Source organism: Alnus glutinosa, chromosome 7, assembly GCF_958979055.1.
Source record: "Alnus glutinosa chromosome 7, dhAlnGlut1.1, whole genome shotgun sequence".
Classification (NCBI taxonomy): domain Eukaryota; kingdom Viridiplantae; phylum Streptophyta; class Magnoliopsida; order Fagales; family Betulaceae; genus Alnus; species Alnus glutinosa.
Window position 1 is genome coordinate 18,331,965 of NC_084892.1, and position 72,089 is coordinate 18,404,053.

Sequence of the window (72,089 nt, forward strand, 5' to 3'; positions counted from 1 at the left end):
GCAGAGTCCGGCAGTGGGCTGTTTAAGGGTAAATCTGGTGAAGTCTTGAAAGGGGAAAAATGTCTCTTTGGTCTGTAAGGTTCTTTTTTTTAGTTTATAAGATCCAGTGTTTTATTTCATGCATATTGTATTTATTGTTTTTAGATGATGTGTCAGCCTCTAATAAGAGGCTGTAAAAGTGAGGTTTTACAACCCATCCGTATTGAAGGTATTCTAAAAAAAAAAAAAAACGTCTGTCTATCTGTCTCTCTCTCTCTCTCTCCTCTCTGACTCTCTCCTTCACGCATGAAAACCCATCTTCAAGCATGAAAACCCATCTTCAAATTCATCCTCGTCTTCATCATCTTCCTTATTCACGCATGAAAACCCATCTTTGAATTCATCCTTGTCTTCATCATCTTCGTCATGCTTTTGTTTTTCTTCTTCAAACTCTCCCAAACATATTCTCTCACCCAACGCCCCCATTTTCACTCTGTTCACTCCCATGTCGTTTCTCACTCTCTTTCGCTCTATTTGCCGATCTCTCAAGTGCCGGACATCAGCTCCGCCCAGCGCCCACCGATATCGAGTGGTCCCACGTATTCCCGGCAAAACGAAAGCAAAAGGGCGGTGGGGCTTAGAGACAGGTGATTAAGGAAAAATGCCAGAAATTCATACAGTGAGAGCGAAAAGAGCGAATTCGATGTTGGGGATTTGTTTCCTGTGCTTGAGAGGTTAGAATTGGTAATGGGTTTGATTCATTTGGACCGGTTTCCAGATAGTTTGAAGTCTCTGGTCCAAACCGTGGCCGAAATTCCAGTAATGGCGGTTGAATTGTGTGGTAATGGCGGTTGAAATTCAAGGCTATGAAACAAAGAGACCAAAAAAAAAAAAAAATCAGTTTAGTAGAGAAAGCTTTTGGTGATGGGTGATGGATGTAGGAGATGAGCGGTAGAATGAAGATGCTTCTAGAGACTGGAATAAAGTTAATAAAAGTGAAAAGAAGAAGAAGAAAGAAAGTAAAAGATAAACAAATAATATTTTAATACATAGGAAAAGATAAAGGGAAACTGTTGTGGGGTGTTTTTGTATGGGTAAAAAAAAGTGGTTTGATTCTCTAAATTTTTCCTAAATTAAGAAAAATAGTTGAAAGTATGTTGTTAGTGCTCTATGGGTAAAAGTCTTGAATGAATGTACCTTGTATCCATTTATCTACAGGGATAGACTTTTTATGAACAACCTATTGCTTTTAAACCCACAACTTATCAGAACAGAAAAACATATGTGTCAAACACAATTATCCATGTACTAAAATTGTGCAGACATACACTGCAGAATTCGCCCGATGTCTGTGGGGGAAAATCAATGGTTCTGGATTGATGCCCAAAAAACAATTCAATTCATGTTCAATTTTTATTTTTATTTTTAGGGAAAACCTTCGAGCCCTAAGGTAGCTTCGCCCCTGATTACATGTATCTTGTCTCTATGTGACTTGCGCGGCTGGAAAGCTGGTGTGGAAAGTAGACACCAAAACAAGTGGTTAGGGTTTCTATAAGTTAACCCACCGCTCTAAGAGGATCGGACTTCTAATTGATCATTTCAAAGGGAAGATTCATGTTTACTCTGAGTCCTCTCAAAATTAATGCAAGTTTTAAAATCATCATTATATCAAAATTCAATAGTGATCTATCATATGTCTAATGATGATATTAAAAGTCACATAAATTTTGAAATGACTTTTTGCATTACTCTTTTGTTGATGATTAACCGTACGTATGACATCAACATCTTTTTGTACAGAAGATTGTAGCTTATTTTAGAATGAACTTATTACATAATTGTAGGAGAATCATCTAATAATAAAAAGATTGTAATCATGGAATATTATTAGATAATATTTTCTAATAATGGAATATTAGGAGGATCCGTCAATAAGATGGATTAAATTTTGTAATTCAAGATTTAGTGCCATGGTAAACCCAACGTTAAATCCAATATTCTCTGAACGTTATTCAAGATTTGGGTAGGTTCATCAGGACCTATCCATGTCTTGTTTAACCGTCTTTACTGCGTCATTTATTTGATGTATTCCCTCCTAATGTCTGCTTTCTCTAGTGCTTATTGTTGGGTTGTCCAACCCTAATTGTTATTTCTAGTTGTAATTTTTCTTCATTTACCTATATAAAAAAAAATAAAAAAAGAAAAGAAAAGAAATTTGGGTTTCAGTTTCACCTCATGAGAAAACCAGATAAACTAAAACCTTTTTAGTTGACTGTTTGTCGTTGATAGATAGATTGGCCTTCATGTCCCAAACATGATCCTACGTAATCAAGATAATTAATTGTATTATAACTGTTTTAATTAATTTTAACGTTGTTAGATAACTGTCTCGTTAAGCCCTGCTTATTTTAAACACAAGGATGCCAGGAATATAGGCCTTGTTTTGCTTTTTCTTTTCTTTTCTTGTCAAACAATCACATCTCTCTCTCTCTCTCTCTCTCTCTCTCTCTCTCACAGTTACAATGATAATGGGAGGAATAACATATTAATTGGACTCCTATTACATTTTATTTACTCCAATACAATTGTTCACGTGTCCGCGTAATATTCAAGCGACCAAACAAGTCAATTTTATCATTGATCTAGATTATATCCCCAGTCATAGTTAATTAGAAAACTACATTCACCCCTTTCAATCTATCACTTAATTTGTAATGTTGTTCCTAATATTTCAATTTGGTTAATGTGTTCTATCTAGGGTTGGGTATCGTGTAAATCGGTGTCGGAAATGGCATTTCTGATTTTCGACCCGTCCTTGTCGGTAAAGTCGGGTAATTACTCGACTTTATTCCGACAACTAAGATTTTCGAAAAACTCGAATAATTCAAAAAAATCGAAAAATTCGATAATTTTTGGTCGGTAATTGCATAGAAAAATGAAAAGAAAAGAAGAAGGAATGAAATCTCAAATCTGGAATCTAAGAGAGTAAAAAACGACCACAAATTACAATTTATATAAATGAATAAATCAAAGATGATGCAGTGGCCGACGGTGGGCTAGGCGTGGGCAGACGGGAGGCTGGGAGTGATTCTAGGGTTCCTTTTAGGGAGGTGGCAGAACTCAAAAGGGTTGAGACCTGAGAAAGTGAGAATAAGAGATTATGAGATTAGGGTTTTCCAGAAAATATGAATGTATACTTTTTTAAAAACGACGTTGTGTTGGCAGTTGGGTAATGGGTACTGTGGGTGTGGGATAATTTTGTTGACTCGTTATTGCCTTATTGGAGCGTCTTGCCTCCAGATGATCATATTATCCTCTACCTCCAACCTGATTTTACTATTAGCTCCCTGCCTTTTTGCACTACCACAAAAAAAAAAAAATTACTTAAAACTTATATACACTGTTGGGTCAGTCGGTTACTGACGGTAAAAAAAAAATTACCGATTACCGACCAACAATTTAATCGGAATTAAATTTTATTCCGATTTTTGATTTTTTTTTTTTGGTAGGCGGTCGAAGTCGGTTTGGTGGTGGTCGGCAAATTTTCGATAGTCGATAATCGGATAATTTGCCCACCCCTAGTCCTATCAATTTACCATTAGGGTTGTAATGTCCCAACTTTATACAAAAATATAAAAATGCCCATAATTTTTTTTAAAAAACAAGAAAGGCAAAATAATAATACTAATAAAGAACGAAGAAAGAATAAAAATAAAAATAATTGACCCATGACCAGGCCGAGGGTCACGAGACCATGGGTCAGCTGGTGACCCAAGTCGTCGATGTAGGTTAGTTGTTTAATTAAAAATCAATTCAAAACTCATAAGGATTGACTGTTGAGCTATATATTCAAAATTGATGAACACGTGGATTTGTAGTTGATTGATTTTTTTCTATAATCAATTTGATGCAAGCTAGGATGTTCATACAATTGCTTCATTTTGAATCTTGGCGGCTTGATGGGGGGTATTGTTCAGCACAAAAGAAAAGTGAAGAAATTAAGGAGTAATGCTCCTTAATTATCACGCTAATTTCATACATGTTAATTTAACATATTTTAAGTGATTTCTTATGTCAGCCATTTAAAATACGCTTCTACAAAAGTGTAGTTAGCGTCCTTTGATAATATTCTCTACATTATCAATCGAGGTTTAGATTTAGCTCCTGATTAACCTAATCTTTGAGTGAGAGACAACTCAAATGTTCGGGATTTACTAATTTGTTAACACAGTATAATATTGTGGTTAGTAGTGTGTATGAAATTTTTTTATATCATTATAAGAAAATGCAAGTGTGACAAACCCATTTCAAAAAGAGAAATGCTAAGGAAGAGAGAATTTAGTAATTATTCTTTCTTTCCATTCTTCTTTCACACGAAAATAAAGGCTAAAAGGCTCTAAAACATTGTAAAAGCAGCTAGCTAGCTAGCCTAGTACTGTATTAGATTTGAATCTGTGTCTTTTGGAGAAGTACGTAATAGGTTGTTAAGGTAAAAAGCCTAAAAAGCAGATAGAATCTTGATGGTAATACAAAACACTTGAAATTCAAAGCAAGTTTTGTAGGAGGCCCACAGCAAGATCAAAAAGAATAAGACGTATGGCTCTTTTCTCTCTTTTAATTTATTGACCTTAATTTTTCTAAGTGTCCTACCAAACAATACATTATTCATCCCTAGCCTAGCTAGCTTTTAGAGAAAATGTGTAGTTAAAAAAGAAGCATTTGGTTAGCTTATGAATTGTCCATTCGGATGATCGATCATGTATACTTTCATCAACTTCAATGACCAACTTTTTTAACTTTTTAAGCAAAACTGCCTTTCTTTCTTGGTGCAGTTTGAACTTTGAACGTACACACTGTTTCTTCGATCTCCATATTTACATTCTTTTTCATTTGACTGACTTCAACATAGAGAATCAAATCCAGTGAGTTGTCGGCCTTCTAGTAAAATTTTTGGATGTGATAGCCCATCCAACAACAGCTGGAGTGTGTGAGTGTGTGTATATATAGACAAGGATAATCCAAGAATCCATGGCTCCTGTACGTCGTCCGATCGATAATATTTTCATGTAATTAATATTGGATCAAACTATATATATATATATATATATATATATATATATATAGAGAGAGAGAGAGAGAGAGAGAGAGAGAGAGAGAGAGAGAAAAGTAATTAAGTTAAAACAAGCTCAAACAGTAAGTAAAACAGAAGAGACCAACTACGTATCAAGAATACGCCAAATTCATCTCTTCCCGCGTACCCTTTATTCAACTTTACTTTGTGAAACCCCTTTGGCTTTGACTTCCCCCCTAAGCAAAAAAAAAAAAATACTCTTAAGCCTTTATGTATATATATAAAAAATATTTTTTATATATAGAGTTTTTATTTATTTAAATAAATAGGAAAATGGTTACATGGAATCAAATATATATATATATATATATATATATATATATATATATATATATATATATATATATATATATATATATATATATATATATATATATATATATATATATAAAGTATAAAACTTTCATTGAAATACAATCAATTCACGATTACAACATTCAAGTTTATGATATAAACTTGGGTCACAAGTATAACGCTCTAGATTTTAAGATATAAAATATAATATCTTAAAATAGAATTTAAGACCTAATAATGAGGCAAAAGAATAAATATGAATATTTATGAAAATAAATATTCATTAATTAAGAAGCGTTATAGTTTCAATTTAATAAAAGTTCAAACGGACCTTAAACTTTGGAATGGTGGAAACAGGGTCAAACGAACTCTGTTTTAGTTGATTCAAAAACTAAAAGACTCTATTTGTAGTCCTTTAGCTACCCTCCGAATTTCATAATTTTTGGATTTCGTTTAGTTCCTGAAAACACTGGCGAAAAATTCTACCCCTAATTTGGACGAAATTTAACATTAATAATTAATGGGCTCGACTCATTTTAGTTCTCCAGGAACCCAACCCCTAGCCCAGCCCATATGGAATCATTGACATCAGCCCAACCCGTTTGGAACTAGTCCAGCAACACGTTGATGCCTATGTGTAGCCCCTTTCTCGTACAAGCTTTCTCCCTTCCCCTTCACTGAATTTTTATGAAAATATCCTACATTCTTACTTTCTGAGCTGAATTCTAGCCATTAAATGAGATCAAATATATATATATATATATATATATATATATATATATATATACACACACCCGGTTATAACTGGATTTTTGAAAATGTTATAACCGGAACCAGCTCTGGGTTCCTGATTATTTATAACCGGGTACCAAACCGGTTTCACAGTTTTCCGGCCGGTTATAATCGGTCTGAAATTACACCCTTAGGTTGGAATAAGTTCTTCCAACACAGTCTAGAATAATGAGTATTTGTAGTTGTGGAAGACAAATCCTGAACTAAAGTAGATAAAGTAATGTTATTTTATAGGGCTGATGTGGCAAGACTTATTAACGATTGAGATTTCTACCCCGAATGTTCTACTTCCCTCTCGAATGAACGAACTTTCCTTCCAAACGTTCGACATTTCCTATCAAACGATCAATGACAATCTGCATGAAAAATGTTGAAAGAGTTTTAACTTCTTGTGTGACATTATGTATTATTTAAGGAATGACCTAAGATAAACCTTAGGTCTCATTTTCATTACAATTCGCACACCAAAACCTTAGAGAGAAAGACAAAGAGAGTGAGTTCTTGAGAAAGAATGTGACTCTTGAAAGACGTCATCTTCAAGAGAAGGTAACCCTAAACCCTATCTCGCTCTTGGTATTTATAATGTTTTTAAGATTTAACATGCATCATGTGGATTTTAAGTATTTGGGCTTACCATCTTAGGGTTTTATGTTTAATTATGCATAGGTAAAACATAGGTATGGTTGTATGTGTTTGTAACTCAGTAGTATTGTTTGTTAGGCATTTTAGGATTATTAGGAGTTGTGGTTGAGTTCGATACTAGGTTTGTGTAGGAAATCTAAGTTCATGCATTTTGACAATCATTGAATGTTCATCGAAGGTAGTAATCTGCATGATTATGGTTTTATTATTTGATTAGGGTTTTACGTGCTACATTAAGTTTCTAGTATGAGTTGTGTCTAATAAAGCAGATACGTTTTTGTATCACCCAACCGTACATTGTTTTTTCACCTATATGAATCCTCCCAAGCTTCATCTTGATCATGGATAAATCACCCAGGTTCAAGTCCATAATAAGTAACAATTGACCTATGAAGACTCTTTTGCTCATACTGTGAATATTCGTAAGAGGGGTGCCTTCGGAGACACGGAAGTACAAGTAAAATGTTGCCAATAGCTCACCAGGTCAAGAAATAAAAAAAAAAAAAAAAAAAAAAAAAAGACTTTTTTTTTATTTGTATTGAATTATTACTCTGTGCTTTAAGCCATTTACATGTTGCCAACCCAAGAATATAACTATACAAATGGGAGATTGAATTTTGGTTCATTCAGCCATGTTAACTAACAAGAACTTTTACATTCCAAGTATGCTTCTTGGGAGAAAAGGGTGATTGTGGTAACAAAGACTATGCCACATTAACTGCTGAGGTACGGTAGATCTCATTAGCATAAGCTGAGGGGACATAGATTGCCTTCAACAGAGAACTGTGGGTCCGGCCATAGAATATATATACCAGTGCCCCCATCAGCAACCATACTGAAACTCGGATCCACGTGGCAGCACTAGGAATTTAATTTTGAAACAAATTATCAGATGTTAGTCATGAATTGAACATATAATTAAAAGAGAAATTATATAAATATATCTCCTACACATCTCATTTTCAAATTCACCATTGAATTTGTTGGTCTTACAAATTCAATAGTAGATTTTAAACTTGGTTGTAAGGAGATGTGTAGAAAATGTATGTATATCATTTCTCTGATTAAAATGAATAATGCTATTCTTCATATCTATTTATTACCCCCATGTCATACCGGATGATGTGATGTACTTTAAATAGCTTATCATATTAGGCACTTAAAAAAAAACAAAAGTATAAACCACTTAAAACACACTGTCAACCTGTGTGGTATGAGTATAATAAATAGGTGTGAAAAATAGTATTTCTCAATTAAAATTGTTTAATTAATGAGTACTGCTATTGAGTAGACTGCTATATAATTGTCCTACAACTCTGATGACGGTAAAAAAAGTAGCACTTAATTTTTTATTTTTTTTTGGTCTTTTAAAAGTGCTGATCCAAAAGCAGATTTTCACCGCCATATCATCAAGTTGTATGACTGTGGTATAACAGTATACTCAATAGCATTACTCTTAATCAATATGTTCACCACTTCACAATGAGAGAGAGCGAGAGAGATTTTTATTTTGGAGAAATGTTGAATACTATAATTCTATTTAATATTCATTTAACAAGGCTGACATGACACTCTCAACTAACCATTAGATTAATTCTTCTTAAATAAATAAAAAAAGATCCAATGGCTGATTTGGAGTGCTACATCAACATTGCTGGATAATTATAGAATAAGAATATAATATCTAGCATTACTCTTTTATTTTTAAACTTACCCAAGGTCAATTAGTAAATATGTGTTTATAAGAATGCAGGCAGCTGGTAGGAACGGAACAAATGGGCAAGCAAAACCTGGGGAAAAAGAAATAAAAATTGATAACATAAAAAAATGGTCAAATTATCTTGTAAGACTTGCCTATGGCTTATTGAATGCATATAGGAAATTTATTTTAATAATCCTAATTAAGTACAGCTATATAAAATATAGTTGGGTAATCTCAATGGAAATAGTAGTCCTAACAACAGTCAAAATGATATATTCAAACTGTTTCATTCATCTCCCAGAATATTTTTTTATTTTATTTTATTTTTTATTTTTTTATAGAAGGTATCTTGCTAGGACCCATCTATGCCGTGTCTGACCTTAATCAATCTCACCAATATCATATGATACAGTGCTAAACGTACCTCCTGTATACCCAAAGCTGTGTCTAGCATCATCTTCGTCTATAAAAGCGAGCACAAGCAAACTGCACAACAGAACAACTCCACCAGCTCCACACAATGTGAAGCTAAGAATACTGGTACAAGCCAATAAGGTGGGACAGAGTTATGAAGCATTAAAAGCCAAATAAGATGAAAATTGAAGAAAATTTGGGCCTAACCCAACACCACTACACCTAAGCATATCAACCCAAATAGCACCATTACAAAAACTGGACAAGGTCATCACTAAACTCAGCTAAATTCCTGTGATCTCAATAGACCACAAGGTCAAATAACTAAGGCAAAATTCTGTGCGAACTGAATGAAATTAACCAACTATGCCAAATGTATTAGGGATAGAAGTAGAACTGAGTATCACAGGGAGAAAGTGCCATGATAAATTAGATTCGCTGGGTCAAAACTAATGATGACAAGCTCTCTGTAATCTTAATAGAGCCATAAGGTCAACAACAAATTAGACGTTAGAAGAACTCTATCAAGCTTAGAAAGAGTTTTTTTTTTTTTGGTTGGGGGGGGGGTTGGGGGTGTGTGTGGAGCAAACTCAATGAACCCTTTTTTTTATTTTGACATAAACAAAATTCTATGATAAACATAAGCATTTTAGTGAGTCTCTAGATCAACTTTTCTTGACCACATTGCTAATCAAGTTTTTTTTTTTTTTTTTTTTTTTTTTTTCACCCAATAAAACAAGAATAAACATGCATGCCCAATCCAGATGAAATTTTGCATTGGAAGAATAATTTCACCTTTTTGGTGAGTAAAGTACAACCTATAATTTAAATCTAGGAATTATTCATGATCACATGGAGTTGAAGGCTTTGTTTTTCTCATTGAAGACAATTTACAAGAGTCTTCCCTATAGTTGGATGGAGGTGGGTATTAGTAAGACTATAAGTTTGACAAAACAGTTTCTTGTTGGATGAGACTGGTAGAAATTTCTCAAGAATGAGATATTGGGGCATTTAACAATTAAAATGATGAACAACTTGAGCAATTAGTTGAAAACAAGAGTGAAAAGGTTCTGAAAAAGTAGACTAACCTGGGAAGGTATTCAGCTGAAGCTGCAGAAGCGAGGATAAGGATGCCTACACATAAAAGAGTTATCGCCCAAGCAGCAATTTTGCGCCTCATTTGTTGCTTCTGCTCACCTGTATAATTAATATGAAGACAAAAGAGGACATCAAATAGCAGATCCTAGAAAGTTGGAGGTGTAGAATGTTAAATATTAAGTGCAATCCAAACTATAAGATTCATAATCAGAAAACGTCAAAGATGCATCCTCGGAATGGTAAGTACTCTCTCATATAAAGCAAAAAGGATCGTGTACATTCTCCACAAGATCGAAAATCCCACTGCATAAACCAGGTATCACATCCATGAAAGGACATGCTAAGTAGTAACCATAAGAGAGCACTCTGGCCAAGAGTCTTTTTCTTTATATATATCAAAGCCTTAGGCAGCACTGATTGAGCTTAAATTTTCATTATCATTCTTCATCTTCTATTCATATATGCAAGTTTCTTCTCACACAAAGTGGAGAAGAAGTATTCATAGGTAGAACAAAGGGCTGATCTTTCTTTTTCCTCTTTGACTATTTCTTCCTGATCATTTGGAGGAACTGGGACTATCTAACCAGGTGGCAGTTGCCTGTGACCCAGCACATGCCGGATAACTAGTACCACCCACCATTTTTCTGCATAATCGCCAGATGTGAAACAGTTCAAGGTTAAGCAGCAATTTTCTTCAACTGATGAGAACTTAAAAAGGATGTTTGGAAAAACCATTATATTTCATTTGAACACATTTTTGAATAATGTGTTCAGAAAAAATATGGTTATGTTGTCCTCTAGAATGTTGATGTGCCATACAAGATAATCTGGTGATACATACTTCGCAACCTTTATAATCACCGTCAGGCTCTAGGAGGTAAGCATTTCATGTTCTCCCAGCCTTTCCAACTATTAGAAAGGGTTTTTATTCATTCAAGTACATTCAAACTCTTTCATTTTATTTAAAGAACCTCAAGCAACTTAGCTGACAGCAGTATTGTTCATGATGCATTGAAATAACTTTGATGATCAAAAGCACCTTAGGTATTCAATACAAAGTTTGGGAAAAAAAATTAAGCACTTAGGTTCATACTGTCAATAACAATGATCATGCCGTTTTTATTTTTTATTTTTCCCAAGTAAATAACTGGTGAACTTGATGGGTGGGTAGCCTTAACCAGATGTGCAGGTAGCAGATAAGCCTAAAGGCTGTTTCTTTCCTTCAGTGGAGATGATGCCAACTGTCTTTTCTTTTTAAGAGTACATGCCATTGTAGACTTATTCTCCATGAATGGTGTGGAGACCCCTTACTACGGGTTAAAATCAAAACAATGGAGAGCATGTAAGCTAGTATTACCTTGAGCTACTTTGTTCTCAATTAGAGGGTATCCAAGTAAAGCATCCCCTTTGTCATGTAAGTTATTACTATGACAAGAGCCAGCAGGATCTTTAACATTATCACAATTGACTTCCTTAATATCACCACTGAGCCGTGATGACATTGAGTCAATGGACTCGTGAAGTGATGATGGAAGTGGAACCTCATCTGGTGGAACATATCTGAGTATCAAAACTGAAACTGCAGCAGTGGTAAATGCAAGCAATGTACCCACACTGACCTGTAGCCAAAAAAATAAAAATAAAATATATAATAACGATGTCATGTTCTCTTTAGCTATCTCCAGTTCATACACATAAGTCCACTTACCATCCCTGCCAATTGTGAAACGTCCATAAAGAATGCCAGAGCCGCTGCAAAGATACCAGTTGCAAGGGTGCTCTTCACAGGAACCTGGGTGCGTTCACTAATGTCTGAAAAAAATGAAGGCAACAATCCATCTCTAGCCATTGCCATCAGAATTCGCGGCTAAAAACAAGGAAAACAAAAAATTAAATTTATTATGCGGAACAGATTCCTATTTTATTTGCCATGAAGAAAAAGAAATCTAATCTTCATAGCTAAATAACATTTTGAAGCAGATAGACTACAAGGATGTGAAAAACAAAACTAAAAGCAATATAATCTTCATAGTCAAATAACATTTGGAAGCAGATAGACTTAAAATGATGAGATAATCAAAACTATCATGGGATCTCCACAAACTTAAAACATAATTTAACAAGAATTGCACTACAACTGTTTTAAGAACCCCATGGATTGTACACCGTCCTCATGTTTCTGGAGAATAAATCATAAGTGATGAGTGCCAAATATTGCATATGTGAACCCCTTAATTTGCATTTACTAAACCTTTATGTAACACACCCGAATGTTACTTAAGTATATTTCTTGTAATTTTCTATAAAGAACAATGGATTCAATGGATGAAGGTTGTATTGAAAATCAATGGAAATGGAGAATTACAAGTATGATCTGATTCGAGGTAGATCGGACCTCCCATTATCACTAATCTAATCGCTAAGCTATTCAAGAACTAATCACTAAAGCTAATACAAGATCATAACAGTTTTCATGAGTATTCTATTACAGGAAGCAACCTTTTATACCATTCTCCTCAGCCCAAACTAACTAACTAACTAAATTGTAACAGTCAGCCCAATTGCTCAGCCCAATTGCAGTAACCAATCCAACTACTGGCAGCCCATGTCCAACTACACATAAACCTGTTAAACTTTAGTTTTGTTATTTTCTAATGTTTTTTGTTAGTTTTGGTATTTTAATATTTTGTAGGTCATTGAGAGAAAACAATAGCTTTAAGGTGAAAAAAAGCACACTTTGAGAAGACCTAGATGATATGGTTATGTTCAACCAAGTCAAGGAGATAACTAAAACGGAATTTCTCTAATTGGAGTCTAATCGGATTCGATTAAATTTCAAATTCTGCACATGTCACAGTATTTTGGTCATAACTTTCAGCTCAAGTATCGGATTAAGATGAATCAAGCGGCGTTGGAAAGCTAACTCAAAGTACTACAAATCATTATGAAATAGGATTTTCCTAATTCGGACGTCTGCTATGCCAAAATTGCTCCGCAATTAAAGACTGCAAATCTGGACGAATTTAGAATCCTTTTCCTTCTTGGATTGAGTTTTGAGTCTCCTACTCAAACTAGAAGACTAACCTCCGATTTTACTAGAAATTCTAGGGCTTCTAGAGTTTTTTTTCTCCCTATAAATAGACCTCTAAGCCTCAAGAAAAAGTGTGAGAAGCTAGAAACCAAATATATTCTTTTCTTTTAGTTTAGTTTTTCTTTAGGGTAGGTTTTTATTTTTAATAATCATGTGTAGCTAGATTTTCAACTAAGGTTGATGATGAAGCCTCATCAATGAAGAACAACAACACTTTCATGTAAGTTTTTATTATCCGATTTTATTGGGTTTTATATTTCAATTGTTTTACTTCTTTTCAATTTATGGAATGATTCTTGGATATCTTTTGTGATTCAAGGATACATTTGATGATTTGATTTAAAACGGATATCTTTTGTGATTTATGTAAATAATAGATACATGAGATGTTTTGATTAACTGTTTGAAGCATAGTAAAACATACTTAAGATTTTAATTTTCAGAACTTCGGATTAATATTGATGAACATGGAGTATGTTGCTATGATTTGGTGAGTGTGGATTCCAAAACCTTAGTACCTTTTGTTTTGTTTTATTTTACTTTATTTCCTTTTTTTTTTTTTTTTTTTTTTAAATCAAAAATCAAAATCTCTTAATTTTTGAAACTAGGTTAGGATTTGATTAATTTAATCATAAATTTGTTATCAAAAACACAATTCCCTGTGAGATCGACCTCGCACTTGCAATCTATTAACTGCAACGATTCGTGCACTTGCGAGTACATTTAAAATTCACATCAAGTTTTTAGCGCCGTTGCCGGGGAATTGTTTGATTTTTTTTTTTTTTTTAAAAAAAAAACAATTTATTTCTAAATTGATTTTATCTTTCTACTAGTTATAATTAGGATTTTTTTTTTTTTTTTTTTAATTTGCAATTTGTTTTTGTTTTTTTTTTTTTTCTAAAAAAAAAAAGAACCAAAAAAAAAAATTTGCTAGTGTGGGCTTACGGCGCTATCCAAGTAGGCAAGTTCTGGCTAGAAAAGTCTTGAGACTTAAGAATGTCCGTGTGACCCCTCTCACTTTCCTGAGAACGAACCTAGGTCCTTAGAGAATTCTGTCCACCCCACTTGCATTTTTTTTTTAGTTGAAAAAAAAAAAAAAAACTTGGTTTCTATTTTATGTGGGATATTTGCATGCTATAGGATGTGAGTGAAGTATGGATTTTTATTTTGATAATAAGAGCAATTTTTCTACACAACATGCTTCACCTAGTGGTAGGACACCTGTTTCAACCAACTATCCTCCCAATTTCTACCCACATGAACCGTGTTCATATTATTTCAATCCTTATCATCATGTTAGTTATTGTATAGCATTTAGACAATTTTCTAATTCATCTTGTGACCAAATGAACACAAAATTCTCCAACCTGGGATTTGATTCAAATTCTAATTTTTACAACCCGAACTAGGGCAACCATTCTGATTTTTCGTGGCAAGCTCAAGCCACGGGAAATTACGCTACCCAATACCATGAACTGCACCATCTTGAATATCCACAGTTCTATCACCAATCTTCTAATCTTTCATCCTACAATTATCCGGAATCAACATCATCATTGGAAGACACTCTCAAAGCATTCATATAGGAAAGCAACCAGAATATACAAGAGCTTAAGAACGTTGCCATAAGCGGTAGCCAAGCTCTACAAGAGCTTAAAAACGTCGCTATAAGCAATAGCCAGAATCTACAAGAGCTTAAGCAATTCACGCATCAAGCTATTGTCAAGATGGAAGGAGAAATCGATTATCTGGCTACTGAACTCAACATAATAGAGGAAGAAGAGTTTCAAAGTCAGCTGATGGCTAGAGGGCACTACATAATTGATGAGGATGATGCCAGCCATTCTTATCATGAGCATGTCCCTTACACCACCATACTTGAGAGTACGGAAATTGTGGATAACAATGAGGAGGAAGAAAAAGATGAGCAAGTTGAGCACAAAGAGGAACGAGTTGAGCACAGAGTGCAAGTTGAGCATAAAGAGAAAATTGAGCCCCCAGCAGATACTAGTCTGTCAAATGACAAAGAAGTGAGTACTGAAGCTCATTTCTTCATCATTGTTCCTCTTGAGACACAACATGAATCCAAAGATTCAATTCTTTAATGTCTCAAAGAGCCATCATATGCCAAGATTCTCAAGGATTTATACAGACAAGCGCACAAATCTAGGAATCATCGTCATAAGAAAATATTTCCAAGCAAGCAAATTGGCTACTTATGATGGCGAAACATCCTCCCAAAGTGCTACCAAGTTTTAAAGAAGAAAGGGTGGAAGGGATTGGTTGAACATCCACATGATTGAGGCAGGTATGGTAATTCTTTTTGTTATTTTATTTTCTGCATTTAATTTCTAAGTTCTTTTTACCTTTTCATTTAATTTTTTGTTATTTTATTTTTGTTTCTAACATCAATTAACCTTTTGATGTTTGTTTCTATGAGAAAATATTGCTGTTAGTTTTGTTGACATGTGTTTTGGTGTGTAAGTTTGGAGAATGCCCTGGCTTTTTTCACACCTTGATTTTTTCTTACTTCTGGTAATGTATTTCTATACTACGCATTGAGGGCAATGTGTATTTCAAGTTTGAGGGTATGGAAAAAATACTTTGTCTATTTGTTTGTTTGTTTATTTGTCTTTTTGATCTAAAATAAAAAAATAAAAAATTGTTTATTTGTCTTTTTGTTCTAAAAAATTTTCACTAAAAAAATTGTGTTATGTTGTTGTTTGAGCATGATTACATCGCAATTGTGATTTGCATGTCATTAGTTTGTTTAACATGTGAACACTGCATGTCATTAAAAATCTGAATCTTTTGACTCATTTGTTGGATTAGAGAGACTTCATTGGTTTGAATTGATTATCACAAGCGCATTAGCATTGGTTCTGTGAGGTATGAGATTTGAATTGAGGAATGTGTGTCTTAAGATTTGTAGGATGATTTGTTGATGAAACCTTGGCTTAAATTCAAAAAAAAAAAAAAATGAATGAAGAAAAAAGAAAAAAGATAATAATAATATCATGAGTTTGAGTTCTCATTGAGTAACCGGGCCTCTTGCCTCATTAAGCATTGAGTGTTCACGTAAAAGGATGAAAAATTAAATTTGGTTGATCGTATGGCTAGTTTGACTTCGTAGCCTTTTTAACTTAAGTATTTAAGCCCTTAAGCATGTTTCTACATCTAGTGCCCTAAAACCATCTGGTTTGGAAGTTACCGGCTCAACACTCGTTACATAAGTCAATTAGAAAGCTTAAGGGAGTCAGACATTGCACAGCCTAAAAAAAAAAAGAGAAAAAAATGCACATTTTGATTTAAGCCATGGTTATTTTCATCTGATGGGATTCCTATGAATTTTGAGGTACACAAGCTTTGAGAAAAATTGAAACCTTATGAGTCTATTGATGGAGATCAAGGAACCGCTTTGAAGGATCTCGTTCAAGTACCAATTGGGCCGGTTACGAGAGCACGAGCAAAGAAATTCAAGGATGTGCTCAACGGACTCATCCAAGAGTTATGGGCTCAAGCAAATTCGGGGAGGCCCATTGAGCATGATCCACGTGGGCAACAAAGAATTGTCACCTTGATTCAAGTTCTAGAAGGATCCGGTCAAGGCTAAGAACTGCTGAGATTGTTCGTTAATTTAGAAGGATCGGATTGCAAGACTTATTTTTTTTACCTACCTAAGATCTTTATTTATTTTCTTTCCTTGCTAGGAATTAATTTGGACTTTATTTTCTTTCCTTGCTAGGAATTGATTTGTTTACTTATTAGGATTAGAACTACTTTCTCCGCAAGTAATTTTCTTGTATAAATAGGTGTACCTACCATGTAATCGGAGAGACATTGATGATTCATAAAACTTGTGAGGTTTTATTCTCTTTGGTTCTTTGAAGAACTACTCGAACTTATCGGGATTTCCCGTGGCGTTCATCTTGACTTATCAAACGGAATTTCCACCACCGTTTGTGGCGTCTTCCTTATACCGAGGTTCTTGTTTGTCATAAACAACGGGTCGAGGTTTTTCCATTCGAATCTGTCCTTAGAACGGTCTTGGGTTCCCTTTCGTTGTTGGGTCTCGTTATTCTTGACGGGGTTCACATCATCTATATTAGTCTCACTTTGCACTCATTTGAACCTGAGTTGTCTCAATTTTTCAGCTATGAGTTGAATGATTTTTGATGTCCTAATGATATGAGTGTGATGTTCACTTTGTTAAACTTGCTCATGATGTATTAACCATGTGTTTGTATGGAAGTCATTGTTTGTCAACAACGTAGTGCTTTAAATGTTTGTGGGTATCATTATTGGCAAATCCTCACGAGACTTCACTCGTCCACTAGGGAGTCCTAGGGGTTTAAAAGGCTTGTTGCATACGCTAAATGCAATTGTTTCTCCCACGAAAGAGGATTTATGTTTCAAGCTTTCATTTTATGTTTTGTTTTGTTTTGCTAAGGGACTAGCAAAATGTAAGTTTGGGTAAGTGCATTGCAAATTATTTCCTCTCAAATTGTTGCCCCCAGGCCCCAAAGATCCAAGTACATTATTGTGTCACTTCTCTTTTGATAGTTTACTTTATCTAGACCCATTAATATTGCACTGAGTTCAGCACCATTTCATTCTGAATGCTCTATCATACAGCAGAGTCTCCCTGCAAACTATACTTTCTATGGATTCTTATAATGAGGCACGATGAATCCTAACACTTTAGATTTATTATTTTTTCGTAATTTCCTTTTTCCACAAAATTTAGATCTCAAGTTTTTACTAAGTTGGATTGAACAAGACCTAGAAATATTAGACAATTACTTCCTGTATGCCAGTTTCATTATGGCTGTACAAGTAAGAAATTTCGTACAGCAACCTTGTAAAGCTTGCTACAACATTTGCTGCATGCTTAAACTCAAGATATAACATCACAATTTCAAAACAATCCAAAACAAACCAAAGGGTAATGCAAAAAATAATTTTAGTTAGGACTTCTGAAAGCTCATTGATTAAATTCCACGGAGTATTGATGAATATGCTAAAGCACAAACTGAAAATACCTACTCATGTACCTGAGGAAGAATTGAACCCAACAAACTTGCAAAGAGAGCAGTGACTGCCCCAGTTGTTATTATGTACCTGCAATAGGAATAATGCAGCTTAAAATCAAAAGTTCAAACATGGAATGCCGTCAAACTTAGAGAATTTTGGTACCACAAACTAAAAGCAAAGTATCATGCTTACACTGCCCATTGCACCCCATAGCTAGCAAATGCTGAGGAGATAGGGGTGTCTGGATCCAAGGCATAATATGGTACTAAACCAACAATGACAGCAGATACAAGCATATACAAAATACAACATAGAGACAATGCCAATGCTATCCCAAGGGGCAAATCCCGTTGAGGATTCTTCACCTGCCATGAAAATTAAAGAGGAAAAAAAAAATGAATAAGGTTCCAAATATTTCAAGGAATGGCCAAATAATGCCGGAACATTTCAGAGATTACATTGGTTTAAATAGAAAAAAACTAATAACTATTATGGAAAGACATTTATAGAGATTACAATCCTAATAGAGTCAGAATAAAATCCTAGCATATCAGAAATTAAAATCTTCAACATCTTTTTGTTATCTAGGGAGGGGGGTTGCCAATAAAGGGAAGATGATGATTGTAATGAAATAATCAAACAAACTTAAATTATTACCAAAGCCAGGGGCAAGAGCGTTTACATCAATGGTAAGGCGCAAAATATAACAAATTAAATATAAAGTCCTCTAAGACTAACAGAACAGACAATATCAATCCACCATACAGCAAGATTCATACCTCCTCAGCTGTGCTGGTAACTGAATCAAAACCAATGTATGAAAAGAAGACTATTGCAGACCCACTGAATATACCGTTGACTCCAAATGTAAAGTACCTAATGTGTCAGGTGCAAAATGAGAGTGTGAACAATAATTGGATATAAGAGAAAATAGTCAAAATGAAATACCAATTACCCGGTGGAAAGTTCATATCCAACCCATCCAGTTTTGAAACCTAAATATCCACCAGCTATTATGATGAAAAGCAATGCACCAATGTTTACTGTAGTAACAATGGTTTGTGCCAATGAACTCTGAAAATTTACATGATTTCCTAAAGGAGGTAAGAATTTACGAGAGAATAATCCAAAAACAGATTAAGAGGATTACAAAGTATCAAATAGAAACGAAAATGAGTACCTCCTTGATTCCAATACATAAGAGTGCAGTGACAAGAAGAACTAATACTGCTGCACATGGATCAACCACAATACCAAGCCCAGGTATGGTGTGACGGGCCATGAAAGTGGGCAATTTGTCCTCACCTCCAAAAAACAAGGCCTAAAACAATACAAAGAAAGATGACATATTGCATCTATTGGAAATGAGGATATTCCACGTTTTGCAGTCCATAATAGTCATACCCACAAAAAATAAATGAGGCAAATCTTCAATAATAATTATAATAACTCTACAATGACCATTCCATTCAAAATTGAGCAAGTGATCATTCTCTTTTATTGGCTCTAGCAGAATATTTAATATATCTTTGTTCTTCTCCTTTAAGTAGTTCTCCCTTTCCAGTTTAGATCGTGATTCTTGCTTGTTTTCAGTAAGGGTACTGACTCTCTCAAATTTAGACAATCTCTTCCTTTGCCTATATTATTATGATGAGTTATTTTACATAACTGAATCAGATTCATTATAATTTATTCAATTTTAAATTACTGGCTTTTTAGGGCAACAATTTGGGTGCAATCAGTGATTTTGAAAAGCAAAAGGTAATAGGAAAAGTCTTCTATAGCTTCCAGGTTATGGCACTATATTTGGTTTTTTTTCAATTCAATTATAAGCATAAAATGATGACATACAAAAATGAGGGGGGGGGGGGGGGGGAGAGAGAGAATTTAAACAGCAGAAACAACTTATTCAAACATTTAGAACATTTTGTTTGAATACAAATAGTTAAGAGAAAGAAAGGGGAGGGGGGGACTTAACATCATCTCAAGAGAGATTATATTTGAGAAGATTGTACATACCAAAAATAGAACAAAATTTTATCATGAAATACAGTTATATGAGGTCAAAACACAATCAACTAATACAGAGACATGGTTACCAACCTAATATCCAAAAAAAGAAAAAAAAAAAAGTAGGTTTTCATAGAATATATGTAATTATGTATGTAAGTTGACACCACAAAATACTAACTAATAAAACATATCCAAATCCAGGATGTCATATGCGCCAATATCTAATTTCTTAAAGACAAAACACTCGTAAAGATGATGGGATTCTCATGCATCTCACTTATTCGTATTCACAACTTTAATGGCTGTATGGCACTCCCCTCAGATGCCTACACAAAAGACCTGAAGCCATGACCAAATAACAAGGTAAAAAAGTGCACCATTTTGTAAGACTTGAACTTTTAGGGTGACGCTAAAAAGGATGAGCAGTTTACTTTCAAACCTTGAGGCATAATGTCAGCATTATAAATACTCAATGTTTGACAGTACCTTCATTTGTTTAATGTCTATAACTGAAAATTTTGCTCCAATTATCTGAAATTGTATATCAATTTTTTAAAAGTAATTTCCATGATACAAATATATGTCAATCAGGAATCACAACAACGCAGCCATTCAAATTTAAGGTTATATAGTTTCTGGTAATGATTACCAACTTCTGCAACTTTATTTTTGTGTGCACTGACCTCGGACAACATAAATCAGAATGTTATGACATGAATCATAGGGTTTACAGGTAACTCTTCTATTGATATGGAGGGAAGCAAACTCTCATCATTGCCATCATGTTGTAGTTGCCATATATCCATCTGGAGTGAGCGCTTGATTTTTTTTTTTTATTAATTTTTTTTTTATTTCCTTTTTTAACACATTGAACTAAGCACTGGAAAGCTAACTACACATGAGATGTTAATTACAAGGAGAAAAATATACAAACCAATCCCAGTAAAATATAATGGCACAGAAACTTCTAGTCATCAAAAAAGATACATTTGTTTATTTGTGTACATGTTGAGAACATCTAGACTATCATAAGTATATATTAGAATATATTCAAAGAATTAGTAGCCTATTGGGCAGATCAGATACCATATCCTGTTACATTCATGACTTATACTTTATATTATTTGTTCAATTTACAGTTAGTCTTTTCCTATTTTGTAACAGGACACATGCATACATACACATAGAAAAGACACTATATAATTTGTCTTGAGTAAAAATCTTTGCAAACACTTCCAAATCATTAGCAATATTTGCACTTCTATTGAAGTACCCCCAAGCCCAAGCCCAAACCCAAACCCAAACAGAAAAAAGAAAAAGCTCACAACACCTTCACATGTAAAACAAAACAAAATTGAAAATACCCCCACAATAGATGCATTGTTGTAGATATGTACTCATCCAGGAAGGATGTCAAACAAAAGCCTAGAAAAACTCTCAGGATTTATACTGTACAAGTGAAAACTAGTTACAGAACCAAAGTTAGAGAAGATCTACTGCACCAGATTTGGGGTTATGCCACGAGCAACAGCTGCACCACCAATTGTGTATTCCAGAATCAGAGACCAACCAACCAACCAAGCAAACCTGAGAGCAACCACAGTGTTTGAATTGCGCTGAAGGCATCACAAACTTAATAAACAAAAGATGGCCATGTACTTGATCTTATTATTTCTCTTCAACACAAATAAAATCATGCACAAGCCACACACCTACCCCTCAAATTGCATAAAGGGCTGTTATCAACGTTAAACGTGAAGCAAAACACTTTAAAGTCTGTTTGATCAATTTCAAACATTATCCTAAAAGTAAAAACTGTAGCACTCAAATTGGTGGCTTATTCAGGCCAAACAATTAAAAATCAGTGGTTTCACATGTCAAAAAATAGTTGCCACCAAAAGAATTCAAGGATTTTCTCAGAATCCAATTTGATGTTAGTCAAGAATAGTTCGCTAAGCTAAGTATTGATACAGTATCGTTAGGTACTCCAAGATCTTTAAAGTTACCCTTCTCCAACACATATGTATGTATAATGATAGGCACTCCCAGCAGATGGACAACGACATGCAAGCTCCGCATAACAAAATGCTGAGAGTCCAGCAGCTAGTCCAGCAATCAGAAACGAAATAGTAAGAGCAGGTCCTGTGTGCTCTCTGGCAACAGTTCCAACAAGAATATACACTCCTGCTCCTATGGTTGCACCAGCTCCTGATCATAAATAAAGTACACATATTATCATTATGCATGTAAACCTAAAATCAGTAATCTGAATGAGAAGAGGAATTAAAACTCTAAGCATAAATTGGCAACATTTTGACATTATGTAACGTGTTTGGGAAGTTAAAATCACAAAAAAAAAAAAAAAAAAAAGCCTCCCCACAATACCAAAGAGTATTAAAAGTTCCACATACTAGTACAAAAATATGATGATTCAGGTCAGATTACCCAGAACACCGATGATTTCTCGGGAAAAAGAAAACCTTCAAAAACACAGATAAACATGACAAACAATGCCTTTTATCACCATGAATAAAACAACCAACATCATGTGAAGTTAGAAAGAGCAAAGACTCACATCAATTGCTTCACAGTACAATCTAAAAACAAAAAATGTGACAAAATCATTACAAATTTCAATACAAAAATTAGAGAACTGATAACATAACACTAAAACAAATAAACCCATTAACAAAAAAATACTCATAACAGAAGAAACGACAAGATAAGAACATAAATACATAAGAGAATAAACCCACATAGCCAAACATCAGAAACTTTAATTGTGCATATTCAAAACGCAATTCGAAATTAGGGAATACGAAGAAGTCAATAGAGTTACCAATGGCAATGAGGTCAACAGCAGACAATTTCCTGGCCAATTGAGTATGACCTTCTCTCCGTACATGAGCAGAATCAACCTGCTTTCTCCTAATCAAACTTCCAAAACCCCATGAACACTTTCCTGCACCATTCCCCCCATTATTTTGCCTATCAGCAACCATACCCATCAACCAAACCCTGCTTCTTTTTCGTTGAAAATACAACAAACCCACTGACCCGCTTTCCCTTGATTTTAAAGGGAATTGCCAAGGAACAAACAAGCAGGCAAATTTGAAATAAAACCAGAGAAAAGTAGAGAGAGAGAGAGAGTGGGGAAGAGGAAAAGCAGTGGCTATCCTTGTAACCCTGCTAGATATAATGTTAACTGTAATTTCAAAGATTCAAAGATTCTTCACTTTCCTTTTACTTTTTCGGTAGGTGGGTAAGTGCAGATTCTTAACTGTCCAAATCTAGCGGGCTTCATCACCCTCCATTTTGATTTTTTACTCGCCCTGTGGTCCCTGTTTAATTTCTTGTCATAGTAATTTAAGATGGGTTAATTTACAGGATTCCCTCCACGGCCCTTGCATAAAAAAAATAAAACATTTCTATTATTAACCCACGGACACAAATTTATTACCAACTGGTTTGAAAAGAATTTTTAAAATTTCACCTCTAAAAAACTAAAAAAGCGGGACATCTATTTCTTAACGTGTGTGAAGCATTTTTTTTTTTTCTTTTTTTTTTTTGAGGATTTAAATGAACAAAAATTTCCTACAAACTAGCATCTAAAAATAACATGTATTCTTAACATGTGAAAATCATATATTTTTTTAATAGCATGTAATTTTCACATATTTTTTTAATAGCATTACCAAAAAAGTATTTATTTTTTACATGTTTAAAAAATACATATTACTTATTAAAGATTGAGGTTATAGGAACTCTTACAACCTAATTTTGAAAAAACTTCTTATTAACATTTTTCTCCTTTCCCAATATTTGATTTTTTGCTTCTCATTTTAAGGATTCGGCTTCCATGCGGTAGTTTAAAACTACCGCATAGGTGCTATAGTGGAAAACGATACCGTTTTCCACAAAACAGTACCATTTTTCACTTAAAAAAATTTGCAAAATTTTTTATAAATTTAAAAATTATAAAAATAATAATAATTAAAAACCTAAAATATTAAAACCAAAAAAAACTTAAGGGGTGGCCGGCCATCCCCTTGGCTGATCTGGGGTGGACGAACCACCCCAATCGGCTTTGGGGACTACCCCCAAAAGGCCAAAAAATAAAACAAAAAAAAAAAAGTTAGGGGTTTGGGGTGGTTGGACCAGCCCCAGGCCCTTGAGGGTGGTCCGGCCACCCTTAAAAGGCCTAAAAACCAAAAAAAAAAATAAAAAAAATTGGGTTTTGGGGGGGTGGTCGAAACCAGCCCCAGGCCCTTGGGGGTGATCCGGCCACCCTTAAAAGGCCAAGAAACCAAAAAATAAATAAATAAATAAATAAATAAATAAATAAAATAAAATTGGGTTTTGGGGGTGGCTCGGCCACCCCCATATCAGCCGTATGGGGTGGTCGAAACCACCCCCAGGCCCTTGGGGGTGGTCCGGCCACCCCCCAAACCCCTAACTTTTTTTTGTTTTGTTTTTTGGCCTTTTGGGGGTGGCCGGACCACCCCCAAAGCCGACTGGGGTGGACGGCATTGCCCAAGGGGGTGGTCGGCCACCCTTTAAGTTTTTTTTTTTTTTTTTTTTTTAATATTTTTTGGTTTTTAATTATTATTATTTTTATAATTTTTAAATTTATTAAAAATTTTGCAAATTTTTTTTAAGTGGAAAACAGTACCTTACCGTTTTCCACTACAGCATCATGCGGTAGTTTAAAACTACCGCATGGAAGCCGGATCCTCATTTCAAAGGTTGAATTTTGGGGATTTGATTGGACATTTATAGGTTCTTTTATCATTTAAAAAAGAAAACTAAAAAAATATCTTAAACATTTGGTACTTTTTCTAACAGGTTCATATAATCTCCTTATTTTAATTCCTCGCTAAGCCATATATGAATACAAACAATTAATTGTTAAGTATAATGTGATTTTTCTCATTTTATTTTTATGCAATGGAGGTGACACTGACATAAGATTAATATAAACCCTCTCCCTCCCAGTACAACTTGTTCGGGCGTAATCCACTCTCAAGATCTTCAAAAATTTTTCTTGCCACGTATTTTTTAGGCAAGAGATTGTAAAAGATCTTCATCCATTTCTGGTTGCTCAAATACTGATGTTTCTTTTTAGGAAAAACTATAAAAAAGCTCATCAAACTACAAGCTGTTTTTAAAGTAGCCCCCTAAATTACCAATTATACTAATATGACTCACCAAACTACCAAAGAGTGTCAAAAAGACTCATTTTGTCTGTCGAAATATTCCTATCACTAAATCAAAGAAAAAAAATTATAAATAATAAAATAATTATAATAATTATAAATTATTTCGGCCAAGTGGGTGGCTCGAGTCACCCTTCTTCTTTTTTTCAATTTTTTTAAACCCTTTTTGTGAATATTTTTAATTTTTATTATTTTTTAATTGAATATATATATATAACACGTGGCAAGGGTATTATAGGAATATTTCAATAAAATTGGTCTTTTTGACACTCTTTGGTAGATTGAGGGGTCATATTAATACACTTGGTAGTTCGGGAGCTACTTTAAAAATAGCCTGTAGTTTTGGGAGCTTTTTTTTTTTTTTATAGTTTTCCATTTCTACTAACAAATTAGAAAGAAATGACAAACCCATCAAAATTGTCAATATCACCTCCATTGCATAAAAAATAGTGGAAAATACGCATACCCTTATCAAACTATCTATTATGTCAATGTACCCCTTAAATTACCAAAAATGTTAATATCTCCCTAAGACCAACAAAAAGACAAAAAAAAATTCTATTTTTTTTTTTTTTTCAATAAGAAAAAAATGACCTTATAAATTCGAAAAAAAAAACTAAAAAATTAAATTTAATATATATATATATATATATATATATATATCATTTTTTTAATTTTTATAATTTTAATAATTTTATGAAGAGTATTTTTGTCATTGGAGGGACATTGACATTTTTTGGTAGTTTAAGGGGGGATATTGACACAATTGGTAGTTTCAGAAAGTGAGGGGGGAGACTAACATGAGGTGGTAGTTTGATGAGGATATGCATAATTTCCAAAAAAATATACATTTTTGTTCTCCATAATAATTGCATTAAAAGTTTGTATTATATATGGCTTACCTGTTCAGGAAGGAAGCCCTTGCCCGGGCAAAGGGGGCGACATAAGCCCCCTCACATCCCCTGCCCATTATGAATTCTCTAGGATCCTCAATTGTAGGGATCCTAGTCTATAACCACATGTGAAAGTGATACACTTCTGGCGTCCAACAATAACAAGTCAGGAAAGTGTCCCCATATTGGTAGTGCATATGTTGCTCTCTTAGTGCATTGGATTAAACATCCAAATTATGTGTATGGTTGTATAATGCCAATGCTTATAAAAGTATCGAGGGCTACTCTTATGTTCACCAATTATTTGGAATTTCGACAATTACAAAGAGTCTTTACTCTTTACCCACTTACTTACCCACAAAGTAAGTGAGTCGCTTGGTGCTTTAGAGAGCTCTCGTCTCTATTTCCCTCTCAATGATTTTCTCTTTCTGAGTGTCTAATTATTCCAAGTGATTGTCGACTAGGAAGGAGAAAAAACTTAGTCTCCTCCCTCCTCACTCCCCCTCCTCCTTCCTTTCTTATTTTCATTTCCTCTTTCTCCCTCCTTTTCCTTTTTTTCTACAACTTGGAAGGCATATCTACCATGCATGTGTAGAGCAGGTTATTTTGGTCCAATAGAATTTAGAGAAAAACACAGCCTGGTATTGACAATGGGATGAAAGTGCAACCACTAAAGGAGGCTCTGCCAGAATGTGTTATTCCATCAACAGTCACGCTAAGTGTACTTTGATTGATTAGCTGACGGATAGGTTTGAGGCCACAGTCGTTGCTATGGTCGCAATGACCGCGCAACCCTACTACACGGGGCGTAGTAATGTACATGTGCCATATTATGAGAATGTTAGTTTTAAATAAATATATTTATGTGTTCTGAAGAAGATGAATGGTTTTATTGTAGCTTTATTGAAAATTGATTTATTTCAAAATTAATTTGTGTCTTCACTTAAATAGTGATATGCGTTAAATATATTTTGAAGTAGTTTTCAAAGAAGAAAAAAGGTTTTTAAAGAAGAGGGTTTTATCTTTGTTCAAATAGTGATATGTGTTTTCTTGAAAAGAAAACGTCTCATCTTTCAATGATAAAACAAATAAAATGATCCAAATACAAGGATCTAGGGATCACATTGTTCCCTAACAACAATACTAGAAATACTCTGTGGAGTATCCTCTAACCAAATACAATCCATCATTTTATGAGCAGCCTCCTTAGCCAAAATATGAGCTGCAGAATTGAGAGTCCTTGGCACATGAATAAATCTCGCAGCTTTAAACCATTTTAATTCTTTTTGTATTCCTTCTGTTAAATGACCTATCATAGAAAAGTTGGGAGAATTCAAATTGACATCCGTAACTACCTGGGCAGCATCTCCTTCAAAGAGGACTTAAAAAAAGCCAGCTTCTCTACTGAATTGAACTGCACAAGGCAACTAATACTTCAGCCTTCTTTGGTTCCACCTGCACTGTCCTCGTGATACATCTAGCTCCCAAACACCTCCCCATGTAGTCCCAGGCGCAATCCCCAATCCAATCCAGCTAGATGACTTGTTCAAAGCAGCATCCCAGTTGACTTTGACGGTGCCACGAGGTGGGGGTTGCCAAGTTAAATTTCCTCTAGTTGGTACAAGGGCCACCGACTGGTTGGGATCCTCCTCCTTTTGGTTATATTGTTTGAATTCTGCCAATGTGTTGACTGCAACACTGAAGACAACATTTGGATGGAAAAAATTCCCTTCAAACGCCATGTCATTCCTCCTTATCCAAATCTTCCTTGCAGTTACTGCCATCAATTCTAAGTCCTCTTTCTTGAAGTGTTGGCTACAATACTCAAACAGCTGCATAAATTTGGAGCCTTCCCAAACACACTTCTGGAAAGGGGAAGAGCCTCCCCCCCACACGTCCCTAGCTGTTGGGCAACTCCATAGTGCATGGCAAATAGACTCATCTTCAAGCAAACAACAAGGGCAAATTGCATCCTTTGTCACTCTCCTCTTGAGTAGGTTCTCTCGTGTAGGTAAAAGATTATTGCAAGCTCGCCAAGTAAAATTTTTTATTGTATGGGGAACATCCATAGCCCAGATAAGTCTCCACCCATCAGTGTCCTTTCTCACTGTTGAGCTTTGTCCTCCAATGTTGTCTAGTAATTCCTTGCCAAGATGATAGGCACTCCTAACAGTGAAAACACCACTAGAAGTGCCCCTCCATATCAATCTGTCATGAGGTAAGAGAGGGCACAAAGGGATATTCAGAATTACCTTCGCTTCTGCTTCGAAAAAAAATGTTTGCAATAAGATTAGCTCTCCAGCAGTGGGAATCTTCATCAATTAGCTCAGCCACCGTTGCCTTTGCTTCAAGAATTCTAGGTAGAGAAAGAACAGCAAACGTGGTGGATGTTGGCAACCACTTGTCCCCCTATATGTTTATAGATTTTCCATCGCCTACCCGCCATAGGAGACCTTGTTTGAGTAGATTCCTAGAGTTAAAAATACTCTTCCAAGCAAAGGAAGGTCGGGACCCTAGTGAGGCTTCCAAGAAGCTCGTAGTGGGAAAATATTTTGCTTTGAGGTTTGAGTTGCAATAAATTGGGGCTCCTGAATAATGCGCTAGCCTTGCTTGGCAAGGAGGGCTTTGTTGAAAAGAACAAGGTCCCGAAAGCCCAAACCCCCAACAGATTTTGCTCGCCCCATTCTTTCCCAACTCATTCAATGAATTTTGGATGTTTTCGCCATATGACACCACTAGAATTTATGCATCATTATGTTAATATCCTTGCATAAGGAAATTGGCAGCTGAAAAATCCCCATGCAGAAAGTTGGAATTGCCTGCACTACTGCCTTCAAAAGGACCTCTTTACCAGCTTGAGAAAGGAAGTCGACCTTCTAATTGTTGATCTTATTCCACACTCTTTCCTTAATAGAGCTGAAGACCTGGGTTCTGGATTTCCCTACAAAAGATGGCAGTTGATAAGCATTGAATGTTGTACATTCAAGTCCCTTAACTTGCATATGTTAATTCCTTAACATTGTTATTTGTTTGATTTTGTGTTGTTTTATTGTTTTCAGGTTTTAAATAAAGATGTAATTAATTCCATTGATTTTGGGCTTAAAGCATACTTTGAGAAGACCTAGAAGATATGTTGAAGTTTAACCAATCATAATAGAAGGCCTATATGATGTCGTTAAGTTTAATCAAATCAAGGGAAGGATTAAATCGGAATTTCTCCAATAAGAGTCAAAATTGAAATTTTGACTGGATTCAAATTTGGATTCTGCACATGTCTTAGTGTTTTGATCATAACTTACTGGTCAGATCTCGGATTACAATGAAATTTATGGCGTTGGAATGCTAATAAAAAATTAAACAAATATGTCTGAAATATATTTTTCCTAATTCGAAGTTTTACTATGCCAAAATCGTTCCGTAATAAATGACCGCAAATTTGACGATTCCTATTCCGATTTGTACTAGGATTGCTTCCTTATTTGACAAGAAGACTCAATAGATGATTTTTCTGGGATTTCTAGAGCTTTTATGCCTCTCCTAATCTCTATAAATAGGCCTCTAAACATTGAAGAAAGACACTACTACCTAGAGCAAATTCAGAGAAAAAACTTCTTGAATACTTGAAGAGTTGAAGAGAAGTAATCATGGCAGGAGACCATTGCAGCAGCGTCATGAGCGGCTAAAAACCTTTGTAGGGTATTGATGTAGCCCTATCCAAGTACAATGGTTTGATTCTATTTTAATTTAGAGAATTGTAGTTTATGCATATTGGTTGTATAATTATGAGAATTGCTACAATTTGATATTGTTCTTCATCTTTTAATGCAATTGTTCTTCAATTCATAATCAATATTGGTAGAATTCTTCTCTTGTCTTAGAAAACTTTTTACCTTTATTGAACTCAAATCATTCTTATTTTCTGTGGTTATGAGAATGATGATTATACAACTGGTTTAGTTGACATATGATCAAGAGGATTAGATAGGCCATGCCTAGGGAAAACGGATTGTACTACACCATAGTTTAGTGTAATTTAGGTAGACGATCCGTACCAACCGAAGATGGGTTATACTTTTTCATTAACTGTATGTAACCTATTAAAGACGTAGCTAATCCATGCTTAGGGAATACGAGTCGTACCACATCTTAGTGGTTAGGTGGACGATTCGTGCCAACCGAAGATGGATTATACTTAAGCTTTAATAAGGTAATTTCTTGTTTATTTATAACATGCATAGAATGAATTTCTCTAATTAAAGATGATTAACCATTGATGTGCGGATGGCGGTGAAGTCAATACTCTACTCTTTCTCTCTGTTATATTTCAATTCTCTTTTACGTTTATTTTATGCACTTTAGTTAATCACAAATTCAACAATCTTTTCTTTGGTTATTTTTAATCTTCATAAACTTGATAACAATACCCATGCAGTCCTTGAGGTTCGACATCCTCTCTATAGCCTTTTCAACAAGGATTCGTTCTATTGCGAGTGGTTAATTATTATTGATATATTTTGGTAAACAAAAGACCACATCAATTTTTGGTGCCGTTGCCAGGGATTGCTTAACGGTTGCGTTATTAAGTTTCAAAGATTAAATCTAACTTCATTATTTTGTGTTTCTTTTTATTTTCACTCTTCTTTTTTTGTTTCAAATTTTGCTTTTAGTGTTTTTTTTTTCCTCTTAGTTTTCCTCACTTAGTGCCATCAGGATCTACAGCAGTTAAATTCCAGCATTCCTACAGGCCGTTTGTGAGCTTTTTATTCTGTTTTTACCTTTATTTTCTTTTGTTTTATGCTGGGTCGTCGTTCTCTATCATTGCCTTTAATTTCTTGCGACCCCGACATTGAACGCACTATTAGACAACTTAGATCCGAAAGGAACTCTAATTTGCTAGGAGAGCGCGCCACTGAGACTATGGGTGACAATAACTCTATGGCTTTGAGAGATCATTATCTCCCTACTACGTACACTTCTCCCTCATGTCTTAGGCTACCAGATGTTATAGCAGCCCACTATGAGATTAAGCCTAGCACTATACAGAGTTTACCATCTTTTCTAGGACTTAGTACTGAAAATCCTTACAACTTTCTCGGTGAATTCCTAGCAATCTGTTCTACCATTAAATTGAGCAGGTTCACCGAGGATGCTCTAAGGATACGTCTCTTTCCCTTCTCCCTCATGGAAAGAGCCAAACATTGATTTCATTCCTTAGCACCAAACTCCATTACTTCTTGGGATCAATTGCAACAAGAATTTCTAAAGAAGTATTTTCCCATAGGAAAGACCAATGATATTAGGAGAGCTATCACTAGTATCTCCCAATATGAGGGAGAAAAATTGTATGAGACCTGCTAGTGCAAAGCTTGTATGAAGGCTTGACCAAGCCTAATAGACAAATGGTAGATGCATCTTGTGGGGGACCATTCATGATGAAGAGTGAGGATAAAGCATGGACATTGTTTGAAAACTTGAGTAATAATTCCATTCAGCAGGCATCCAAAGACGTAGAGCACCTACATTCTTCAGATGTAGCTACCCAAGTAATTGATGCTATCACTAGGAAATTAGATCAAATTATGGTTGCTGGTTTTGCTCCTAATTCTGCTCACATGCACACACAACACACACCATGCTCATTCTGTTCTAGTCCTATGCATCACACAAATGATTGTCCTATTGCAGGAAAGTTTTCTAATGATTCAACTAAGCAGGTCAATGCAACTTTTTCACATCCAGGTAATGATCCATACTCCAATACTTATAACCCAGGGTGGAGAAATCATCCCAATTTCTCATGGAAGGCTCAAGCTTCAAGTAACTCAGTCCCAGGGGTGCACAATCAAGCTCAATCTAACAGGCAGCCCTACTAGTCTTCTTCCACATACCGCCCTCCATAGCAGCAATCTCAGGCTACACCATCTCCTCAGTCAGATTTTGACATTCAGGCTCAAATGTTGAAACTTCTGAGCGAGATCAATCAGAAAGTGGACTCTCAGAATCATATAGTGAACTCTCAAAATCATATAGGAGAATGGCCGCACATACCTCAGCTTTCACAACAGCCCAATTTTGCTTGTAGAAACATGAAGAGAAACCATCTGGGCCAAGGGCCTTTAAAGGTGCCATTTGGTTCAATGCATTAGAAATTTCCTCCTCTGTAAAAGTTGCCAACAACTGCTGGTTCATCCTCGGGGTTACCTTCGGCTCTAGTACTCTTGTGCATGTCCCCACGTCCAGATTCTCCCCTGCAGTGAATAAATCCTTGAAATACTGGACAAAGGTGTTCTCTATTTCTTCATGAGAGCTACAAAACAGGCCATCCTGGTCCTGGATATTCTGGATATTTCTACGGTACTGCTTCTGGCTGGCACATGCGTGGAAATATTTATAACTCCTATTGCCAAATTTTAGCCAATTTCCTTGGCTCTTTGCTTCCACTTCAAGTCTTCCTGCTCAAGAAGAGCACGCAGTTCATTTTTTAAGGGGGCTTCTAGCGCTGGCAAGTCTTGGTGATTATGCATCTGAAGTGACAATAGTTCATGTTCCTTCTTTTGGATTAGAACCTCCACATAATCCTTATTCTTCCTCACCCACTATTGAAGAGAGTTCTTGCACTCAGATAATTTCCTGTGAAAGAATGCCAGGGGTTAACCCCCTGTTGTTTGACCTGCCATACCTTATTTATAATTTCTCCATGCTCATTTTGGCCAATCCAGCTTGCTTCATACTTGAACATGCGGCTCTTCCTCCATCGTTGATCCTTCGAATTGGAACAAACCACCAAGAGAGGATTGTGATCTGAGCAGCAAAGGCCCAGAACTGAAACTTCCACCACATCATACATTAGACTCCATTCTTGGTTAACAATTGCCCTATCTAACCTCTCCTGAGTCAAGTCAGCTCATTCTCGACCGTTACACCATGTAAACTTAGGTCAACAATACCCCAAATCCAGCAGCTGACAGTCCTCAAGAGCTTATTGAAAGGCTGCCATACGACTCTTTGGTCGACTAGATGTGCTTGATTTCTCTAAGACAGAAATGATCTTGTTGAAATCCCCCCCACAAAGCCATGGTGTCGGGTCCAATTTTGAAAGGTATTGGAGTAAGGCCCATGCTTCATGCCTCTTCGCAGACTCCGGATGTCTGTAGAAGCCTGTGAGCTTCCAAAAGGGCTCACCACTACTTCTCTGGATAAAGGCATTGATGTGCCGGTGGCTATAATTTTGTATATCAAGCTGTACCTCCGACTTCCACAACAAAGCCAAACCACCACTTCTCCCCTTACAATCCACCACAAATAGATTTTCAAAACCCATTTTATTCTATCGCAATTTGGTTTCTATAAGGAAAAACACTGTGGGCTTCTTCTCCCTCACTAGCCGAAGGAGTGAACGAACTGTTTAGGGGTTCCCAAGCCCCTGGAAGTTCCAGCTTATGAGTTTCATGATGACTAGTGGGGCTGATCAACAGCCACCGCCACCATCTCAGGAGAAGAACATTCCTGACCTATAGCAGTCTTTCCCTTCTTGCACTGAAAGCCATCCTCTGATCCCAATAAGGTCTCCCTTAGACTCCTCTTTACTAGAAGTAGGTGTCCCTCAGAGCCCTATTTTGGTCCCTGGATCCCTCCCTTGTAACTCTCTTCCAATGTGTAAGCCTACCTCCTCTCGTCTTTTCCGCAGATTAGCGTGGAGGTGTCACATTCCTTTTTTGATCGCTCCCCTGCACAACCCCCTTGTTCTTCTCCAAAGGCTTTTTGAGGGATAGCTTTGGAGATGAGTTTGAATCTAGGAGCTTTGCAGGTGGTGTTGGGGACACCAGAGCCACATGAACCTCGGGGACCTCGCCAGGTACGACACCAACTGTAGCCTTCCCTTCAAGTTTCATGAACTGCGTACATATGGATGGCCGCGTGTTAACATGTTTTGCAGCTAAACCAACATTGCCCCTTTCACCATGGGCTGGACTGCTAGTGCAAGCAAGGCCTGGCACATGCCTATTTTTGGGAATAAAGGCATGCTTGGATATTTCTTTAGATTTTTGATTCGCGCCCTATTTGCCACCCTTGCCACGAGCATGGCTATAAAATCTCGAATCAACCGCCATTCCATTCTTGTACTTAGTCTTACCCATAGGTTTCAAATCACGTTTTTGGGTTGACTTAAAGGAGACCGTTACCCTCCCATTACTACCACCTTGATTTCCACCTGTATTTTCTTTGGGTGTATCATGGATATTCCGAGAATTGTGTTCCTCAGGATCCACAAACTTTCCTTCCAAGTTTTTCATTGAGTGAGAATCCAGAGAGCCCATTTTGGAAAATGGTCGTGGCTCATAATTGTCGTCCGATTTTGCAGTAGTTTCCTTTCCTGGTATGTCTTCCCTTTGTGCCGAGTCTGCGTGTCCCTGACCTGAGCTCGCCGGAGACAGGTAGGGCAGCCGTGTAACCTTCCATAATCCTTGGACATTTGGACAAATCATCCGATCGTAACCAAAGTCCCTAGCCATCCGAGCCCTCAGCATGACTCGATTTCCTCGTGTTTGACTCTGTTGGTACAGTTTCCGGTATGATGTGAATCTGCACGTTCTTTTGATGTTCTTCACGCTTCTCAATAACTCTGCAAAACAACAAAACCTAGGGACCCTTCCGGGGGTCCCGCTCCGATGCCTAAGTTAGCTTCTGTGAGAAAATAATGCTTTATGCATAAAATTGAGTCTTAGTTTATACCTGGGGTATGGGCCTATTTATAGGCATAGAGGTGGAGTCAAACCTGGATTAGGACTCCTGCTCCTTGTTGATCTAGAACTGCTGTCCGAGTTCTAATTGGACTTCAATCCTTTACTAGACTTCTAATTGGATATCTTCTTAGACTTCTGATCTGACATCTTCTTAGACTTCTGATCTGATATCTTCTTAGACCTCTGATATGATCATTATTCTTATCTTATCATTATTCTTATCTGTTTGGACCTATTTGACTTTTGAATCTTCTCTTTGGATCGGGTTGAGTGGGATTTATCCCCAACAGTTACCCCCCAATTCCCTTATCCGAAGCTTGCTTGAATAATGGGAATTCCATGTCTAAGGAAACCCGATCTTTGTCTCCTTCTGAAAACCTGCTAACCTGCAAAACCCGAGGGTTAAATCTTACCCCCCAATTACCTTCTTGTTTTTCCTTAGGGTTTTCTCCCTGTATCTTGAAAAACCTGCAAAACCTGAGGGTTAAATCCGACCCCCCGAGAAGTTTCTTCTTGCTCTCGGCTAGGACTGATCCGAGATGCTCCTTTCTCTCGGCTAGGACTGATCCGAGACTCTCCTTCTCGGCTAGGACTGATCCGAGAGTTTTCTTCTTGGTCTCGGCTAGGACTGATCCGAGACTCTCCTTCTCGGCTAGGACTGATCCGAGAAGTTTTTTCTTGCTCTCGGCTAGGACTGATCCGAGAGGCTCCTTCTCGGCTAGGACTGATCCGAGAAGTTTTTCTTGCTCTCGGCTAGGACTGATCCGAGAGGCTCCTTCTCGGCTAGGACTGATCCGAGAAGTTGTTATTGCTCTCGGCTAGGACTGATCCGAGAGGCTCCTTCTCGGCTAGGACTGATCCGAGAAGTTTTTCTTGCTCTCGGCTAGGACTGATCCGAGAGGCTCCTTCTCGGCTAGGACTGATCCGAGAAGTTGTTCTTGCTCTCGGCTAGGACTGATCCGAGAGGCTCCTTCTCGGCTAGGACTGATCCGAGAAGTTGTTCTTGCTCTCGGCTAGGACTGATCCAAGAGGCTCCTTCTCGGCTAGGACTGATCCGAGAAGTTTTGGTCTCAGCTAGGACTGATCCGAGACTCTCGGCTAGGACTGATCCGAGACGACCCCTCTTTCTTCTTGATCTCGGCTAGGACTGATCCGAGAGTTTTTGCCTGCAAAAGAAACAACATCAACGGGTTCCTGGTCCCTAGACCGGGAACACTCCGATGCTTAAGTCAGCTTTATTCATTTATTCTGAAAATACTTATTCCCAAAATCTGGGGAATTTTCTGTCTAGTTGAATTAAAAATAAAAGTCTAGTTCTTTGCAAATATAAATACTAAAAAATAAAAGCAAGCCTGAAATTCCCGAGAGTCCTTTTTATGGGATCACGGGCAGATACTGCTGTTGCCTCGGCTCTCTATGCTGTGGGCTTCTGCTTCTTCGGTCCTCTCTTCTTTCTATGTCATCTCGGGGAGCATTCTCTTGATGCCTTTCGTCTAGCTGAGGACGGTCTCGGGGATAGTAATCCCGTGGCTGTTGATCTCGGGGCTGATAGTCCTGATGATTCCGAGGCCTGTTATTTCCTTGATGGTTCCGTCGCTCTCCCAAGAACCGAACCAACTTGCCATTCTTTATGAATTCCTCTATTAACAACCTTAGGGTTACGCACCCCTCGGTGTAATGACCTGCTTGTTTATGGAAATCACAATACTTCCCTGCATTCCTATAAGGAGGATTACCTGGTATCTTTTGCGGTTCCCGAAACGCCGGATCTCTCTTGATCTCCATGAGGACTTCTAATATCTCGGCATTGAGAGGTGTAAAGTTGTAATCTTTGAACTTCTTTACCTGCCTCTGCTCTTCCCAATCAGCTTTCTTGAGTTCTTTCCTTTTCTTTTCTGGGGCTGTCTCTCGGGGTAGTCTAGAACTGGCCATAGACTTCAGCGTCTCTTCCTGATTGATGAATTCTTCTACCTTATCCATGAGGCCCTGCAAGGTACTCGGTTGCTTCCGGATTAACTTCTTCATCAAAGGCTCCTCGGGTGAAATTCCCTGATAAATGGCAGCAAAAATCATATCCTCGGTCGGATCTTCGACCGTAGCCTTCTCTCGGTTGAACCGAGCCATAAACTCCTTAAGACTCTCATTGCCCTGCTGGTGCAATGATAGCAAATATCCCGAAGGCTTCTTCCTTGTCCAGAAAGCCAAGAACTCCGTTAGGAATATCTTGGACAATTCCTTGAACTGATCAACGGAATTCGGGGGCAGCTTCCTGAACCAGTCTCGGGCATTCCCCGAAAGAGTAAGAGGGAAGGCCCGACATGCTACTTCATCGGGTGTCCCGTGAAGGTCTAGATGAGCTTTGAAATTCTTTAGGTGATCCAAGGGATCTCTGTCTCCTGCATAACTTAGAATTTGGGGTACCTTAAACTTATCGGGAAGCTGATAGTCTGCCACCCGTCTGGTGAAGGGTGAGTCTGTACCCATTAGGAGCTTGTCCACCATTACGGATCTGCCTTTGTCCTTTCTTTCCATCTCCATGTCCGTGCACCTTCTCTCCAGCTCGGCAATAATTCTGCTCAGATTTCCTTGACGGTCATCCTCCCTCCGAGGATTAATGTTGCTATTGTGATCTTCTTCCTCACGCTCATCCCTGTTCATCTCGGGATTGGGCTGTCTCGTCCTCATGCGTAACAATTCTGCATTTAAGTCTTCAATCTGGGCTTCCAACGCTGCTATGCGATCTTGATCTCCACCCCCCGGGGGAGGGTTCGGTGGAGGCTGCAAATTATTCTGAATAGCCGGTTCCTGTGGGGCCACGGGCTGTCGATTGGTCTGGCTTCCGGAACGTGTGTTCATCACCATGCTGGATCTTCTTTTTCTTTTATGAGGAACGAATAATCGTTTCCCACAGACGGCGCCAAACTGTTGGTACAGTTTCCGGTATGATGTGAATCTGCACGTTCTTTTGATGTTCTTCACGCTTCTCAATAACTCTGCAAAACAACAAAACCTAGGGACCCTTCCGGGGGTCCCGCTCCGATGCCTAAGTTAGCTTCTGTGAGAAAATAATGCTTTATGCATAAAATTGAGTCTTAGTTTATACCTGGGGTATGGGCCTATTTATAGGCATAGAGGTGGAGTCAAACCTGGATTAGGACTCCTGCTCCTTGTTGATCTAGAACTGCTGTCCGAGTTCTAATTGGACTTCAATCCTTTACTAGACTTCTAATTGGATATCTTCTTAGACTTCCAATCTGATATCGTCTTAGACTTCTGATCTGACATCTTCTTAGACTTCTGATCTGATATCTTCTTAGACCACTGATATGATCATTATTCTTATCTTATCATTATTCTTATCTGTTTGGACCTATTTGACTTTTGAATCTTCTCTTTGGATCGGGTTGAGTGGGATTTATCCCCAACAGACTCCATGCATCCTTTGGGTCCATGAATGATCCTCCCGCACCTGAAACAGAAAACAAGAAGTTTCTCGTATTTGAACGAAACCCAACATGAATTTCCAGCCAAAATCAGTTTCCTTCCCCGTTATAAAGGCTCGAAAAGATTAATGGCCACTCTAACCCACAGGTTGCGTCCCCATCCCACATCATCCTCTGCCACGGCTACATCCTCCACCTTCCCCAGAGTGCTTCCAATCTGGATCCCTACTGCTCGGTTCATACAGCCTAGCGGCATATCATGAATTTGAACCCATATTGGAGAGAAGGAGAAATCCATCTGAGATGGCGAGAGTTTTCCATCAAACTCATTCAATATCAGAAGGATACAGTCGTAAGACCACGGTCTTCTAGCCATGACTTTCTGTTTGTCGCCATGTTCTGAGAATTCAAATAGCCATAGGTTTTCATGAATCTCGTTAAAGATCAATTTACCCGCCGGTCTCCAAATTCGTATGAGGATGGCTTTGAAAGCTTCCTTGTTAAGTTTTTTGGGCACTCCCAACCGTTCCACGAGACACTTGGAACCTTTAACTCTAAGTTCCTGGATTGTTTTATCGGCAATCTCAATACCTTTCTGTTCCCCTTCAGACAAAGGGAAACCACCCATCACCTTCCCCTTATCATCAGACATAGTCGTCTTCCCCGAGAAAGAGGCTATGAGAAGGTAAGGAGACCCAAACAACACTCCTATGCCGGCGACTGGAAGGAGACAAGAAAAACCACCGTGGAGCATTCTAAGCTTCAAGCCCCCTCATCTATGTTTTACGTTCCCGCTAGTAATTAGACAAAGTGAGACGACATCGATTATGGTAATTATCTAGTCAAAAGTAATAGTGATATGTGTTAAATGTGCTTTGAAGTATTACAGGAAATAAATCGTGTTAAGTAAAGGGTTTTAAAGAAAATGAATTTAACCAAACTATTTTTTGGTTGAAGGATTTACTTACTGAGCTTTTTAGCTCATTTAGTTTACTTCTTTGTTTTAAGGTAATTAGTAGTTCGATCTAGGAGGCTGGAATGGGGGCGGGATTAATTTTTGAGTCCATTGGAGCTGCATATTATTTTTAAGTGTATTGGCACGGTTTCAGGAGTTTGACTTATTTAATAAAGAATGACAATTATACATTTTTTTTAAAAAAAATAAACTTTTCCACGTTTTATGAAGTTTTAAATTTGATGTTTTTATTTTATCATGCATTTAGTATCACATGTAGTAATTGCTCTTGTAAACCTTAGAAATCTTTGTGCCTCTAAGAGAGTAAATTGACAATCCTGTCCCTTTTCGGGCTGGGGATGTTACAATTATGGTATCAGAGCCACCTAGTAACGTCAGATATTGTGGTTTTGGAGCGTTGTATCACGTGGCCCTGACAAGGATGTCAGGAGTTTAAAAGGGGGAGTTTGTAACACCTCGGTCCCATATTCGGAAGATAAGCAGCCCACATAGAGTGGGTGACTTACAAAGATAATCATGAGTGCTAAGTCCTACATTACTTAGTTATTAGGTGCAGCTGAGCTTTATAAGAAATTTTAGGGAAACTCCAAATTGACTAGTTCTTTTGGGGTGATAACACAAATTTGGCTAACGTTTTTTTATGGTTCGCTATAAATAATATCAGAGCCACCTAGAAAAAACTAGGTCATGTAGTACTGGAGCATCGCATGATGTGGCCCTAACGAGGACGTCAGGAGTTTAAGGGGTGGAGTTTGTAAAACTCCAATCTCATATTAGGAAGAGATGAATAACTCACATAGAGTGAGTGATTTATAAAGATACTCATGGGTACTAAGTCTCAAATTGGCTAGTTACTAGGTGAAACTAGACTTGATAAGGAAATCTAGGAAAGTTCTAAATTGACTAGTCCTTGTGGGGTGATAGCGCAGATTTGGCTAGCGCTTTTCTCTGAGTCGTTATATTCATCGACCCTTGATCCACTTATCACCTACCCCATACGTTGCTCTTGCACGGAACGCGCTACCACAACACAATTGGCCTACATGTGCCCCCTATTTTGTCTCCCACGATAGTCCTCTGGCTCCCGTGCTCCCTCTCGTCTAGATCTCCATAGTTAGTACACCTTTTTTGTTCATAGAGACCTCCTATAATGCTCGGGATAAAACATGAATTATTGAATATTAAAACTCACGGAAAAAAATAATAAAATATACACCAAAGGCAATGATAGGATAAGTATGAATGACTCTAGAAGTCAATATTTGGTCAATTAGGTCAATTAAGAGTCAAAATCTGACTTTAGAAGACCATAGAAGTTTAAGCAAAACAACTTGTTCAGACAAGTGAAAGCTTTCGTCCAAACAAGCCAATGGTAAGCTTGTATAGCATGTTTTTGTTAAGACACGTTCGGATGGGGAAGATATTATGTCCAGACGAGGATAGAATTAACAACCAATATTGAGTCATGTGCGGAGTTGATGGACTCGATGGGCAATTTAATGTGACTTGATAGAGGTCGTTCGGACGAGATGAGATCTTCTCCTGAACGAGAGTAGGTATCCACGTGTTGCAAAAATGTTATTTTTTTATTTTTTATTTTTTTTTTAAAAAAACTTAAACTAAAAAAAATGGATAAATGCAAAATCAGTCCATGTGGTTGGCCTAAATTACAAATATCTCACTGTATAAAAAATAAAAAATAATTCAAAGGTCTTCAAAGTACGCCTAAATAACAATTTAATCTCTACAGTCAAATTCCGTAAAAAAACTTGACGAATTCCGTTAGTGTGCTACGTCAGCACCAATAGTGTAAAGACACGTCACTCTTAATAAAAAAAAAATATTGAAATTTAAATATGCGAGCTACCCCCGCCTATGGGGTGGCCGCACAGCCCCATTTGGAGTGGCTTGCCGGCCACCCTAGAGCAGGTGGGGTTGCTGGCACGACCTTTGGGGGTGGCCTGCGAGCCACCCTAGATGGGACAGGGGGTGGCTCGCCCCCCTCCCCCAAGGGGGTGACTGCCCCTTTCTTCTTGTTTTTCCTTTTTAATTTTAAGAGTACTATATATAAATTTGGTTTATAAAGTTAGGGTATTTGTGTCATTTCAAGTTTTTTTAATGAAGTTGACTGATGGAAGGAGGATTTTAGTAAGTAAATGGTAGTTTGATGCGGTCAGGTGGTGAGAGTGTCAATTCATGAGAGCATATTGACGAAGGCTAGTAGTTTATGAAAGAAAAATGTAATTACCCCTTAAAATTATTAAAAAAATATGAAGAAAAAAAAAAATACTAGGGGTGGCATAACCATCCCTTTTGAATTTTTAGGAGTGACTGAACCACCTTTCCCTTAATATTTTGTTTTGTTTTGTTTATTTATTTATTTTGGTTTTTTTTTTTTTCGAAAAAAGTTAATTGTGTTTTTCTTTTAATGATTTTGAGGGCAATTTGCAAAGAAAAATACCAAATAAGTCATGTAACACGCACATGACCATTTTGACGCCAAAAGCTAATAGAGTGGCATTTTTTTAAATAGAGCGGTAGTCCAAGGGAGCCGAATGTCACTTTTCGAAGTTTGGTGGTGTAAATAAAAAGTGGTAATACTTTAGGGGGACAAAAGTATATTATCCCCTAAAAACAAATAAATAAATGAAAGAGCTCCAAAATGAGCTACGGTACCATTGTAATGTCATTTTTTTTATATAATTTCTTAAAAGGCTCTCGCATATGATTGGGAAAAAAGTTTTGCTAAGGTTATTAAAACTTTTACTACAAAATCATTTACAAACTGACATGACGGTCCATAATTAGTGAAATAATTAGATAAAAAATTCTGACTTTTCAGCTTAATTAATTAATAGTTGAGTTGTCAATCATATACTTTTAATCATTTTACCAATTATAGATTGCCACATAAGTTTATAAACGATTTTGAAGTAAAAAATGTAGTACTCCAAGTATAATTAACTGGGTTTGATTCTAGATACTAGATAGGATTCTTGTTGGTTCCTATATTAACACAAAACGATCGAAAGAAGAAAACTAACTGCATTATATGTTAACCTTAATTTTATGACGCAATACATGATAGATATGATTTCCTGACCCACAGTGTCATAAATACCATAAATAAAGACAAAGATATGATAATTGATTGATTATTGAGCAGTGAGAAAATGCAACAATTTGAAGTATATTATGAGTTAGGGTTTTATCCTTTTACAAAACCTGTACGTACGTAGTTAGTCTTCAAATCAAATCTCAAGATGAATTTAGAAAATTTTCTTAATTGCTAAATCAAGTTGATCTGTCTGGATTAGATATTAAAGTAAATTCTAAAATGCTAGGAGCTGAAATATCATTTACGAGAACATTAACATATTGCAAGTTGGACCATGCATGTGGTGTATCTCTTCTCTTGCAACAAAATCTTGTGATGTCAGCTTAATCAAACAAGATATTTTGTTTCATATATATATATATATATATATATATATATATATATATATATATATAGTAAGCCTCCAAATTTCTCACATAATTTTAAGGAAGAAGGTTGTGATCTATATATAATAATATATATAGTAAGCCTCAAGAAGACTTTTCAGGGGTGTAAATCCGGTTCCAGTTCTCGATTATTGGCCAAAACCGGGAACTGGAATCGGAATCGGAGTCCCCGGTTAACCGGAAGACCGGTTACCCGGTTACCCTAGGTAAAACTAGGTATCCGGACCGGGTATTATTAAAATGCGTTTTCATTGCCAACGAATGGCAAAACCTATAAGAACTGATCGAGCTCACAAAAACTCAAAAGAATAGTTCAATTCTTCCTATTCTTTTGTAACGTTATTCACTAGCACAGTAAAGCTAAATCTATAAATTAAACAAATATTAGACATCTAAGGCTTATCCTACTTAAGTGGGTTACTCTGGTTTATTGTGTCAAGTTTAGAGAGAAGAGAGAGTTTGGAAAATGGAATTTCTATTGATTGCAGAATAATGAACTTACAAGAGTCACAGTATATATATTTTGGATTACAGAAACTTACTCACCAAGGAAAAGACTAACCAAATATCTAACTACCAATAAAAATATCTTCCTTACTAAACAAAACAGAAAGCTGCTATACAACTTATACAAGAAATAAAGCACGTGTAAAATGAGAAGTAATACAACTCTGATACTCCCCCTCAAGATGCATGGCAAAGATTATGGACAAACATCTTGGACAACAAACTATGGAAAAGATTGCAACCAAGAGGCTTGGTGAGGAGATCAACAAACTGATTTTGAGAAGAAACGTGAAAAGTCTTCACAACACCCAACTGGATTTTATCCCGAACCAAATGGCAGTTGATTTCGATGTGCTTCGTCCATTCGTGATACACCGGATTGGCGGCAATGTGAAGAGTTGCTTGACTGTCTCAGTAAAGAAAAGCTTCCTGTGGATGAGGAACTAGTAAGTCCTTTAACAAGGAAAGAAGCCAAACAATTTCACAACAAGCCGAAGCCATGGACCTGATTCTGCTTCAGTAGAGGAACAGGACACGGTTTGCTGTTTCTTGGACTTCCAAGATATGAGAGAATCACCAAGAAATGCACAGAAACCAATGATAGACTTTCGGGTATCTAAGCAACCGGCCCAATCTGAATCACAAAAAACTTTGAGATGTAGAGCATTGTTGGTAGGAAAAAGTAGGCCTTGAGCTGGAGCATGCTTAATGTATCGAAGAACTCTATTGGCAGCATCCATGTGAGGTTGGCGAGGCTTATCCATAAACTGACTGAGATGCTGAACTGAAAAAGTCAAATCTGGCCGGTTGATGGTCAAATAGAGAAGACGGCCAATAAGACTTCTATACACAGTAGGATCCAAAATGAGCTCACCATCATCTCTAGACATTTTAAGATTCTACTCCACGGGAAAAAGAATAGGCTTGGAAGCCAAAAAAACTTGAATCTTCTAAGATTTCCAAAGCATATTTTCTTTGACTAACTGAAATACCACTAGAAGATCGGGCAATTTCCAGACCAAGGAAATATTTCAAAGAGCCTAGATCCTTGAGTTTAAATTTGTCATTCAACATAAAAATAAAAGTAGAAACACCAATTGGATCATTGCTTTCAATAGCCACATCATCAACATAAATGAGTAAAGCAATAAAAGAGGATCCTTGAAGCCGGGTGAATAAGGAGTAGTCGGCTTTTGATTGAATAAAACCAAGACCAACGAGAGTTGAAGAAAACTTGGAAAACCATTGACGGGAAGCTTGTTTCAAATCATATAGAGACTTAGTGAGCCTACACACCTTAGACTCCCCCTTAACACCAAAACCCGGAGGTAACTTCATATAAACTCCCTCATGTAAGTCACCATGCCAAAAAGCATTGTTGATATCCAATTGGTGTAAAAACCAATTGTTAGCGGCAGCAAGGGCCAAAAAACAACGAATCGTGGTCATTTTAGCAACAAGGGAAAAAGTGTCATGATAATCTAATCCCTCACATTGTGTATACCCCTTTGCCACTAAATGAGCCTTATGTCTTTCAATGCTACCATCAGCTTTGTATTTAATCTTATAAACCCATTTACAGTAAATTGGGTGTTTATTAGGTGGAAGATCACAAACAACCTAAGTTTGATTAGCCTCCAAAGCTGAAATCTCAGCTGACATAGCATCACACCAATGACTAAAAGGGACAGCCTCATGGTAAAATTGAGGTTCAATTTGAGAAGAAATAGAAAGGCAAAAATGCTTGTAAGCAGGAGACAATTTTTCATAGGAAACAAAATCAGATAAGGAATAAGGAATACCTTAATGTTGTGCATTGGAAGAAGCCGGAGATGATAAAGAAGAAGCCAGCTCACAGTTGTAACTCTGCAGGTACCGAGGCTTGGTTTTGATTCTGGTGGATTTTCTAGAAACAAGAGGTGGAGGTAAAATGGGAGAAGTAGGCAAAACATGGGAGTGTGAATCTGGTGGTGATGCAGGATGTAATGGAGCAGCAGGGGAAAAAGAAGAATGTGGTGAAGGAGGATGAGAAGGAGAAGATGATATAGGATGGGAACCTGCTGGGGTAGAAAAAAGAGGTGAAGAAGAGGTATGGGAAGGCAAAGAAACAGGAAAATCACAAGTAAAATCAAAAATAGGAACAAGTAAAGAAAAAGTGGAAGAAGGGGAGGAAGATAGAATAAAACATCCATTAAGGGAGGATTTAGTAAGATTGATGGCAAAAGGAAAAATGCGTTCATGGAAAATAGCATCCCAATGAAAACACAATGAAAACACAAGGTGTGGCTATAGAATCAAATTTTGTTCTATGCCAAGATAAGGTAGAAATATATGCTAAGCACCCAAAAATTTTGTGATGAGAATAAAGTGGTGATGTGGAAAATAACATTTCATGGGGAGATTTGTTGAATAAAATGAGAGTTGGAATTCGGTTTATGAGATGCACAACGGTTAAAGTACAATCACCCCAAAAAGAAAGAGGAACTTGAGATTGAAACCTTAAGGCTCGAGCAACATTTAATAAGTGTTGATGTTTGCATTCCACAATAGCATTTTGTTGTGGAGTGTCCACACAAGTCAATTAATGAATAGTACCATGAGAAGAAAAGAAATCATCCATTTTGAATTCAGATCCATTATCAAATCGGAGGCATTTTATTTTGAGGTTAAATTGAGTATGAACAAGGTGAAAGAAGGATTTTAAGAGAGGTCGGGTTTGAGATTTGGATTTCATGAAATGAACCCAAGTAAATCGGGTGTAATCATCAATAATGGTAAGAAAAAAATGTGAACCATTGAGAGAAGAAACAGACATTGGCCCCCAAATGTCACAATGTATTATTTCAAAAGGCATACAACTCACATTAGTATGTACAGGGAAATGGAGTCTATGTTGTCTAGCCAAAGGGCATATAGAGCAAACTTCATGAGAATTACAAGAAATTTCAGGAATCTTATTATGCAAACATTGCATGCAAGATATGGATGGATGACCTAATCTATAATGCAATACATCACTCAAAGAAGTCTTTATTGAATTGAAACAAGAAGAGTAAAATGAAGATGGATTGGGTGAAACCTTCGGCTCCTATAGCAAGTAGAATAAGCCTCCTTCTTCTTTACCCATTCCAATCATCCTCCAAGGACACAAATTCTGTATGAAACAATAACCAGCAAGAAATATTAAAAAAGCTTTCAAAAACTTGATAATTTTGCTAATTGAAATGAGGTTAAAGGTAAATGAAGGTACACATTCAGTCAATGTAAGATTTGCTAAAATGACTACTGTTCCTATGTGTGTGACTGGAACTACAAAGCCATTAGGAAGTTTGACATAAGTGGAAATGACTGCAGTGATAATGGTGAAAAGGGATGGGGAATTGATCATATGATCAGTTGCCTCTGTATCAATAATCCAGGGAGTGGATTTTGAGTTGGAAGGTGAAAATAGTGGAATTGAAACAGAAGAAAAAACTAAGTATTTAGGATTGAGAGAAAAGGAATGAGAAATAGAACATGTTACTGAAGAGGAAGTAGTAGTAATGTTACTTGCCATGTTTGCAAAAGGCTGCTGGCCAATGGATTGCTGTTGTAACAGGGAGAGAAGCTGTTGACATTGGGCAGGCGTGATGGACAGTTGAGGAACAACTTGTGGAGGATCATGTTGCTGGGATTGATTGACCGAGATCATACTAGTTTCTTGCACATTATTGGTAAAGTGCGAAGAAGAGGAGTTCTTCAGGTTCTTGGTAAACTTGAAACCTAGCAGAAAACCATGAAGCCGATAGCACTTGTCGGTAGTATGTCCGGAGACTCCACAGTGAGAACACACAGGTTTGTCCTTGCGGTAAGGCTACTTGACAAATCGGGCCACCGGTGCAGTGGACTTAGTCATGAGGGCAGCAGACTCTGGAGCAAAGGATTGAGTCTTGACAAAAATTTCCTGCTATTTTTCTTCTTGAATAATTATGGAAAAAACTTTGTTAACTGATGGCAAAGGCTCCATGAGAAGAATCTGGCTGCGAATTGCATTAAAGGGCTCATTGAGCCCCATAAGGAATTGGTATATGTACTCTTGGTGATAATGTTCAACCACAATTTTCATTCCTCCACAATAGCACAGAGGAATACGGCGATAGTTGCTAAGTTCATCCCAAAGTGATTTGAGTTGAGTAAAATATGAACTCATCGAGGAATTATCTTGTGAAAGTGCCGACATTGATTTCTGCATTTGAAAAACCCTAGGTCCATTCTTTTGCAAGAAACGTTCCTTTAGTTCGAGTCACATGCCATGGCATGTATCAATGTAGATGATACTTGCAGAAATTTATTTGGAGACGAAATTAAGGATCTAGGACATAATCATATTATTGCATCGGATCCAAGCTTGATATTCGGCACCAGCATTGACCGAGGGTTGAGGAAGAGAGCCATCGACGAACGCTAATTTGTTCTTGGCGGTCAACAGCATGATCATTGAGCAGCTCCAAGTGTTGTAATTTTCGCCAATTAAAGGTTGAGAAACAAGGATAGCTCCCAGTGATTCTCCTTGCGGGAGATAAAATGGACTAGCCGGATTTGTGAAAATGGAAGGGGAAATGGTGAATTGAAGAGGTGGATTATCAGTGTTTGATGGATTGTCGACAGGAGGGGATTGGAAGGAGGGAGACAGAATCTCAGACTCCATTGATGTATGCTCTGATACCATGTCAAGTTTAGAGAGAAGAGAGAGTTTGGAAAATGGAATTTCTATTGATTGCAGAATAATGAACTTACAAGAGTCACAGTATATATCTATTGGATTACAGAAACTTACTCACCAAGGAAAAGACTAACCAAATATCTAACTACCAATAAATATATCTTCCTAACAATAAAACAGAAAGCTGTTATACACCTTATACAAGAAATAAAGCACGTGTAAAATGAGAAGTAATACAACTCTGATATATTGAGTAAAAGATTATAAAAACTTCAATAATAAGAGTGGAGTAGAATAATGATTACCAGAGGCACGAAACCTACTCTCGGTGGAAGTGGCCACCCACTTTCCTGACGTCTCACGGATCTTCTTCTCCACCGTCCCTTCAAACTTGCCAGTAAAACTCATCGATCGAGATGAAGTCAGAAGTTTGCCACTTCTTCTTCCTTTAATTCACTGATTATTGCAACAAAGAAACCTCAAAAATCAGAACCAGATAAACAGTACCTATATATAATCAACAACAAAACTTCAAAAACAAAGAACAATTTTGATGGGAAATGTTGGATTTGTGGAGAAGGAAGAAAAAAAAAAAGAAAAAAAAAACCCACCTTGAACTCTTGACGAAGAACTGAAGAAGAAATGAAAAGAATAACCGAAGAAGAGGAAGAAGGCAGGGCGTGATTCACTTAAGAATGGTGTTGTAGCCACTGAGCTGTGAAGACAAGAAGAAATGAAGAAGGTAGAAACACAAAATTTAGGAAAGAAAGAAATGAGATTTAGTGTCGGATCCGGTTTCCGGCTGATTATAACTGGTCCGAATTTACACCCCTACTTTTCATGCATAATAATTTTGGTGGATAGAAGACATTGAGGTTGGCATTTAACACGTGATGGGCATAAGATGCTTGGGAGCCTACCAAAATCTCATCCAAAAACAAGAAATTAGCTTTGAGAAGTAGGAGAGTGAGAGGGAGAGGCATCCCATACATGGCTTTGTTTTATTCAACGACAAATCATAGTGGATAGAAGATTAGACATTCAAACAAACTAAGCATGAGACAAAAGCTACCACGAATACGATTAGACATGCACCTTTTTGGCTCTCCCAACTACTGGTGGGTGCACCTGAGAATCGAAGGATGCGTTGTCCATTTCATTAGAGTTCAGTTGGTGCATTAAGAGAAGTGAAACGTTCTAAAGAAATAAAATCATCATTTTATCCCTCCTAAATGCACTAACTAGCTCTTCTCCATTTCATTTAAAATGAAAATGGATTTGTTGCCGGGTGCATTGGCCGCGCACACTCCAATTTGCCAAAATTAGAAAAGAGAGACAAAAACATAAATTGGGGCTCATTGGAGCTGGGCAATTGATCTTAGAACCACAAATCCCCATGAGTTAAGAGGTGATATTGTAAAACTTTATGAGTTAGACATATTAAATTGAGAGTTTTTTAACTTTGAAAAGTAATTGCAAAAATTATGGAAGTTCAGAGAAGTTGAGTGAATTTTTCTCTAAAAATATGTATAAGAAATTTTATATTTCTGCTACGAGTTGCTTTTCTCTTGGAAAATGTCTAATTCCACGTTCTCCTTATTCTCCAAAACGGAGGCGTGGCAGTCTGGTAGAGGTGTTTCTCTCAATTTCAAATGAAATAGATAGTATTCATTTTAAAATCATAATTTAAAGTTAGTATATCTAACAGTATACATGATGTCACATTATTTGATTTTTTAAAAGATGTGTCAATATGAAGTATGCATAAATTTTAAATCATAACCATAAAATTGATACTATCAATTTCAAATGAAATATGAAGGATGTGAAGGATATGAGACTGCTTAAAAAGAGAGTACTGAGATAAGTTTATGTTTCATTAATATATTTAATTTGGTACTCTTTTAGTTAGAAAGGAGTATGAAAAGGGTTGAGACAACCAAGGAAACTCAATAATGCATTAAGTGTTTTGAGATGGATAAGGGCATACTTGGGTGTATTATATTGTATTATATTTGAAAATATTGTTTGAGTGGGTTTTTAAAGTTAAAATTGTACTCGGGTTTTATCCGACCCACTTTTCGACCTATCTTTAACCAAATTCAAAAAAAAATTAACCCAACTCAAAAATAATAATAATAAAAAAAAAAACCCAAGGGATGGTCGAGCCACTCCTGGTGATGGAGATCAAGGCACCGCTTTGAAGGATCTCGTTCAAGTACCAATTGGGCCGGTTACGAGAGTACGAGCAAAGAAGTTCAAGGATGTGCTCAACGGACTCATCCAAGAGTTATGGGCTCAAGCAAATTCGGGGAGGCCCATTGAGCATGATCCACGTGGGCAACAAAGAATTGTCACCTTGATTCAAGTTCTAGAAGGATCCGGTCAAGGCTAAGAACTGCTGAGATTGTTCGTTAATTTAGAAGGATCGGATTGCAAGACTTATTTTCTTTACCTACCTAAGATCTTTATTTATTTTCTTTCCTTGCTAGGAATTGATTTGTTTACTTATTAGGATTAGAACTACTTTCTCCACAAGTAATTTTCTTGTATAAATAGGTGTACCTACCATGTAATCGAGGAGACATTGATGATTCATAAAACTTGTGAGGTTTTATTCTCTTTGGTTCTTTGAAGAACTACTCGAACTTATCGGGATTTCCCGTGGCGTTCATCTCGACTTATCAAACGGAATTTCCACCACCGTTTGTGGCGTCTTCCTTATACCGAGGTTCTTGTTTGTCATAAACAATGGGTCGAGGTTTTTCCATTCGAATCTGTCCTTAGAACGGTCTTGGGTTCCCTTTCGTTGTTGGTTCTCGTTATTCTTGACGGGGTTCACATCATTTGGTATCAGAGCTCAGTTTCTAGTTCAGGTTTGCATATCCCTTCACATCACTATTTTGAAATTTTATTTCATTATTCTTAAAAGCCAGTTGCTAATCATCAAAAAAAAAAAAAATCGTGTCAAAATTCAGATTTGTGATTTTCGCGAATCTTTGCTTTAATTTTTCAGATTTGAATTCCATTCTTAATTGATTACGCGAATCTTTGCTTTAATTTTCAGATCAATAATTTCAAGATTTGGATTTTCTTTCCATATCTGCAACTTCCATCTTTGAATTACATGTCGCTTTCAATTGTCCTTTGTATAGTTTTATGTGCTTGTTGAAATCTGATCAATCGTTTTTGGCAATTACAATTATTATTGCTGCTTGTGACCAGAAAAAAAAAAAAAAAAAAAAATTTCATTATTCTGTGCTTCCAAAATTCCAAACTGTCATATTCCTTCTATTTCTAATCTGAAAATTTCCATATTCCTTGTGTTCAAATCTGAAATTCCTTGAATAGTTCTGGGTGAATTGTTGCTGGAAATTTTGAGTTGTTTGTTTAGTTTCAAAAGAACTAAGAGAGAATTATCGAGTGGAAAAAGGCAAGAGTGGTGAGAACATCAGAGGGTAAAAGCCATATTATTTTGAGTGAAACACGAGTGGAGAGTGATCCACCTTCTTGAGTGTAAACACGTAAGGGAGTGATTCGTGAGGATCTTTTTTTCTTTCTAACCTTTGTTTTGCAGCAATCATGTCTCACGATAGTGGTAAGTGCATTGTCGAAGGTGATACAAAATTGGCCGATCCGAAAATGTTTATGGAGGCCATGATGAGTGAGATGAGGCGAGTGATGAAGATGGAGATGGAGCAGGTTTACGAACGGATAGATCAGATGGAGAATAGACGTGAGGAGCAACCACAAAACGGTCGCAATTTTCGTAGAAAGGAAAGAGTTCCACAGAGGGAGGAGGATGAAGAGCGTTATGGGTTTGGTTTTGATGAAGAAGAAGATAGGGGTTCCATTGTTAACAATAGGAGACCTGGAGGAAGATTTAGAGAAGCTAGGAATCGTGAAGTTAACAACTTGGGTGGTATTAAGATGAAGATTCCGTCCTTTCAAGGTAAATCTGATCCTGAGGCATATCTTGAATGGGAGAAGAAGATGGAGTTCGTGTTTGATTGTCACAACTACTCCGAGACAAAGAAGGTAAAATTAGCTGTGATTGAATTTTCTGAATATGCTATTACTTGGTGGGATCAGCTTGTGATAAACAGGAGGCGGAATAGAGAACGCCCAATAGACATATGGGAGGAGATGAAAGTAGTGATGAGAAAACGGTTCGTTCCAAGTTACTACTACCGAGAGTTGTACAAAAGGCTACAAGGTCTTAGACAAGGGAGTCGAAGCGTAGAGGATTACTACAAGGAGATGGAGATTACTATGATCCGCGCTAATGTAGAGGAAGATCAGGAGGCTACAATGGCTAGATTTTTACTTGGCTTAAACCGGGAGATCCATGATAAGGTAGAGATGCAGCATTATGTGGAATTGGAAGATATGGTGCATATGGCTATCAAAGTGGAACAACAACTCAAGAGAGGGAGTGAGACACGTGCAGGCCATAACTCTAGTTCTACCTCTTGGAAATTGAGTCAAGCCAAGCCGCTGGACAAGTCACAAACGCCCAAACCCGAGCCCAAGTCTGTGACCACCAGCCACGTTCCTCAAGGTAAAACCGAAGCCTCTACCTCTAGGAATCGTGATATTAAGTGTTTTAGATGTCAAGGCAGGGGCCACATAACAAGTCAATGTCCAAACAAGCAAGCCATGGTGTTGCAAGCCAATGGAGAAATTGTGACCGATAATGAAGATTCCGACACCGACAACATGCCGCCATTGGAGGATGTTTCCGATGAGGAGTATTTAGCCCCTGACGCATTGACATTGGTGGCGAGAAGATCATTGAGCTTGCAAGCAAAAGGAGTTGATGAAGTACAGCGGGAGAACATCTTTCACACAAGGTGCTACGTTAAAGACAAGGTATGTAGTGTGATTATTGATGGTGGTAGTTGTACTAATGTTGCAAGCACAATTATGGTGGAGAAATTGGGATTGCCCAAGATAAAACATCCTAGACTGTACAAGTTGCAATGGCTAAATGATAGTGGTGAGATAAGGGTGAACAAGCAAGTGTTAGTTGCATTTCGAATCGGTAAATATGAAGATGAAGTGTTGTGTGATGTAGTACCGATGCAGGCGGGACACTTATTGCTAGGGCGTCCATGGCAATTCGATAGGCAAGTGAAGCGTGATGGCTTTACGAACAAGTACTCTTTTGTACTTAATCAACGATCAATCACTCTTGTACCATTGACACCGCAGCAAGTATACGAGGATCAAGTGAGATTACAAAAGGAGAGTGATCAAAAGAAAGAGAGTGAGCAAAAGAAAAAGAGTGAAAAACAGAGAGAGGCCGAGAAAAATGAGAGAGAGAAAGAAAATCAAAGTTCGGCCCTTGAGAGAAACAGCCGATGATTGTACTTTTGTACAAAGAGGCACTTTTAAACAATAACGAACTTGACCTTTCTTTGCCTAGTTCTATTGTTTCTCTTTTGCAGGAGTACGAGGATGTCTTCCCCGAGGAAACACCACATGGGTTACCTCCAATCCGAGGGATTGAACATCAAATTGATTTAGTTCCCGGTGCAACCATCCCAAACCGACCAGCTTATAGGAGCAATCCCGATGAGACAAAGGAGCTTCAACGGCAGGTAAGTGAATTGTTGGAGAAAGGGCACGTGAGGGAGAGCATGAGCCCATGTGCGGTTCCGGTCTTACTTGTACCTAAGAAGGATGGGACGTGGCAAATGTGCGTTGATTGCCGAGCCATCAACAACATAACGGTAAAGTATCGTCATCCTATCCCACGCTTAGATGATATGTTAGATGAGCTGCATGGTTCTTGCATATTTTCTAAGATTGATTTAAAAAGTGGTTATCATCAAATTAGGATAAAAGAAGGAGATGAATGGAAAACTGCCTTTAAAACAAAATATGGTTTGTATGAATGGTTAGTTATGCCTTTTGGTTTGACTAATGCTCCGAGCACCTTTATGAGACTTATGAACCATGTTTTGCGTGCATTTATAGGCAGATTTGTTGTTGTCTATTTTGATGATATACTCATTTATAGCAAAAACATAGGCGATCATGTAGTACATTTGAAATCCGTTTTAGATGTGCTAAGGAAAGAAAAGTTGTTTGCTAATTTAAAGAAGTGCACTTTTTACACCGATAAGCTTGTATTTTTGGGATTTGTTGTTAGTGCACAAGGTATACAGTTTGATGAGGAGAAGGTACGTGCAATCCAAGATTGGCCGAGCCCCACAAGTGTAGGTAATGTTCGTAGTTTTCATGGACTTACTAGTTTCTGCTGGCGGTTCGTGAAGGACTTCAGTAGCTTAGCCACACCGCTTACCGAAGTGATCAAGAAGAACGTTGGATTTCGGTGGGGAGAAGAACAAGAGAAAGCAAGACTCAACATTGAGCGAAGAACGGAACAATATGCCACACAAGCCAACAAGGGACGTCGCAACCTGGTTTTTGAACCCGGAGATTGGGTTTGGCTGCATATGAGAAAAGAAAGATTCCCAGTGAAAAGACGTTCCAAATTGCTCCCAAGAGGAGATGGCCCTTTTCAAGTCCTCGAGCGTATCAATGACAACGCTTACAAGCTAGATTTACCTGGTGAGTACAATGTCAGTACCACTTTTAATGTTACTGATTTGAATCCTTTTGATGTAGGTGATGATCTGAGGGCAAATCCTTTTCAAGAGGAGGGGAATGATGGAGATCAAGGCACCGCTTTGAAGGATCTCGTTCAAGTACCAATTGGGCCGGTTACGAGAGCACGAGCAAAGAAGTTCAAGGATGTGCTCAACGGACTCATCCAAGAGTTATGGGCTCAAGCAAATTCGGGGAGGCCCATTGAGCATGATCCACGTGGGCAACAAAGAATTGTCACCTTGATTCAAGTTCTAGAAGGATCCGGTCAAGGCTAAGAACTGCTGAGATTGTTCGTTAATTTAGAAGGATCGGATTGCAAGACTTATTTTCTTTACCTACCTAAGATCTTTATTTATTTTCTTTCCTTGCTAGGAATTGATTTGGACTTTATTTTCTTTCCTTGCTAGGAATTAATTTGTTTACTCATTAGGATTAGAACTACTTTCTCCGCAAGTAATTTTCTTGTATAAATAGGTGTACCTACCATGTAATCGAGGAGACATTGATGATTCATAAAACTTGTGAGGTTTTATTCTCTTTGGTTCTTTGAAGAACTACTCGAACTTATCGGGATTTCCCGTGGCGTTCATCTCGACTTATCAAACGGAATTTCCACCACCGTTTGTGGCGTCTTCCTTATACCGAGGTTCTTGTTTGTCATAAACAACGGGTCGAGGTTTTTCCATTTGAATCTGTCCTTAGAACGGTCTTGGGTTCCCTTTCGTTGTTGGGTCTCGTTATTCTTGACGGGGTTCACATCACCTGGGCATCTGAGAGTAGTGGTCGGACCATAGCCACCCCCGAAATTAATGTGGGCTAGCCAAGCCACCCTATCGATTTTCGAGGGTGGCCGACTAGATTCGGGGGTGGCTAATCCACCCTCTAGGGAGTGGCTTGGCCACCCTCAAACAATTTTGGCCCCTAGGGGTGGTTCAAAAACCACCCGAATTTTGTTTTTTGTGTTTTTTTTTTTTTTTTTAAATCAATTTTTTAGTTTCATAATAATAATAAAGAATCACTTATATATTTTTTCTCAATTATATTCAATTCAATTTACACTCCCCAACATCTTTTTCAAATTTTGTTTCAAATTCTCTAGACAATCCAACCATAATTTTAAAACTCAAATTTTTTTCGGTATTTACAATTTTGAATAAAATATAATATAATAAAAAAAATTGAACACCCAAACGAGCGTTAAGGAACCCTTACAATTTAAAAAAAAAAAAAAAATGTAAATTCTAAAATAATGTGAATTCAAGTCATTCTTTGCATCAAACTTGAAAAACGCTATCTATCTTAAATTATATGAATTCAAGCAATTCCTTACACGATTTCAAAACGTGTGATTTTAAAATAAAGATTTTCAAGATGTTCAATTTGAAAACGAAATTTTTAATAATGCAATTAAGCAATTAATAAAATCGTAGTTTAAATTTTACAATCGCAATTTAACTTTTAAAATTGTTTTTTGAACCCTCTTGCTTGTAATTTGAAAATGCACATAATTCAACGATTTTAAATAGCAACAATTTTTTAAAAACGCACTCCCAAACGATACATTTTCTATGATTTAGTTCAAAAAAAATTACACTTTCAATATGCGTGCCAAACAAACAAACAGACTCTTAGTAACACAATAGTAGAAAGTGAAGGATGTGTTGTGCATCATTTAATCAAAAGACAAAAGTGCATACAAACCAGCAATCGTGGTCTACATTCTTTTAGGTATAGTTACAATCAGCGCACTGATAACTACAAATTCCTTGTGTTAATGCAACCTAATTAAACTATAACCCCTTAATTTACTGCCATTCAGCAAACAGCATACAGCCATTTGACATACATGATACATCAGGAGAAGAAGAAAAAGGCACGTTACAATGAATGAAGCCCCTTTTTCTCTTTCTGTTTTTCACTTCATGATATCAGCCTTCTTGCCTAGGACTCCTACCACCATCAGAAAGCTGTACCCACAAGCTTCGACTTCTTTCCCCTCCATTTTCCCAGGTTTGCTGCCTTACACTCCTATCATTTGTGTCACCGCCATCAGAAAACTGACCCCACACGCTTCGACTCTTACCCCCTCCTCCACTGAATTCCTCCTCGCATCCTGCCACCGTCTTTAGGAGTTCGGATTGCAGCAGCGGGCAGTTCTCTTTGAGATACTCAAAACCATCTGAGCGCATAACGGCTGTATCAAACAGGGCAATCAGAGAATAAGGATATGATAAGCAAGAGTTCAGGGTAAAAAAATGTCAAAAAAATTAATGAAAACCTTAGGCTCCATTCTCGATTCCCATGTTTTCAATAACTTCAGGACCCCCTGAAGAGCAAAAGATTTTATAAACAGGATGTGCTGCAGTTGCTTAATCATGAATTCATGACATTATCATGGTCCAAGCTTTAGTAGTTTTGGTTATGAAACACAAAATATATCTAGTAAAGCACAAGTAATTATTAAAAAAAAAAAGTAACTGCCATATAAAACTCGAAAGGGAAGAGGGACAAACCTTAGTCATTTCTTATATTGATAAGCAACCCACACACCCCATGGGACAATTTCCCCATTAAACCAATTTTTTAACTCAAAAGATTCACAATTTAGCCAGATAACTTTGTTGAAATTCTTCTGTCCAGGTAAGGTGTGGGATAGAAACTAAAAGAAATTACAACCACATCAATGTATTTTTGACCAACTAAGGGTTAAATTTCATATTTCAAGCACAACTAGTATCATATGGGAGAATTCATCAATCGCCACAAAAAATATGATGATTTCATTTACTCCAAACCATAGGTAGGTTTAGTGATGCTTATCAAAAAGGACGGAAGGTTATTTGTAATTACTCTCAACTAGTTTGCCCAAAAAATTTAAAACATGGAGTCCAAGTATTTGGACAAAACTGGAAGAATATAGAAAATTATAAATTATAAAAGGGGAATGATTTGGTAAAGGTTTTAACCTTAGGGAGTAAATTGATAAAATTTAAACCTTAAGAGATTGATTTGATAAAAAGTGATACATCAGGGATATCTGAAGCATTTTTCCCTATTTCATAATTTTATGAAGTATATAATCATGCAAGTGATCATAAATTTAAAAACAAGTCAAAAGTACATCGTAACCCCCTCCAGTGTCTTCATTTGCAATCATATTCTAATGCTATAGTAGAAAACGTCATCTTAATGTTGATGGGGAATCTAATACTAATTCAAGGATATTCCAGATGTTTTCTTGATAAGTAATAAATATCAATAAAGAAAAAAGACAAATCTTAATACATGGAAGCATATAAGGACATGAATAAAAAAAAGAATTAAGATCTAAAATTACAAAGGTCAAGAAACTCAATAAATGGAAGGAGGTAAGCCACTAGTAGCATAAACCAACGGAAGAGCAACCTTATAACATTTTTCTTTGTTTCAATTAGTTGATAGTACAATGCCTTCAAATGTCCAGGTTCTCTGTTCTCACCAGATGCACACAGAAGGCATAAAGGGACCGCATTTCATAACATACCATTTACATGTCTATTAAAATCACCCTTTCAACTGGTAAACAACTCCACAATCAACTTAAGGCATCATTCATGATACCTTGAACAAGGTAAAAGCTAGTCACCAAAGCTTTTGCGCAATTTCCCAACGACGAAAAAGATTATCCACCAACTCTCCGCTTGTCTTACACCTACAACATCAATCTACCATAATCTTTTTATGCTTTCTTAGATTATCCACCATCAAAATTTTCTCCAAGTTTTTCCCCTTGGCTGTTGTCCAAACAAAAAAGACCACTTCTATCGGAACTTTTGAATGCAAAATTTTTCTTCAAGGAAAAGCACCTCCCGAACTTCTTCTCAGAGCTCGATAATAAGATATCACTTGAAACTTCCGACACCTTGACAAACTCACAACTCATTTATTGAATTCATACCATGCATCACTGACTCAAGTTACTCATATTGCAATGCCCTCAAAACCATTTTGTTTCAACCTAGCAAGACGTTAGCTACATTTGCACAATACCCCAAAAGGCTCGTCACAATTGAGGATATTTATAATTACTTCCATACTTCAATTTCACCAAATACACAACCAATGTGGGAGTTAGTACATGCTTATAAAACACCTTCATAATCCAATCCAATAAAATATGGGATATCACAATCTCCGTTACTCAAGTTCCCAACATCCTTGTCATAACTTACGTTGCACTATAATGCCTCTAGGCCACATGACGTTATTAGGCTACTTATATACCATTTATCATGACTCAGCAATGTGCTAACCACATCTGTACAATACTCTCAAAAGGATTAGTCACAGTTTTATTAGATGTCTCCAAAGTCATAACCTAGGAATGCGCTAACCACACCTACATGATACTCCCAAATAATTCGCTAGAGGATTCTCTTGTATCGACATTATAGCCTAGTTTCACCTAGCACACATCCCAATGTAAAACTTACCTTATACCATGTAACTCCGTCACAATCTACACAATCTAAGATATCGCAATCTTCCCTTGTCAAGACACACGTTGCACTGCTATGCCCTTGGGCCACATGGCATTTTTATGTAAGCTTTGATACCATTTGTCAGGAATACACTAGCCATATCTACACAATAACCCAAAAGACTAATCACAATTGGGGCTCATTGTAATCTCTTACAAAACATAGTGCACCTAGTATGCAACCTAAGTGGGATTTAGCATATACTCGTATAACACCTTCATAATTCAATCCAACCTAATATGAAGTATCACAGTATTCCCTTACTCAAACTCCTCTTTTTTTCTTTTTCTTTTTATATAAGTAATCGAATTATCATTAAAAACAAAAAGCGCTACTCAAGTATACTTGAAGTATACAGAAGAAAACACCTAGGTAGAAGGAGATAAAAGAACAAGAAAATTATAAAAACTAAGATCCCAAGGAGCTACAAATGCAGCTGACCAAGTACAAAAGAAAAAAGACTCAAGCTTTGCTGACGATCTCTCACGGTCCTCAAAAATTTGGTAAGTCAGACATCACAAGAGACAGGAAGGCACCATCTTCTACACAACAACATTTCGAGTTTTCCCACCAATCCATGAACAAGCAAACAAGTCAGCAACACTATTAGGCATCACCCAAGACAGCCCAAAACGACTGAAAAAGGCATTCCATAAGGCGCGAGCGACCTCAAAATAGAGGAAAATATGATCCACGGACTCCTTATTCCTTTTGCACATACAACACCTATCAATCACAATGACATGCCACTTCCTAAAATTGTCCATAGTAAGGATCTTCCCTAAAGCCGCTAACCAAGCTTAAAAGGCCGCCCTCAAGAGGACTTTCATCTTCCAAATACTCTTCCAAGGGAAAGGAGTGACATCGTCACCAGCAAGGACACTAGTTGGAGCTAACATTGAACAACCCTTTTTGGAAGGGAATCACTAAAGCTTGACTACACCACTCTGGCTCATTGCGAGGCTCATAATTGGGAGGTGGATGTCTTTGCTTCTTTCTTTCAATTGCTTCACTCAGTCAAAGTGAACCAAGACAATTAAGACAGTTTGTGGTGGGTCTCCTCCAAAAAAGGAGTTTCAAAGTCAAGTCATTCTTTTACTCCTTAACTAGCGCTGGCAGCAGTCGCTTTCCTTGAAAAAGTGTTTGGCGTACTCAAGCTCCTCCTAGGGCTGCTTTCTTTGTGTGGACTGCGACGCTCGGTAAGATACTCACCTAGGACAACCTTAGGAAACGGCATGTTATCGTGATCAACCGATGTTGTATGTGTAAGAAGACCAAGGAAACTGTGGATCATCTTTTTCTCCACTACAACGTGGCTTCTGTTTTATGAAATTCTTTCTTCAACCGTTTCGGGATGCCTTGGGTTATGCCTAGACGAGTTATTGACTTGCTTGCATGTTGATGGTCATCTGGTAGATCAATGAGTGCTGCTGTTTGGAAAATGGCACCTATTTGTATTTTTTGGTGCTTATGGTGGGAAAGAAACAATAGGAGTGTTGAAGACTTGAAAAGATCCTTGAAAGAGATCCTTTCTTTGCTCTATCACTCTTTGTATTGTTGGACTTCGGCTTACGTCCATCCTTTGTATATTTCTTTTTCTGCCTTTCTCACTCGCTTTTTTACTTCTAGATAGGTGTTTTCCCTGCATACTTCCAGTGTACTAAGGGGCGCCTTACGCTTTTTCTATAAAATTGATCTCTTACCTATAAAAAATAAAATACAGCAAATTGAAGAACAAAGCAAAGACATCCACCTCCCAATCATACGCTGCTCTAGCAAAGCCTACGTTGCACTGAAATGAGTCACCAAAATACTCCAAGAGAGCTACTGAAGCATCCTATACACGGGCAATGCCATATAAGTTTGAAAAGGTTTCTTTAAGGGACTTGCCCCCACACCACAGATCATGCCAAAATCTAACATTGACGCCATCTTCCAAATCAAACCTAGCATGACTATAATAAATCTCCCAACCCCTTCTGATATTCTTCCAAACCCCTACCCCATACAAACCAACACGCTCATTAGAACACCATGCACCCCACAAGCTGAGTCCACCACACCTCTCTCTCATGCCTATAGCACCAAAGCTATTTTCCCAAAAGAGCACGGTTGAATTTCAACAATTTCTGAACACCCAACACTCCCTCAGAGATCGGACATATTATCCCCTACTCAAAATCTTAATGTACACATTATGACCCACATTGCATTGTGATGCCCCACTCCACATGGTGTTACTGGGTTAGCTATATCTCATTTGTCACAACCCAAGGATACTCTAACCATATCTAGGCGATAACTCAAAAGACTAGTCACAATTGGGGGTCATTGTAATCGATTACAAAACCTAGTGCACCAAGTACACAACCAAGGTGGGATTTAGCATATACCCATATAACTTCATAATTCAATCCAATCTAATATGGGATATCACCATATCCTCTATTCAAATTCTTGATGTACGCTTTTAGGCATATAATTCTGGCCCTTAACAAAATTGACTTTTTGGCCAAACAAGTCTCCACTCAAAAACTTTAGATCTCAAAACTCTTTTTTTTGGCTGCTATCTACTAGTTCAGCATCCATCAGAAAATTTATGAAATGATTCTAAAGAAGAATAATTATCATATGCTTTATACATTTTAGTTATTGACACTACATTTGAGTTCAGGAATAAACTTTCAAGCATATAATTCTGGCCCATAACAAAATTGACTTTTTGGCCAAATAAGTCTCCACTCAAAAACTTTAGATCTCAAAACTCGACATACAACCCCAAAAATGGACCCACTGGCGACAAGAACAAGAAGAAAGCCTCCCCAAACTAATCTCAGATTGTTGATTATGTAGATTTGAAGTATACTTCAACCATATCAGATCAAGTGTGCGATTTCAAGAAGAAAATATCATATACAAACCTATCAAGCGCCAATACTGATGCACAATAAGAATACTATAAGATGGAGAAGAGGTTGAGGATTAAGGGACACATTAGGGAGTGAAAGCAGATATTGTTTGTTTGCAGGAAACCAAACTAAAGTTCATAAATAGGGAGGTAGTAAGGAGTTTTTGGGGTTGTGCCCATGCGGATTGGTGTTTTTTAGGGTCGAGAGGGGCATCCGGAGGAATTCTGCTAATGTGGGATAGAAGGGTGGTAGAAAAGTTGGAGGATTGTGTAGGGAGATTCATCATTGCATGTTTTTTTTCGGTGTACTAGTGGTAATTTTGAATGGGCATTTGCAGGTGTGTATGGTCCTAATAATGACATTGACAGGAAAATTATTTGGGATGAGCTGGTTGGAATTATGAGTTGGTGGGAAAAGCCTTGGTGCATTGGAGGAGATTTTAATGTCATTCGATATCCAAGTGAGAGATTAGGAGATACCCATTATTCTTTAGCTATGAGGGAGTTTTCAGATTTTATCTTTGAACAGGGGCTCATGGACATTCCTCTTGTGGGTGGTAAGTTCACTTGGTCCAATAATAATTGTTGGTCAAGAATTAATAGATTTTCATTCTTTTCAGATTGGAAAGAACAGTTTCCTGATGTCGCTCAGAGGAGACTCCCTAGACTTTTGTAGGGTACTGCCAAGAAGTGGGTGATTTTCAAATTTGAAAGTATGCGGCTAAAATCTGAGGGATTTGTGGATCAAGTGAAATTATGGTGGCAGAGTTATCAGTTTGAAGGCTGTCCTAGTTATGTGTTGGCATGCAAACTAAAAGCTTTGAAAAGTGATTTGAGAAAGTGGAATGAAGAAATTTTTGGGGAAGTAGGGAAGCGGAAAAAGGCTTTATTGGAGGGCATTCGAGAACTAGATGTCATTGGGGAAGGGAGATCGTTGATTGAAGAAAGGGTGAGGAAGGAGGATTTTGCTGGGAGTTGGAGAGGTTGCTTCTCTATAAAGAAGTGAGCTGGAGACAGAAATCTAGGGCTATTTGGTTGAGAGAGGGATATAAGAACACTAAGTTTTTCACAGGGTGGCCAACTCAATTAGAAGACATAATAATGTTGATTCCTTAATTGTTAATGGGTCCTTATCGTCAGATTCTATAGAAATAAGGGAGCATATAGTACAATTTTATATGAAACTATATTCAGAACAATATTGTTGGAGGGCCAAAGTTAGATGGTCTCTCTTCTCAAGCCATTGGTGAAGAGGATGGTTCATGGTTGGAAAGAGACTTTGAGGAGTGTGAGGTGGTTAAAAATCTGAATGGAGATAAAGCCTCGGGGCCTAATGGGTTCTCTTTGGGTTTTTTTCAAACATGTTGGGAGGTTCTGAAAAATGATATAATGGCAGTTTTTAGAGAATTTCATAGTAGAAGGAAGTTTTGAGAAAAGCATTAATGCTACTTTCATATCTCTCATACCGAAGAAAGCTGGTGTGGGGGATATTAAGGATTTTTGTCCTATCAGCCTAGTGGATGTTGTGTACGAAATAAGGTGCTAGCGAACAGATTGAAACAAGCGTTGGAGAAGATTAAGAAGATTATAACAAATTCACATAATGCATTTTATTAAGAAGAGACAAATTTTGGATTCGGTTTTGATTGCAAATGTGTATTGATAGTCAACTCAAATCAAGGGTACTAGGCTTGTGCAAATTGTATCTAAAAAATATATATGATCATGTGAATTGGGAGTTCTTGTACTACTTTTTGGAAAGGAGTAGGTTTGGGGAGAAATGGAGAGCTTGGATAGCTTTTTGCATTTCTGCGGTTCACTATTCAGTTTTAATAAATGGAGCTCCCTTTGTATTCTTTAGTAGTATTCGGGGTTTAAGACAAAGGCATCCTTCATCACCTACGCTTTTTGTTCTGGTGATGGAAGCTCCGAGTTGGATGATGCCAGACACAATGGAAAGGGGACTTTTAGAAGGCTTTACAGTGAGATCGAGAAATGTTGCAGAAACGGTTGTGTCGCACTTCTTGCTTGCAGATGATACTTTAATCTTTTGTGAGGCTAATGGTGAACATCTGTAGAATTTGAGATTTCTATTTTTTGTTTTGAAGCGGTCTCGGGGTTGAAGATTAATTTGTCGAAGTCATGTATCATTCCTATCGGAGAGGTGGATGATGTAGAAAGTTTGGCCAGAATGTTTGGGTGTAGGGTGGCTTTGTTACCAATGAAATATTTGGGTCATCCTTTGGGGTCGCCATACAAGTAAGCTTCTATATGGAATGGTATTGCAAAAAAAAATGGAAAGGCGGTTGGCGGGTTGGAAGAGGATATATTTGCCGAAGGGATGGAGGTTTGGGGGTTAAAAACTTGATTAAGTTTAATCATGCTTTGTTGGGCAAATGATTATGGAGGCTACAAGGAGGGAGGCGTTATGGTGTTTGGCTGTGGAAGCAAAATATGATAGTTTGAGCAGTAGTTGGTGTTCTAAGGAGGTAGCAGGGCCTTTTGGTGTTGTAGTGTTGAAATATATTTTGAGGGGGTGGGGAGTTTTCTCAAGATTTATCAAACATGAAGTAGGAGATGGGTCTAAGATTCGGTTTTGGCATAATGTATGGTGTGGGGATCAGCCATTGAAGGAAGCTTTTCCGAAGTTATTTAGTATTGCTAGTTGTAAGGAGGCGTGGGTTGTGGACAAGATGCAGATTTCCAATGGTTTATTCAGTGGAATGTCTCTTTTGTAAGATTTGTACAAGATTAGGAGGTAGATTTGGTGCTTACATTTTTTGGTATGTTATATTCACTCAGATGGAGGCATGATGGAGAGGATTGTATTTGGTGGATACCTTCAAAGAGGAAGAAGTTTGAGGTGAGATCGTTTTTTCACGAGTTATCTACTTCAGGGGATTCTTCTTTTCTAGGGAGTATTATTTGGAAGTTAAAGTCCCTTTGATAGTGAGCTTTCTTGTGTGTGGACAACAGCTCTTAATAAGATTTTTTGACCTTGGATAATTTGAGAAAGAGAAGAGTAATAGTGGTGGAATGGTATTGCGTGTAAGATGAGCAGGGAATATGTTGATCATCTACTTCTCCATTGCAAAGTGGCAAGAGAATTATGGAGTGCGGTCTTTACCCTCTTCGGCGTTCAATGTGTTATGTCTGCAAGGGTGATACAGTTGTTAGATTGTTGGAGAGATCAAGTGGGTAGTCAGTGAGTTCTAGATGTGTGGAGGATAGCCCCGTTGCTTAATGTGGAGCATATGGAGAGAGCCGAATGCAACATGTTTTGAAGATCATGAGAAGAGCTCAAGAACATCTTGGTCAAATCGCTTTTTAATTGGACAAGGGTGTATAATATTTCTCTTCTAATTTTTCAGAATTTGTGAATTTGTGTTCTTTTAGCATTTAAGGACTCTCTTTGTATACATCTTGTATACATAACTTGCTGTTTCCTGACTTTTATGTATCCAATAGTATCAAATACTGAAACAGTCGTCATGTTGAAGTATCTTTGTTTCCTATATGCAAACCATGGATGGGAAATCACTAGGAAACCAACAATCTATAAAAAGACTGTACATTGCTTAGCAAGCTTAGCAAACAGTAGCAATGTCCAAATTGTTTGACATAAAATAGAAAACTTGAGTATGAAAGATAAACCAGGAAGAACATACCAACAAGATTTTCAGCAGCAAATTTTAGGCAAACTGATTTCAGATCTGAAGCATGATAACGGTCAGCCAGGGCCAAAATATTGGCAACAGAATCTACAGATATATCTCTACAGAGTACAGACTCGCACATCAGTCTAAGTCTGGGCAAACCATATTTTTCAGACGCAGCTAACAACTTTGCAGCAAAAGTGTCAGATAAAGATGGCATGCAAGATGAACTTGATGCCAAGAAATCCTCATCTTCAACAAGAGTATCTGTGTAGATGTATTGAAGCAAAGCCTGTTCAACAGACATGCAAGAAACTGTTACAAACAAGGACAAATATTTGGTAGCTTCTACCTGCCACAAAAACCTGAATGCTTCAAAATCATGCTGCGTTATATTTAAAGCAGAAAGGGGGAATAAAAAAGAAGGAAAACTATTCTTTGAAAAGGCTACCTTAAAAACCTTGGGTTCCATATCTGTAATAACTATTTCATGATTATCTTCATCCATCCCATTGAAAAATTCAGTTTCAAATACAGGAGAACGAGCAGCCAATACCAGCTTGTGAGCATGAAACTTTTCCCCAGACACATTAAAAGTAACGTCCGAACATTCCTCGTTATCCAACAACATACCAAAATGTTCTCCGATATCAGATTCAGGGACATGTATGGAGTGTAATCTTGAACAATCTATTCCAGAAACCACAACACCAACAGTGCAATTTATTTTCAAGCAATCATCCTTAAGGAAAACTGATGATTCAAGCATATTCCGTCTGAAAAATCGTTTGTAGCCCCTAATAAACCAAGAAAGCAAAAGGTAGTTTCACTATAAAGCAGAAAATCTATTATAAAAGTTGAATAAGATTAAAGGATCACAAAGTAGTTACTTTAGAAGCGGAGAAAACAGTTGAATAAGACAAACCATAAAAGAAAAAAGGAAGAATACAAATACCTTGTAGCAGTCAACAAGCTGTTTCTTTTTTTTTTTTTTATTATTATTATTATTTATGACAAGGAACCCCTCCAAGACAGGGCCACTTCGTGTATCCACCCCTGTCAGGTAAATCTCGAACCCATTTAGAGCGCCCCCTCCACACGGATCGGGTAATACTTTGGTTTCGCTGGTGGGTTGGCCCCAAAGAATTGTTTGAGTCTAAAGGGATTCGAACCTTAAATCTCATGGGACTACCACAAAGACCAAGGCCCTTACCACTTGAGCCAACCCCTTGGGGTTATAGTCAACAAGCTGTTATGTATGTTTACAACAGATTTGATATCCTTAATTAAAAAACAAAAACAAAACAAAAATGCTTTCAACAGGTCTATGCTGGGTCAGAAAAAGGCAAATGCATATGCAGTTGCTAAACTTATATCCTTTATTCCCTGCTGCCAATTGCATGAGGTGATGGATTGCTGAAAATATCTTCTTTATTTTTCAGATTTAAAAAGATTAAATCCATCATAAATATTGAAGCTTGATATTCCATACGAAATTAAGAGAAACAATAAATATGTAGAACTCTGGCAAAAAGAGTTTATCACAAGAACTAGTTCGCTTCACTGCAACTAGAGTGGAATGGAGAAGAAAAGATGGACTCTTTACAACAAACATGGGATATCAGTTAAGACCAAAATTTAGAAGCTTTCTTATTAAGTGACTCTGCTGATCCTAAAGCACGTCTGTTCTGCTGAATAAAGGTGCAAAGAAAAGGCAGCCCCTCAAAAGAAAGTCTCGTTTGTGGAAAGAAAATTGCACTCTATAGAAGCTAAAGAGTACTATTATAGTTTTTTTCTTATGCAATTTAATTGATTAAGTCATTGCACTAATCCAAGTTTATTTATTTTGATGTTTTTCCAAGTCTATCTTAGCACATTATTGGTTTGGGCTTTGCTTTTGAAATCTGGTTGCACTCCAAGATGCAGAGCTTGAAATCCGTAGTCCAGATGCAGAGTCTTCCATTCTCTATATCATAATCTTATTTTAGAGAAATTACAGAGTCTAGAATGAATTAAGAAATTTTTATAGGGTGGGATGATTTGCAGAAGTGTCTTGAAAACCACATTAATAGCATCTTTCCCTTGGATGTTCAAGCATAAATTGAAGATAAAAGGTCTAATTCTAGGATTTTCTAGTTGGCAAACAAAATTGGAAAAAGAAACGTCAAGGGCACGTTTTGATTGCGCCACCATTACCTAAGAATAGTTATTCCCCAAAAATCAGGAATAGCTATTCCTCTCAAAAAGGTAGAGAATTGGTATTTCCTAGGAATGGAATAGTTCTAAAAATCATATCCCAAAAAACCAATTTCTTTTTTGGGTGCCCAAAAAAAATGTATTTATCGTCTCTCACATGGGTGGTCGAATGGTTTTTTTTTTCTGGTGCCCAGGAAAAAAATAAAAAATAAAAAAGGTTTTTTCGGATATTATGTTAATAAGTAATGGTATTTTAGGAAATTTGATTGAAATCTGATTCCATTCTTCTTCTTTTTTTTTCTTTTTTTCTCATTTTTGTGTTGACACCAAATGAATGAATAGAAAATGTCATTCCATTCCAGCTTCTTGTATTATTTTTGGCAATACCGAAAGACTAGTCAATTTTGAGCTTTCCTAAAAAAATTTATAAAGCTCAGTTTCACCTTGTAACTAAGCAATATGAAACTTAGCACGCATGACTATCTTTATAAACCACACACTATGTAGCCTGCTTCCATCTTCCCAATGTGAGACAGGTGTTACAGGAAGGTTGTAAAAAAATAAAATAAAATTATAGTAAACAGTGGAAACTTTGTCACGTGTCCTATGTCTCTCTCCTTGATTCATAGGCAAAATATACATCTATGTAAAACATGCCCTGGTGTGCGCAAAGCAAAACAATCTTTGGACCTTTAACACTGTATTTTATCTTTTAATTTTTTTTGTAAGTTATCAAATTTTATTAAAAAGCAAAAGGGCATAACCCAAGTACACAGGTAGTCCACAAGAGAGACACCTAAATAGAAAAAGAAAAATGATAAAGAAAATTATTTATTTATTTTTTTTTGATAAGTAATGATAGTTTTATTGAAAGCGTAAGGCGCCCCTACGTACACTAGAAGTATACAACAGGAAACACCTAACTAGAAAGCGAAAAAGAAGTGAGGAATTCAGCAAAGCTGATAGATAGAGGGTACAAATAAGCCATCGACCAAACATACAAAGTATGGAGAAACAACTCTAACACCTCCTCTAGGGAGCTTTCTAAATTCTCAAAACACCTAAGATTTCTTTCTCTCCAAATACACCAAAAAAGGCAAATAGGCACCATCTTCCAAGAAGTAGCACTCCCAGATCTCCCCGACTTCCACCAACAAGCCACTAAGTCAAGCACACTTCTAGGCATGACCCACGCGATACCAAAGCGTGAAAAAATGTTGTTCCATAGAGCTGAGGCCAGATCGCAATGCAGAAGAATATGGTCCACTGATTCCCCATCCCGCTTGCAAAGACAGCATCTATTCACAATAATTAAGTTCCTCTTCCTAAGATTGTCCAAGGTCAAAATTCTGCCTAGAGCTGCAGACCAAGTGAAGAAAGCTGCCCTCGGGGGAGCCTGAGACCGCCACACACACTTCCATGGGAACCGAGTACCTCCAGCACACATCATAGAACCAAAAAATGACTTCACCCTGAACACACCTTTCTTGGATGGGACCCATATAAGACAATCTGCCCTCTCCATATTTACCTTGGTAGAGCCCAGCCACTGGAAGAAAGAGGCAAAAACATCTACTTCCCAATCATGAGCCTCTCTAAAAAAACTCACGTTCCATTGAACGGACCCGCCCAAATTCTCCAAATTATCCGCCACTGACGCATCCTTCACCCGAGCAATGCCAAAGAGATCAGGGAACACTTCTTTCAGAATCGAATCTCCACACCACAAGTCATGCCAAAATCTGATCCTACTCCCATCCCCCACCTCAAATCTAAGGAGTTTGGAGAAGTTCTCCCAACCTTTCCTTATAAACTTCCACAACCCTACTCCAAACGCCCCAGCAACCTCTCTGGAGCACCACCCACCCCACAAACTTCCATACTTGGAGTCCACCGCGACTCTCCACCAAGCATCCCTTTCCATACCATATCGCCATAACCATTTACCTAACAGTGCGCGATTAAACTGAACCAGCTTCCTAATGCCAAGCCCCCCGTACGAAATTGGAGTACAAACCTTCTCCCAACTCACCAGATGGTACTTAAAATCTTCACCCATGCCACCCCACAGAAAATCGCGCTGCAACTTCTCAATGCGAGAAGCAACACTCACCGGAATAGGGAACAGAGACATATAGTACGTAGGTAAGTTGGAAAGCGTACTCTTGATAAGGGTCACTCGCCCTCCCTTAGATAGGTATAACCTTTTCCAACTAGCCAACCGTCTTTCAACCTTCTCAATAACACCATCCCAAATACGAGTAGACTTGTAAGGAGCCCCCAATGGAAGACCCAAATACTTCACAGGCAAATAAGCAACTTCACACTCTAAAATGTCGGCTAACCTACCCACATTATCGACATTTCCCACTGGAATAATGCTGGATTTTGCCAAATTAACCTTAAGCCCCGACACAGCCTCGAATAAGAGCAAGAGAACTCGCAGAGCCCGAATCTTGGCGGAGCTAGCATCACAGAAAATCAATGTATCATCAGCGAACAAAAGATGGGAAAAAGAAGCACCACCCACTCTGAAACCATCCAACACACCCCCACTCACTGCCGCAGTAATCATGCGACTCAGCGCCTCCATAACAAATACAAACAAAAGAGGAGACAAAGGGTCCCCTTGCCTTAGGCCTCGAGAGCTGCTGAAAAAGCCGCATGGTGAGCCATTAACAAGCACCGAAAACTTAGCAGAAGAAATACACCGAGCTATCCACGAACACCATTTTCCCCCAAAGCCGCATCTCCTCAACATATACAACAGAAAATCCCAATTAACGTGATCATAAGCTTTTTCTAAATCCATTTTGCAAATGACTCCCGGCTCCCTTGATATAATACGGCTATCAAGGCATTCATTCGCAATAAGGATTGGATCAAGAATCTGCCTTCCTTGGATGAAAGCACTCTGGGATTTGGAGATAACCTTGTCCATAACCGTCTTCAATCTGTTGGCCAAGACTTTTGCAATAATCTTGTATATACCTCCTACGAGGCTAATGGGCCGGAAATCTTTGAGAGACAAGGCTCCTGGAGTCTTAGGAATAAGAGAAATAAAAGAAGCATTCAAACTCTTCTCAAAAACTTCTCTCGCATGAAACTCAGAAAAAACCTCCATAATGTCCAAGCGCACCACCTCCCAACAAGCTTGGAAGAAAGCCATAGAGAAGCCATCCGGACCCGGCGCTTTATCACCATTAAAAGCAAACACAACTTTTCTAACTTCCTCCTCCTCAAAGGCTCTCTCCAACCACCTTGCTTCTGACTCTAAGATGGCATCAAAGGAAAGATCATCCAACCGAGGCCTCCAACTATGCTTCTCCGAGAAGAGATCTTGATAGAACTGAACCACATGCTCCCCTATCTCTGCCGGATTAGAAGAAATGGAATCTCCAATCAACAAGGAATCAATAGAGTTATACCTTCTGTTTGAGTTGGCAATAGAGTGGAAGAATTTTGTGCATTTATCTCCTTCTTTCAACCACTTCACCCTGGACTTTTGCCTCCAGCTGACCTCCTCCAACAGAGAGCATCTCTCTAACTCACTGACGACCTCTAGCTTCTTTTGAATCTCCCCCTCAACCAAAGCCCTACTTCCTTCCACTATATCAATCGCCTGAAGCTCCTCAAGAAGCTTTCTCTTGTTCCTCTCCACATTACCAAAGGCCTCCACATTCCACGTCTTCAAATTCGACTTGAGAGCCTTTAATTTACATGCAAGCACAAAGCTAGGAGAGCCATGAAAAGAGAATGAGTCCCACCACTGTTTCACCAACCCCACAAAACCATCCACCTTGAGCCACATATTCTCAAACTTGAACGGCCTACTTCTTGCGGAAGAGTGAGCACATTCCAGGAGAATAGGAAAATGGTCAGAGAAAAGGCGGGGAAGCCTCTTCTGAGACGCCTCAGGAAACCTATCTTCCCAATCAGGAGAGACAAGAAAACGATCAATTCTGGACCAAACAGGAGGATCATCGGAAATCGACCACGTATAAGAACCTCCAGCG

General features: G+C 37.5%; 3 protein-coding genes across 5 annotated transcripts in view; all 3 read right to left on the reverse strand.

The window, feature by feature from the left end:
- Positions 1 to 7,348: 7,348 nt before the first annotated feature.
- LOC133872939 (cationic amino acid transporter 4, vacuolar) lies at positions 7,349 to 23,388 on the reverse strand. The gene is made up of 14 exons (XM_062310609.1): positions 23,030 to 23,388; positions 22,197 to 22,398; positions 21,693 to 21,777; positions 19,358 to 19,498; positions 19,133 to 19,251; positions 18,957 to 19,053; positions 18,370 to 18,542; positions 18,198 to 18,264; positions 11,761 to 11,919; positions 11,410 to 11,671; positions 10,043 to 10,151; positions 8,965 to 9,077; positions 8,553 to 8,628; positions 7,349 to 7,699 (listed from the first exon to the last, which is right to left on the reverse strand). Exons 1-14 carry the CDS (start codon positions 23,196 to 23,198, stop codon positions 7,543 to 7,545), a joined length of 1,929 nt encoding a protein of 642 aa, XP_062166593.1. The 5' UTR covers positions 23,199 to 23,388; the 3' UTR covers positions 7,349 to 7,542.
- Positions 23,389 to 32,275: 8,887 nt separating this feature from the next.
- LOC133873290 (uncharacterized) lies at positions 32,276 to 33,620 on the reverse strand. The gene is made up of 2 exons (XM_062311010.1): positions 33,299 to 33,620; positions 32,276 to 32,751 (listed from the first exon to the last, which is right to left on the reverse strand). Exons 1-2 carry the CDS (start codon positions 33,618 to 33,620, stop codon positions 32,276 to 32,278), a joined length of 798 nt encoding a protein of 265 aa, XP_062166994.1.
- A 22,816-nt stretch (positions 33,621 to 56,436) lies between these two features.
- LOC133873569 (BTB/POZ and MATH domain-containing protein 4) overlaps positions 56,437 to 72,089 on the reverse strand; it is a 23,777-nt gene continuing 8,124 nt past the window's right edge. The window contains exons 2-5 of one of the 3 annotated variants that reach the window (XM_062311295.1): positions 66,329 to 66,674; positions 65,890 to 66,169; positions 57,072 to 57,119; positions 56,848 to 56,987 (exon numbers count right to left, since the gene is read on the reverse strand). In XM_062311295.1, coding sequence (XP_062167279.1) covers positions 57,073 to 57,119; positions 65,890 to 66,169; positions 66,329 to 66,674 — 673 coding nt within the window. In that variant the 3' untranslated portion in view covers positions 56,848 to 56,987; position 57,072. Of the gene's footprint in view, positions 56,988 to 57,071; positions 57,120 to 65,889; positions 66,170 to 66,328; positions 66,675 to 72,089 lie in introns of all 3 variants that reach the window. The other 2 variants (XM_062311293.1, XM_062311292.1) reach the window with 2 other exon arrangements.

Coding starts and splice junctions, on each gene's coding strand:
- LOC133873290 (XM_062311010.1), bottom strand. CDS start 33,620: ATGGGTTTTGAAAATCTATTTGTGGTGGATTGTAAGGGGAGAAGTGGT. Junction 32,752..33,298: donor ATCTAGTCGACCAAAGAGTC/GTATGGCAGCCT, acceptor CTTCTTGAGCAG/GAAGACTTGAAGTGGAAGCA.
- LOC133872939 (XM_062310609.1), bottom strand. CDS start 23,198: ATGGGTATGGTTGCTGATAGGCAAAATAATGGGGGGAATGGTGCAGGA. Junction 22,399..23,029: donor TGTTGACCTCATTGCCATTG/GTAACTCTATTG, acceptor ATTTATGATCAG/GAGCTGGTGCAACCATAGGA. Junction 18,543..18,956: donor TTACCAGCACAGCTGAGGAG/GTATGAATCTTG, acceptor TTTTCATGGCAG/GTGAAGAATCCTCAACGGGA.